The sequence below is a fragment of the Triticum aestivum genome, chromosome 2B (genome assembly GCF_018294505.1).
Source record: "Triticum aestivum cultivar Chinese Spring chromosome 2B, IWGSC CS RefSeq v2.1, whole genome shotgun sequence".
Taxonomy (NCBI): Eukaryota; Viridiplantae; Streptophyta; class Magnoliopsida; order Poales; family Poaceae; genus Triticum; species Triticum aestivum.
The window spans coordinates 390,862,812-390,934,900 of NC_057798.1; the positions used below are offsets into that span (position 1 = coordinate 390,862,812).

Sequence of the window (72,089 nt, forward strand, 5' to 3'; positions counted from 1 at the left end):
TTTTCTAAATTTTCACATGACAGTTGTATTAGTGCACATTAACTATAGAATTTTTTGAAGTTCATAAGAGGAAGCTATCGCCCGTTCATCATCAAACATGAATTGTTTTCTCTCAGAACCACGAGCCTTCTAATGAGTTGCTCTGGTTTGTGAGAGGTGTGTGTCCAAACTTTCGTCAAACATGCCAAAAAATTTACCACATCATTTTGATGGCATGACATTACATCAAGCAAGGTTTCATGTGTTTCCGATATTTTTTATTTTTTTGGAATTTAAATGTCATGGTACTCCATGCATGTGTCTAGTCCGTGACACCAATATGTTTGAAAAATCCTTCCCATTTACTGCACAAGGAATTAAACCGCACATAAGTACACAAATATGATTTTTCAAACTATTATAGTTAGATGTTGCATGTAGATGTAGTTCAAATTTGAATTACGGTCATTAAATGGCTAGAAAATTACTTACATGTCTTTAAAAGGTCAAATGACCCTGGAATTTTCCAAGTTTTTACATGACAGTTGTATTAGTGCACGTTAACTATAGAATTTTTTTAAAGGCCATAAGAGGAAGCTATCGCCCGTTCGTCATCGAACATGCATTGTTCCTTTCGGACCCACGAGCCTTCTAGTGAGTTGCTCCAGTTTGTGAGGGGTGTGTGTCCAAACTTTCGTCAAACATGCCAAATTTTTACCACATCATCTTGATGGCATGACATTACATCAAACAAGGTTTCATGTGTTTCTGATCTTTTTTTATTTTTTTAGAATTTAAATGCCATGGCACTCCATGCATCTGTCCAAGCGGTGACACCAATATGTTTGAAAATTCGTTCTACACATGGAATTAACTCGCACACAAGTACACAAATATGTTTTTTCAAACGGTTATGGTTAGCTGTTGCATGTAGATATAGTTCAAATTTGAATTACGGTCATTAAATGGCTATAAAATCACTTAAATGTCTTAAAAAGGTCAAATGACCCCTGGAATTTTCCAAAATTTCACATGACAGTTGTATTAGTGCATGTTAACTGTAGAAAAAATTTAAAGGCCATAAGAGGAAGCTATCGCTCGTTAGTCATCAAGCGTGCATTGTTCCCTCTTGGAACCACGAGACTTCTGGTGAGTTGCTCCGGTTGGTGTCCAAACTTTTGTCAAACAGAAAATTTCTTTACCACAACATCTTGTTGCTATGCCATTACGTCAAGCAAGGTTTTATGTGTTTCTAGTCATTTTTTAAATTTTTTGGAATTTAAATGCCATGGCACTCCATGCTTTGTGTCATAACCGTGAGAACAATATGTTTGAAAATTACTTGCAATTTATTGCACATAGAATTAACTTGCACACAAGTAGACAAATATGACTTATCAAACTGTTATGGTTAGCTGTTGCATGTACATGTAGTTCAAATTTGAATTACGGTCATTAAATGGCTAGAAAATCACTTAAATGACTTAAAAAGTCAAATGACCCCTGAAATTTTCCAAAGTTTGACATGACAATTGTATTAGTACTAAAAAAATCTCGTACATTTAAAACACCAGCCATTGCCACTTTACTCCAAATTCATCTTCACCAGCTAATAAAAAATATCAACAACACCACACATAGTTTTTTTGTAGGAACCGTTTGCAATGAAAAATGGTGGGTCTTTTAAGTCTTCCTCCTTAAGCTTCGCCGACTTCGTCTGCTCCAGTGCCGGCAACCCCCGAATCCATGAATCCTGATCCCCATTCCCGCAACCCCTTCTTGCAAAGATGACGCCATGGAAACGCTTTGTGAGGGCCCATACGGTGGCCTCGTCCTCCCCGAGCGCCGCCTCCTATGTCGAGAGCGCCTCCGCATCTGCATTGGGCGCCACCGCATCCGTCGAGAGGGCATCTGTGGCAGCCGACATGGCAGTGGCAGCAGCCAAGACGGCTACAGCAGCTGCTGCGACGACAGCTGCAGATGCCGAGAGCGCTCGAGCTGCCATCCGTGCTGCCGTTGTCGCCTTGGCCCAGATCGAGGCCATCCATGCCAAGATCGAGGATGCACACGCCAAGATATTCCGGGCCACCTCGGAATCCAGCATGCAACCCATGTCCAAAAAGGCGGCGATGGCCATGGAGGACCTACTTCCTCATGAGATCGTCGAGCGGGTGCCGGAGATGCAGGAGGTGGTGGAGATCGAGGAGCGCCGTCGGCATTCTAGGAACCAGGGTACCAGACTTGCCTGCTTGCGGCCCATGGCGTGGCTTCATCGACGGCCTGGTTTGGCCCATCTACAACACCTTTGAGACAAGACCCTCGCGAGGGGCCAAGCCCCGCGAGGCGGGCGACATCAAGACCTCCAGATGGAGCGGCCTCCCCGGGCTGGCTCCTGAGGAGCGAAGATTTCTATGCAAGTGCCCACCTCATGTGGCTGAGGTGATGCAAGCCATGATGACCAAGGCCAGCGGGCACAGAGGCGCAGGGGTAACGAACTGGTTGGTTGGAGAGGTTGAGTTCTTCGCACACGCCCCAGAGTTCAAACCTTTCTTGGGTCTGCGAAGCCCTGAATACGACAAGCACCGGGAGGAGGACTTGCGCGTGGCTAAGGTTGAGGTAGAGAAGAGTATGTCTGTTGAGGAATCAGAGGTGGACTACTAACATGACCTCTGGTGCAGCCACTACTACGAGTACTACAACCTTGAGGGCGGCGCCAAGGACGAGGACAGGGGGGACGCGGAGTTGATACATCTCCAACATATCTATAATTTTTTATTGTTCCATGTTGTTAGATTATCATTCTTGGATGTTTTATAATCATTTTATAGTCATTTTTGGTACCAACCTATTGAAATAGTGCCAAGTGCCAGTTGTTGTTTTCTGCATGTTTTTTACATCACGGGAAATCAATACCAAATGGAGTCCAAACGCAGCGAAACTTTTTGTGGATTGTTTTGGACCAGAAGACATCCAGTGGGGTGGATAAGCTCCATGGGGGTGCTCAAAGGAGAGCACAATCCACCAGGGCGCGCCTGGAGGCCCAGGCAGGCCATGGTGGGTTGTGCCCACCTCGGGTGCCTCCTGAACCGACTCTTTGCTCTATAAATACCCCAATATTCCAAAAACCCTAGGGGAGTCAACGAAAATCAATTCCAGCCACCGTAGAGTCCAGAACCACCAGATCCAATCTAGACAGCATCACGGAGGGGTTCATCATGTCCATTGGTGCCTCTCCGATGATGCGTGAGTAGTCTCTTATAGACCTATGGGTTCATAGTTAGTAGCTAGATGGCTTCCTCTCTCTCTCTCTCTCTTGATTCTTAATACAATGGTCTCTTGGAGATCCATATGATTTAACTCTTTTGCGGTGTGTTTTTTTGGATCGGATGAACTTTGAGTTTATGATTAAATCTATCTTTTTATCCATGAAAGTTATTTGAGTCTTCTTTGATCTCTCATATGCATGATTGCTTATAGCCTCGTATTTCTTCTTCGAAATTTGGGTTTTGTTTGGCCAACTTGATCTATTTATCTTGCAATGGGAAGAGGTGCTTTGTGATGGGTTCGATCTTATGGTGCTTGATCCTAGTGACAGAAGGGGAACCGACACGTATGTATCGTTGCTATTAAGGATAACAAGATGGGGTCTATTTCTACATAAATAGATCTTGTCTACATCATGTCATCGTTCTTATTGCATTACTCCATTTCTCATGAACTTAATACACTAGATGCATGCTGGATAGCGGTCGATGTGTGGAGTAATAGTAGTAGATGCAGGTAGGAGTCAGTCTACTAATCTTGGACGTGATGCCTATATAATGATCATTGCCTGGATATCGTCATGATAATTTGAAGTTCTATAAATTGCCCAACAGTAATTCGTTTACCCACCGTTTGCTATTTTTCTCGAGAGAAGCCACTAGTGAAATCCATGGCCCCCGGGTCTCTTTCTCATATTATTTGCCTTTGCGATCTACTTTTATTTGCTTTTATTTTCAGATCTATTAAACTAAAAATAAAAAAATACCTTGCTGCATTTTATTTTATTTGCCGTTTGATCTATCAAATTATTACAACTTTCTCACGCCTGTTTGCCAATTTCTGGCGCCGTTACCCGAAAGGGATTGACAACCCCTTTAACACGTCGGGTTGTGAGTATTTGTTATTTGTGTGCAGGTGTTGTTTACGTAGTGTTGCTTGGTTCTCCTACTGGTTCGATAAACTTGGTCTCATCACTTAGGGAAATACCTATCGTTGTTGTGCTGCATCATCCCTTCCTCTTTGGGGAAATACCGACGCAGTTCTAGTAGACATCAGGAGTCCACCAATGGCGGCATGTCGCCAAGACAAGTCATCAATGTCTCATCTCACACCGGCGATGCATAGGCCGGCGCGGCGGCGACTTTCTTAAAATTATGCATACTTAGGCTTTTTTTATAATGTTGCTCTTTTGTTAGAGCAATTTTACGTCAACTGGCTCTATTTAATTACTAAAATTGCTTGATTCAGTAAGTGTGGTCTGTGTACTGTACGCTCTTTTGTGTGCCCAAATTAGCAAGCGATGTTAAATTATGCAATGACGTGGATGAGGACAGTACCCAGGGAAATTTCCACCAAAATTTGAATTATCAAACTCATCCCATGCGCGTAAAGCAGAAGAATCATTTGCGACGCACACAATCGTTCAAAGTGAATGGTGTCCAGCGGCACCGCACGCAAAGTTTCCATCCACATTTAAAAAAATTGTCCTACCGCCGAAATATCTACCCCCTTCCCCACCCCCTTTTATCCCCGACCACAAGTCACATTTCCCATGTTTCCTCCTTCCTTCCTTCCTAAGTTATAGTTGCTTCCTAGCTTGCTTCCTCCCTCTTGTCGTCTCGTAGCCTACCACCGGGTCGCCATGACCTTCTTCAATGACCTCTCCAGCGATTCCTCCGATGACGACGACTCTTTCACCACCCGGGTATGCCTCTCTTATCTCTCTCGGGTTATGACTTGGAATGAAGGAATTTAACCCGGTGGTCGATTTGAGCCATTTCTTCCTCTTGTAGCTCACTAGGACCATAAGTTGCGAGGAATGGAGTGGGGTGGCTGAAGATCTACCTGCTCGTTGTCAACATCAATCCCCATGCGTAAGTTAGTTGCGTTTGAATCTGTGGACAGTGGGAGGAAGTTTCTGGCATGTGCAGAGAAGGTTAGCCCCACTTTCGTTGTTACAAATCATTTGTTAGATGTGATTCAGACACTGTCACTGTGCTATGTTATTCTGGATGTTAAGATAGTGTCACAGTTTATACCTAATATCTAAAAATGTTGCCATCTCATCAGTGCTGCCATTAGAAAATTATTTGGCACCGCTTCAGCAGTTTGTGCAGCCAACTTTGGTCCACACATAAGAGCAGCCATGCAGTAAAATACTAAATCTTTATGGCACAAAGGAACTGGGCATCGGAGCAATTGGGTTCTCCGGAGTCCGGTTCCCTGATTTTTTCGGCTGCATCGGCTCGCCAGTGCAGGGCGCCGGTGCCAAATGTAGCAACAGTTGTATTGACCGATTTTGCATACATAGTGGATAGTCTTAGTGTTATTAGTTCTATGTTACTAAATTTGTGCATGTACACACCGTTAGTATCAATTTGATGTCATCCAAACACTATCGCTATGCAGTTGTAGTTATATTTAGGTTCCTCATAAAATGTTCAATTTGTTATTTATAGTACATGACTAAAAACTTGTAGCATTGTTGTAGTTAATTATAGCTTCTGATGTTTCAGAATTTGGTTATTGTCTTAGTAGCAATTAATTCATTTGCACATTGATCTTTTTGAGAAGTATGTCATAGTTAACATATTTCTTCAGTTTTTCAAAATATGTATTTGGTGATTTTCTATGTTGCTAGAAACCCATTTCCCCTACAATTGTTACTAATCTAGTTTTAAATATTATAGGATGATCGGAAGTGTTCTTACCTGGAGTGGGTTGATCAGGGGTGGCCACAGTCTTTGAAGATGTGCCTAGCAATGCTCTGGAGCATCTATGAGAAAGAGAACAGAGGTAGGTTTTGCGAAAGTGTTGTCAACGGTTAAGAATATTTCAAGATGCAGGAAAAAAGAGGAAGATGGAGAATGAGCTTAGATTTTTTTAAATTAGACTTTGCTAAGATGGTGTTGGCAAAAGAGGAGGCACTTTCCCAGTTGGTCAGTGCAAAACAGGTTCGTACTGAACTGAAAGCAGAGGTGGATAAGACAAGCCTGGATGATCTCGATTAGGAAAATGAATATATTGTTCTAATATTGTTCTTATGAAGGTGAAGTAGCTATATGTTGTATTGTGTTGTTTTCAGGTAGCTATCATATTGTGATGTTAAAATATATTTATGTGTCTGATATGAAATTGGTAAACAGGTGTTTGATATGAAATGTGAATTTGCGTAATGCTGGAATTATTAATTATAAACTAATAAACCTACTAAATGGGTCATGAAACTTTGCAAACGGTTCTAGCAGTAAAAGCGGTTGTGATGGATAGCCCAATGCTATACAATTATGAAATCGTGTGTGATGTAGTTGAATAAAAGCAAATGGTTAACCGAGGCAGAGTGTGTGTGATCGTTACACCTATCACACACGAGGCTATACATAAAACTATGTGGGATGTATATATGGATGGAAATGTTTTCCCTCGATTGACGGTGTGGAATGTATAAACGAAGGGAAACATACTTCTTGGATTGACTGTGTGGGATGTACATAAGAACGAAAACGCATTCCTTGGATTGACTGTGTTGAATGTACATAACAAACGGAAACGTTTGTTTGGGACTGACTATGTGGGATGCACTTACGACCGGAACTGATTGGGCCTGTATAATTGTATTTGATCGCTCACCCGTCGCACACAATCTCATTTTTTCCAACGTGTGTGACCAGAGGGCCTATCCCTGACGGTTTCTGGGTCGTGTGGGAAGGACCCCCCTATCGCCCACACTCACTAGGCGACGGTTCAGAATGCCATTGCGGAAAGGGGTTAAAAACCATTTATATAGCAGCTCGATGTACTAGTGCTCATACACGCCAAGCTCTAGTACCACGCCGTCATTCTTCAATCGACCAGCTACACCTGCTCCGATAGCTGAAGATCGCCGTGGCACGGAAGCTGCTCAAGCTACACCTGACAACAGCAAGATCAACACCTTGCGCACATTTAGACGAGCCGGAGGTCTCTATTTCAAATGCAGAGAGCGTTGGGGCAAGGAGCACACTTGCCCAATGACTATCCAAATGCACATTGTACAGGAACTCTTGGACATGTTACCTCCAGAAGATAAATGTGACATTGAGTGAGCCGATCAAGTTCAGTTTGACAAGGACAATCTATGTACTCTCTCACGCCAGGCAGTGGATGGCTCCGATGACCCAGGAGTACGGCAACTTTAGGCTTGGTTACAAAATCAGGAGATCTTACTATTGGTGGATTTGGGCAGTTCAGCTTCCTTTATGGACACCCATCTCGCCGCAAAAATGCAAGGGCAAACGAATCTTCTCAAGCCCTGCAAAGTCAAGGTAGCAGATGGCGGTACTCTTATCTGTCAGAAGTTCATTCCCAACTTTTCTTGGGTCACACAAGGACATGAATTCTGCATTGATTTTAAGATCGTTCGATTGGGAGATTATGGCGCCATACTAGGCATGGATTGGTTAATGCAACACAGCCCAATGTGTATCGATTGGGAGGCACAACACATATCAGTCACCGCTGCTGCTGGTCAAGTGGACCTTCAAGCAATTTCTGCATCTCAGCAATAGTGTTCTGTAATCTCCACGGAGGAATTACTGAAATCGTGTAAACAAGGATTAGTGGCTTATGTGGTTCAGTTGTCTGCACTCACTGAAGAACGGCTACCGGATACTCCAATACCACAAGATATCCTCAGAGTTTTGGAACAATTCACTAAAGTTTTTGAGGCCTCTATTTCTCTATCACCGTGATGAGAGTGTGACCATTGCATAACACTCATCGAGGGAGCTCAACCAGTCAACTTGCGATCCTACAGAGACAAACCAGAGCTCAATGATAAAATTGAAGGCCAGGTCAAAGAGCTGCTCGATGTTGGCTTGATTCGGAGAAGCACTAGCCCATTTCCTCTCCAGCTTTACTCGTCAAGAAAAAAGACGGGGCATGGCGGTTGTGCATTGATTATCATCGTGTGAACTCCATGACAGTGGTCATCAAGTATCTGGTGTCGGTGATTGATGAGCTGCTGGACGAACTCGTAGGCGCTCAATGGCTCTCCAAGCTTGATTTGTGTGCGGGCTATCACCAGATTTGCCTAGCAGAGGGGGATGAATACAAGACCGTGTTTCAAACGCATACATGTCATTGGGAGTTTGGAGTTTTGTCGTTTGGCCTTGCGGGTGGCCCACCCACATTTCTGGGCGCCATGAGCACCACTCTGAAACCAGTGCTCAGGGTCTGCATGGTGGTTTTCTTCAGCGACATTCTTGTTTTTACTAAGACACTGTCAAACCATGTTGGCCATCTCCGTCAGGTTCTGCAACTTCTGAAAAAGGATCACTAGCATGTTAAACAGTCCAAATGTTCTTCTGACCAGTGACAGATAGCTTACTTGGGTAACATCATCTTGGTAGGGAGTGTTGCAGCAAATCCCAACAATGTCAGGACCATTGAGCAGTGTCTTGTTCCTCAATATGCTAAAGAAGCACATAGTTTCCTGGGTTTGGCTAGCTATTACCAAAAATTCGTCAAGCACTTTGGTATCATTACCCGACCATTGTTTAATTTGCTCAAGAAGAATCATCCGTTTGTGTGGACTAAAGAGACAAACACATCTTTTAACCTACTCTAGAAAAGTCTGGTTACCACTCCTGTCCTACAGTTGCCAGATTTTAGTAAAACCTTCACCATTGACACGGACGCATGTGACTATGGAGTAGGAGTAGTACTTCATCAAGGAGGGCATCCGGTCGTGTATATGAGCAAACCACTAGGCCTTAAAAACCGTGGCCTCTCCACTTATGAGAAGGGGTGCTTAGCAATTTTGATGGTTGTTGAGCAATGGAGACCGTATGTGCACATAGGCGAGTTCATCATTCGCATCGATCAATGGAGTTTTTCACATCTGGATGATCGGCGTCTCACCACTCCCTGGCAACAAAAAGTGTTCACTAAGCTCCTTGGGCTAAGGTACAAATTAGCTACCGTGAGGGGACCACAGATGCTTTGTCACGTCGGCTACACAATACTGCAAGCCTATCAGCAATCTCCGTTTGCAAGCCCGCTTGGGTGGATGACCTGCCAGTTACGCTACCAATGGGCACGTACAAAAGATCTTCACTCAGCTGGCCATTGGCCCGGACCTTAAGCAACGATTTTTAGTATCCAAAAGTCTCCTTTACTTCAGAAACATGCTTTGGTTGTGAGGAACCCTTGAGTTACAACAACGCATGTTGACAACATTTCATGATAGCTCAGCTGGGGGGCACTCTGGGTTTTCGGTCACCTCCAGACGCATACGTCATCTCTTTGTGTGGACAAAGATGAAGGATCTGATCCATTGATACGTATAAGCTTGCACTATATGTCAACAGGCTAAGCCAGAGAGGGTGAAATATCCAGGGCTGCTTGAGCTGATCCCATTACCAGAAGGAGCGTGGCAAGTGGTCATGATGGATTTCATTGACGGTCTGCCAAGTCCAACAAGTTCAATTGCATCTTGGTAGTGGTTGAAAAATTCACCGGATATGCCCAATTCCTGCCTCTTACTCACCCCTTTATAGCAGCGAAATTTGTTCATTCCTACCTGGAGAATGTCTATAAATTGCACGGCTTACCAGCAGCTATCATCTCTGATCGGGACCTAGGGTTCACCAACATGTTTTGGCGCGAGTTGTTCAGTGTTATAGGTACTGAACTCAATACGAGCATGCCATATCACCTGTAGACGGATGGTCAGACTGAACATGTCAACTAGTGCTTGGAGGTTTATCTACGTTGTTTCATACATGCTTGTCCAAGCAAGTGGAGTCAGTACCTCGCCCTTGCAGAATTCTGGTACAATTCAAGCTATCACTCAGCTCTGAAGACTTCGCTATTTGTGGCACTGTACAGACACGAGCCGAGGCATTGGGGCATCGAGGCAGCATCCACCTGCAAAATACCAACTCTCAAAGATTGGCTCGAGGAGTGCAAGCTCATGCAACAACTGCGCAAACAATATCTCTGCAGAGCTCGCAACACTATGAAGATTCAAACAGACAAGAAGCAGATAGAGCAGACTATTCAAGTGGGAGACTTTGTCTTTGTCAAGTTGCAACCGTACGTCCAAACTTCGGTTGAAAGGTGCGCCAATCACAAGTTAGCTTTCAAATTCTTTGACCCCTTCACAATCATTCACGCGATCAATCCAGTGGCCTACAAGCTCCAACTACCTGAAGGATCCAAGGTACATGATGTATTCCATGTTTCTCAACTCCGTCTAGCTCTCAGTCATGGCATCGTGGCATCGATGCATTTTCCTCAACCTTCGTAGCATGTTCGACAACCAGTCGAGATTCTCAACTCTCGCTGGAAGCAAACGCCCATAAGCCATCGAGAGCAGCTTTTGGTCCGCTGATCTGATCCCGCGATTCTCGATGCCACTTGGGAAGATGCAGTCCAACTGAAGGAGCGTTTTGTTAACCTGCCGGCTTGGGGACAAGTCGTCTCTCAAGGGGAAGGGGATGTCAGCGACCCAGGTTCCACTGACGGACGACGCAGTAGGAACGCTGCCATGGTAGCCAAATCAGCTGCCATGGCTGCCACCTCGGATCAAGTGACTTGGCAAGGAGAAGACCGCGTCCCGAGCCGCCCACGTAGGACCGCTCAGCCGAACCGACGCTACATGGGCCCCGAGTGACCACCTCTACTTAAGCAAGAGCAATCAGCTTCTTCACCGTCCGGGCATGGATCTATTTCTCCCTTCTTTCCTTCTTTCTAGTTTGTAACTGAATCTGAACAAATTGAGTTGTATCTGAGAGAGAGTGATAGTAATACAGTGGATGAGAATTAGCTACTAACAGTGTTGCAGCCACCATGGTCGTGGTAATGCAGAAAGCGCCCTCGCGCGTTCACAAGCATCAGGGATGGCTCCTTCACGGTGACGGGGCGGTGATGGCGACACCCACTCCTTGTCACGTCAGAGACGTCTTGGCAGTGACGTTCGTCGGCCTAAACAGCCAAACGTGTTAAGCGGCGGCTCCTCCTTCACCTCCTCTTGATGCGTGGTTCGATTTGGAAGCCGCGGAAGCACGGGGGAGGGCGGCTCCTCCTTCACCTCCTGTTTATGCGGTGGCGACGATAGCGTCGGTCCGCAGTCCTGGAGCGACTGCTCAAGCAGGACCTCCAGCTACCGCTGGAACTCCAATTATGGCACAATCAAGAATGCTCCTACTTTGTCCCATCGATGTTTCCTGGAGTACTTGGTTCCAAATTTGGCAAACATGGTTCTCTTCTAAATTCTACAGTTTGATATAAGATCAACATTGTGCAGCAAAGTTGAAAAAGTATTTCCATGACTCAAAAAGGCTGAAGTTATTACTCGAATAACCTTGTTCCAAGAATGAAAATTAAACAAAAGCATATGTATTAATTATTATTTTCAAAATAAGTCAAACAAGCTGTAATGTACACCAAAACGATCAGTATCATAATCACTTTCTTTTGCGGTGGCAGTACTATAGTCACTGATAACTGGAGAGTAGATCAAGAAATGTGCATTATAACTCACTCTGCAGTATCAATTCCACATGAGCTTGCTGCATGAAATAAGCAGACACTAAGAAAACCAGAATGTAAATCTGCTACATAGATCATACTGGTTGCCACAATCCAGACACTCAAAGATACAATACTAAATACTAATTGACCATCATTGTCTTGCTTAAGCTTCACAACTGCAGAGAGAACATACTAAACTGACCGGGATTACATAACTTTTTTTCCTTGTTTCAACTGCCACCGTAAACCAAACATACTAACATTGACCATGGTAAATACTTACAGTCCAGCTTGGAAGAAAAACACTTGGAGTGTTATCTACTAGATAAGTGGCGCCCCTTGCCGCGCGTTGCCCGCCTCACAGCGAGCAACTCACTTGAAAAACCATTTGCACCAAAACATAACCAAAACAAAACAATCACAAGGAAACATGTTTGTACACTTGGTTCTACAGCCAACATATCCACAAGGTAGCTTTGTAGTCCTATGCTATACTACACTACCTCTGATTCTCAGAAGCTTCGTCATTCTGCTCCACTAAAAAAGCCTACATGGTGAATCACATTGGTTTTGGTTCATCTTTTTGCTGCCAAGCAGGTCCAAGGTGTAAGTCTGCATCCAGAACAACACAGATTAAGCATGACAACCAATATTGAAGAAACAAATTTGAACAGATGAGATACCATTTGAATATATGAATATGAATAGGCATCTCGTCTTTTCGAGACTATCTTCAGAAAACAGATGGCAATAAAAAGACCAAAGGAGAAACATGCTTTCAAAGTCCAAATATCACAATTACCTTCCATGGCAATAAAAAAAGCACCATAGGCATCCACATTGGGTCACATTTTTTAGTGCATACCAACAAAAAACCAGAAAATAGATCATACTGAATTTTTTATTTCTGTCTTTGGATGACCTAAGAACATATATACTAAACACAAATAGTTCAATAGACCATACTTGTTTGGGGAACCTTTACCATGAAACATCCTAATCGGAAAAAATTTAGGCCAACGATAGGCGCCGGTGCGCCGGCCCAAATTTGGGCCGGTCGCTGCCCAGCCGCCAGATTTACACGTTCAGCTCTAGGATTATGTCTTTTTTCCTGTGTCTTCTTCTTCCCCAATCCTCCTCCACACTCGCACCTCCATGGATGAGCAGACCACCGGCCTCAAAGCACCAGTCCGCGCGCTCGTCGCCCCCGCAGCCGGTAGCCGACCTCTCGTCGTGGTCGGCTCATGTCTTTTTCGCTGGATCCACGCATGCAACAACCTTCGCCCGCGGTTGAAGCTCCCTCGCCGGCAGTGGCAGCTAGGACGCCCATAGCTCCGGCCGGTCGCCGGTCGCAGCACCCCGATGACGAACTCGTGAAAAAAGTACTCTCCTTCGGGTTTGCTGGTGGTAACAAAAATGTAAGCTGGTAGTAGCAAAACATTATGCTGGTTCCAGCAAAAAAAGCTCGTCGGTGTTGCCACCCCGTCGCCATTGAAGAAAAACCGATCACCGGTTGTAGCTTTTGTGATTGCCGGTTGTAGTTTTCGTGATTGTCGGTTGCAGCAAAACAATTCCTGATTCGAGCTCACGTTGGTACTTCCAGCAAACTCTTGTCCGTTGCCCTCTACGGTTCCAGCATCTTTTCAACACGGTTGTAGCAGTGACTCTGCTGGTTCCAGCAAATCTCTCTTCGCAAAATCTGCCGCCTTTTGTTTCCAGCTTTTTATTTCATCAATTGCAGCGTTTTTCTTAGCCGGATGCAACACTTTGTAGCAGAGTAGAACTTGGTGTGGCTGGAGGTAGAAGAGAGGTAACAGATAAGGCAAGATATAACCGAGGGAGACAAAAAGGACAGTCCCGCGGGGCCCATAACGTACACATGAGCGTGGGGAGCGGTTTGCCTGGGACTACCAGGCTAGCGTGGCACGAAAGCCAGCATAGTGCGCGCGAGTGAGCGCGTCCGGCCGAAAGTTACGCCGATGCGCCGTATATAAACGTTTCCCAAATTTTTATTAGCTCCACACTGATAAACTTTGTAGGAATAGAACTGAAGCATGAAAATGAATCTAGGTCAACACTGAAATATAGGGAAAATTTGTAGCTTGTTCCCCCAAGAAAGATCAATACTACAACTCAAGATATACAACATGGTTACCTCTCTGGTATTTGCATCTCAATCAGCCTATTCACTTCAACTAACTTGGAGGATTCTTCGGGACCTTTAACGGTTGTGCATAACGAAGTGTTCTTGTTTTTACAAAATCATAAGCTCTTAGTGAACTACACCATTTCACCATCATAACACCTATTCCCAGACAATCTCTAAGGGAAAAATAAAATGTTTAGAAGAAAAATCACATAGCGACCATGACATTTATCAGAGTTTACACATACGATGAAAATATTTGCACAAAAACTAGAAGTTTGTGTCATGCTAGCTGAAACATTTACTGCTATAGTCTGCATCTACTTAAACTTCCATAGTCACATTCAGTGTTGTTTTTTTAGATAAACTTAAACAATAGTACTTCGACCACAAGCTCGGAGATATGTATAGCCCAAATGTTACAGCCCAAATGTTTACCCAACTCATGTATGATGGATCTCCCAATACAGAAAGCAATGGAAAAAATATCCTAAAAGAAGATGTATACAGGAAGTAGCTCCATAACTATCCATAAGCAATAAGGGAAAGAAAAACTTCTCAATATAATGTTTGGAGAATCACATGTTGGGAAACTAAAACATGAGTGAGAGAAATATAGAGGAGCACCTAATTCAGATTGCCTTGGGGTAGCCATCTCTTCACGAAAAATTGTGTATCCAGAACTACAAAAGAAACCCCCTCGGTGGTATAGGACCGGCGCCGTCCCCAGGCAGCCCATGCTCTACGTTAGAGCACACAAAACCATTGTTAGAGAACTCATATATTAGCAAGTTTAAACGTAGCTGGCAGCAACGATTTTACAAGTGCGCATACACATCATCACAAATTATAGCATCAAAACGCAAGAAAAGGTTGAAATGAGGGAGAAAAATCACTTTGATCTTCACCTCTGTTAGACCTTTCAACCTGAGCATTGATAGTTGTGGATGACACTAGGAGAGTTGGGACAATTTTCGTTGGTTTATTTCTCACACAATGCCATGCCAACCTGAGGGGTTGGGGATACATATTTATAGGCTGCTAGCCAGCCAAGGCATATGCTAAGATGCTGCTAAGATGCCAGTCTAAGATGCTAGTCTAAGATGCTAACTGACAGTCCTTGATGGTCAAGAACAGAACTCTATCCTAACAGCCAGTCCTTGATGGTCCAGGACTTTATCCTCCTAACTGCCACAAGGACCATGTGCTGCAGCCCCACAAGGACCCTAGTACACAGACTTATCCATCATTCTCCCCCTAAGTCTTGTACGTCGTCTTGTGGGAGAGTTGAATCATCCCAATCCTGGAGCAAAGTTCGAGGAACTTGACCCTCCCAAGGGGCTTGGTGAGCAGGTCTGCGAGCTGATCCTTGGTGTTGATGTAGCTCGCCTCGATGCTCCCTTCTTCCACACAGCTGCAGATGAAGTGATACCTCAGTCGGATGTGCTTGCTCCGTTCGTGGAACACGGGGTTCTTTGCCAGGGCCAGGGCGGACTTGCTGTCCACCAGGAGCTGCACCGTTCTGGTGTCTTGAACGAGAAGATCACCAAGCAGTCGAGCAAGCCAGAGCGCCTGAGTACAGGCGGTGGAGGCCGCTATGTACTCAGCCTCACAGCTGGACAGGGCCACCACCTGCTGCTTGACTGATTGCCAGCTCACGAGACACTTGCCGAGGAAGAGGAGGATCCCGCTCGTGCTCTTGCTGGTGTCGATGTCGCCGGCGTGGTCGCTGTCGCTGTACCCGACGAAGTGTGCCGCCCCAGGGCACCTAGGGTAATGGAGGCCGTGGTCGAGGGTCCCTGCTATGTAGCGGACGATCCTCTTCACTGCCTGCTGGTGTTCCGACGTTGGTCGCTCCATGAACCGACTGACATAGGCGACGGAGAATGCCAAGTCCGGCCGTGTGTGAGTGAGGTAGCGAAGGCTCCCCACAAGGCGTCGGTACTGCGTAGCATCCACTTCCTCCGTCGTGCTGTCGCGACTTAGTTTCAGCCTCTCCTCCATCGGAGTGAGAGCTGGATGGCAGTCGGTGAGCCCAACTAGCTCAACGATGCGCTTGGCGTAGGCGGACTGTCGAAGCGCGATCCCGGAGTGGTCCTGGTGCACCTCAATCCCTAGATAGAAGGAGAGGAGCCCCAGGTCACTCATCTGGAACGTGGCCTTCATGTCTTCCTTGAACGCCGCCACCTCTGCATCTTTGGTGCCGGTGATCACCAGGTCGTCAACATAGACGCCCACCAGCAGGGCATTTCCTCCACTCCCCCGTCGGTAGACGGCAGCCTCATGCGGGCTCTGCTCGAAACCCATCTTCTTCAGCGTGGAGTCCAGCTTGGCGTTCCACGCCCTGGGTGCCTGCCGCAGGCCATAGAGAGCCTTGCGCAGGCGGAGCACCTTGCCCTCCTGGCCGGGAATCGTAAACCCCGGTGGCTGATGCACGTAGACTTCCTCCTTCAAGTCGCCGTTGAGGAATGCCGACTTAACGTCCATGTGGTGGACACGCCAGCCCTCCTGGGCAGCCAGCGCAAGGAGAAGTCGCACGGACTCCATCCGTGCCACGGGAGCGAAAGCGTCGTCGAAGTCGACTCCTTCCTGCTGCAAGAAGCCTCGGGCCACCAAACGAGCCTTGTGCTTGATGATGGCGCCGGCTCCATCCCTCTTCAGCTTGAACACCCACTTAAGGGTGATTGCGCGGTGACCTCGAGGGAGATCAGCAAGCTCCCAGGTGCGGTTTTGCTCGACCGCATCCATCTCCAACTTCATCGCGGCGCGCCATGCCGCGTCTCTCTCGGCCTCTGCAAAGGACCGTGGTTCGCCGTCTTCACACACGAGCTTTAGCTGCGCCTCCAGGTCACGTGGCACCAGTCCTGGCACCGGCTGGTCGCCGAGCACATTATCCATCGTACGGTACCGCAGCGGTTCGCCTCCATACCATGCGTCGACCCGCTCCTCGTCGTGAGTGAGCGGGGAAGCGAACTTCATCGGGTTGTGCTCTGCGTGAGCTGGTGCTGATGAAGACGAGCCCGGAGTGGCGACCGCCGGGGCTGGAGTATGCGGCGTCGCCGGTTGTGGTGTCGTCGGTGTAGCAGGCGCCGGAGTCGATGTAGTTTTGGGGGCCGGGGTAGACGTGCCCGGTGAAGAGGAGCTGCTTGCTCCCCCAGCTTCCTTGAAGTGAGCGTACTCGACAATGAAGTCGTCATACGTCGGCGTCGAGCCGTCGTCCACCGCCTTGTCCCATTGCCACCCTCGCCCTTCGTTGAACACGACGTCTCGCGCTGTGCGCACACGTTGTGTCTTTGGGTCGAGGATGCGGTAGGCCTTTGAGCCCTCCGCGTAGCCGATGAAGACTCCCGGAGTGCTCCTGTCGTCGAGCTTGCCAATGTGGCCGAGCTCCTTGGCGAACGCAAGGCAGCCAAAGACCCGCAAATGAGAGACCGCCGGCTTCCGCCCATGCCAGGCCTCATACGGAGTTCTGCCGTCGAGTGCCTTAGTAGGAGAGCGGTTGAGGATGTAGACGGCCGTTAGCACCGCCTCTCCCCAGAAGACAGCCGGCATCCCTCTCTGCTTGAGGAGAGCCCGAGCCATCCCCACAACCGTCTGGTTGCGCCGCTCAACGACGCCGTTTTGCTGCGGGCTGTACGGCGCGGAGTAGTGGCGCTGGATGCCCTCATCGGCGCAGTACGACGCGAATTCAACCGCCGTGAACTCGCCGCCGTTGTCAGTGCGCAACACGCGCAATTTGCGGCCGCTCTCCGCCTCCACACCAACCTGCGCGCGCCTGATGGCGTCCGCCGCTTCTCCCTTACTGCCGAGGATCATCACCCACATGTAGCGGGAGAGATCGTCGACGAGCAGCAGGAAGTAGCGTCGACCTCCTGGTGTGGCTGGCGTCACCGGGCCGCACAGGTCTCCGTGCACGAGCTCCAGCTTCTCCTTAGCCCGAAAACTCGCCTGTTGGGGAAAGGGGAGTCGTCTCTGCTTTGTCAGTACGCAGATGTCGCAGAACTGCTCCACATGGTCGAGGCATGGCAGGCCTCGCACCATCTCCTTGGCACTTAGACGCTTCAGGGCCTCAAAGTGAAGGTGCCCAAAGCGCTCATGCCACTGCCACGCCTCGTCGTCTCGACGGACAGCGAGACAGACCGGTTGTGCCACCTGCACATCAAGGACGTAGAGTCGATTTTCACCTCTGGGCACCTTGGCGAGAAGGCGACGCTGGCGATCCCAGATGCGTAGGACCCCATGCTCAATCAGCACGCGTGAGCCGTTCTCATCCAGCTGTCCCAAGCTGATGATGGAATTCCTTAGCGCGGGGATGTAGTAGACACCGGTGAGCAGCCGGTGCTCTCCCATCTTGGTGGTGAAGATGACGGAGCCGACGCCCTTTATCTCCACAGCGGAGGCATCCCCGAACTTGACGGAGCCTCGCGCATCGGAGTCGAGCTCGGCGAAGAATTCCCTTCGACCGGTCATGTGGTGGGTGGCGCCAGTGTCGAGGCACCACCCCGTAGCCTTGTCCTTCCCGGAGCCATCGCCGAGAAGAGCGTGTGCTTTTGGCTCATCGAGGTGGATGAAAGCCTTTGCGACTGGAGTCGCCGAGGGTAGCTCAATGCTTGCATGCGCCATGAACAGAGCCGTCTCCTCCTCCTTCGCCTGTGCGATGTGAGCCTGGCCTTGTCGTGGTTGCCGACACTCATTGGCCCAATGGCCAAACCGGCCACAGTTATGGCAACTGTTGTCTTGTGCCGGCCTGGGCTTGCCAGCGGCGCCGTCCTTGGCGCCTCCGCGGGCGTCACCTTCGGCACGTCCTTGTGCCCTGCCCGGGGGGCCTCTTCGCGCCTTACGCTGCTTGCCACGCTTGCGGCCGCCCGTCGAGGAGGAAGGCTCCCCCTTCTTCTTGTCACCAAGGCTGGGATCCCACTGCTCCCGAGTTAGGAGCAGCTTCCCGCCGGTGGTGACGGGCCCCGAGGGGGGCTGTGGCTCGTCGGTGTCGACGACCTTGAGTCGACCTATCGCCTCCTCGATCGTCATCGTGGAGAGGTCCAGCAACGACTCGATCGAGCGAGCCATCTGCTTGTACTTCTCGGGAATGCACCGAAAAAGCTTCTCGACAGCTCTCTCCTCGGTGTAGGTGGCATCGCCAAACTTCACCATCTTCTGCAGCAGAGTGTTGAGACGGAGAGCAAAGTCATCAACGTCCTCACCTGGCTTGAAGCCCAGGTTCTCCCACTCCTTACGAAGTGCCTGCAGGGTGGACTTGCGAGCACGGTCGCTGCCGATGCATGCTGCGGCGATGGCGTCCCAAGCCTCCTTGGCAGTCCGCTTGTTGGAAAGCGAGAACTGCATCTCGGGCGGGACTGCGGCGATGAGGGCGTCCAGCGCCCGTCGGTCCTCTAGGTGGTCGATGTTGCTGTCCTGGACTGCCTCCCACATGCGCCGCACCTGGAGCCTGACCTTCATGATCCCGGCCCACTCGACGTAGTTGGTTTTAGTGAGGGTAGGCCACCCAACACTGGAACCAACATCCCTGACCACAGTCCGGACCTCGTAGAGGCCGCGGTCCTGGTCGTTGCAGCCGCCGTCGCGGTGCGCGCCTCCACCTGGAGCGCGGGCGTGCTCGGCTGCCCACTGCGCCGTCCGCTCCTGTGCCACTTTGGCGCGATCTGCGTCGGCGCCGTCGTCCGCAGGCGCGGAGCTGCTGGAGCTGCCGGGGCTGCCGCGGAGTGCCTTGGCATCCGCCGTAGCCTCACGGGCTGCTTCTGCTGCTGCTGCTGCTTCTACCTCCGCCCTGGCTGCTTCTACCTCCGCTCTGGCTGCTGCCAGCTCCGCTGCAGCCAGCCTCGACACTCTTGCCGCCGCAGCGGCCGCTGCTACAGCTGCTCGCTCACGCTCCTCTGCCACGGCGCGCTCGGCCTCTTGCCGGCGCCGCATGCTCGAGGTAGCCGTGTGCTGAGAGCGACCTGCAGACATGGCTCGCTGCAGGGGGGCTGTTGCGTGAAGAGGAGGCTGATGAGGACGAGCTGCTGCTCGACAGTCCGGAGGGAGGAAGGTAACCAGAGGCAGACGGAGCAGCTGCTGCTACCGACTTGGGCTGCTCACAGGAAATGCTCAGGGTGCAGGTTAACGAGGCTCTGATACCACTTGTTAGACCTTTCAACCTGAGCATTGATAGTTGTGGATGACACTAGGAGAGTTGGGACAATTTTCGTTGGTTTATTTCTCACACAATGCCATGCCAACCTGAGGGGTTGGGGATGCATATTTATAGGCTGCTAGCCAGCCAAGGCATATGCTAAGATGCTGCTAAGATGCCAGTCTAAGATGCTAGTCTAAGATGCTAACTGACAGTCCTTGATGGTCAAGAACAGAACTCTATCCTAACAGCCAGTCCTTGATGGTCCAGGACTTTATCCTCCTAACTGCCACAAGGACCATGTGCTGCAGCCCCACAAGGACCCTAGTACACAGACTTATCCATCAACCTCTTTAGCTAAATTCTTCTTCTCTTCAACTCAGATCTGTCTATATGTCGCTTGCCTAAGGAACATACATCCAAACCACCCTAGATGGGGAACTCTCGCAACCTAGAAACCATGGAAACTATACATATCTGTAATGTTCTTTTGAAGACCATGACTGCACAAATCTACACGACAACATGTTTTCAAAAGATAAAGGACAATTTATATAGCTCCTCCTTTTAGTTTAAAACTATGAGAAACAACACGAATGAAAAAAAAATGAGGCAACATTTCAGAACTACTCTAATAAAATGGCACTCAAAATCTTCCGATATATAGATATCCCTTGTTACTTCTATTTCTTGTTGTTTGGCACATCGATTTCAGTTGTATATACCAGAGGTCAATACATTTAAAAAATGAGGAGAAATGAAGAATATCGTGAGTACTGACGAATATGGCCAAGGTCTAAAGATACTAATCACAATCACAATTCCCTCTCGAGGATAACTGATTACCACAGACATGTGGGGAAGAAGGTCGCAGCTCACCTACTAAATAGAGCTGGCATAAAAAGAAGTAGGAGCTCATCATTTTCCATACTTGAACATGCCACTACCAGCCAATTAACATTTGATTACTCCTGAAAAATTGTAAAGCAAACAAAAATTAATGTCCTGTGATTGACCATCAAGAATTAGAAAACAAATTCTTATAACCGAAGGTGCTGCATAAAAATTAATGCTTTATTACTCCTGTATGTGAATTTTTTTCCAGCCAATACACATTCCACTTCTTTTTATTCTTATACACACAACATGTATAAGAATTTGTTTTTATGCAGCACCTTCTGTGCATAAAAGAAATGCTTGAACATGCCACTACCAGCCAATTAACATTCCACTTCTATCTTAAATAACCATGACGCTAATTGCAGAATGACACAAAGCATCAATAATCCATCCGATGATATATTCCCTTTTATTCTTATACACACAACATGTATAGCATTACATATCCTTTTTACCTTCAGATTGCACTTCCATCTGTGCATATGCTTGCAGTTTATCAGAATGCAACAATTTGCAAAATGGACACGTATAAATTGAACTGATGTACGTCACAGATGCCATGAGACGGGGTCAAACAGTGTAAACTGATATCCTTCCTGGTTTTCTGACGGACCTTCAAGCAGTATGGGAACTGGATTCTCGAGATAACAGGGATGGGCTAGTACATAAGAATCCAACATTGAGGGAGAAACTTACATAATATCAGTTATAGCCTTATAGGTCAATGGCCTCAGCTTAATGCCTGGTGATGCTTTCGGCACCTTGCGACCCGTATGCTCTGGACATCTTCTCGCTGCAATAATTAGAAGCACGTCGTGCCTAGTCCACTTTATGTACAACCACCCTCCTCAATCTTCAGCTCCAACGCTCCACTTTCATCTCTTCATTAACCTGAACTGCTCCCCCATAACTAGACATGAAGCAACCGGCCAAATACAGAGATTGCCTCCCCCAATTTTACTCAAAAAAGTTGAGGATGCAACCGTGGTCCAAACATCCAGTACTCCGGTCCACTTCTAGTCTACTTCGAGAACATTGGCATGCCTCTGGCCAGGATGTACTGCTACAATGTACTACTACCAATGAAGAGTGGATGTTCGTGGTGGTACCAGGAGGATGTGCAATGGGCTTCTTTGATGACGTGGGAGGGTGAAAGGATAGCTGCGAGGACCAGGAGTCGACCGTAGTTTCTCCAGGACGGGAGTTGCCCTATCTGCATCAAACTGCTCTTGTAGTGTTGGTAAATGGCCCATGCCGTCGTATACCTAGCACTCTAACAGAAGAGGACCAAAAATGGAGCAGAGGGGCGGCGTCCCGAGCAGGCCATGGTGTGGGCGCGGAGCAGGCAGGCCATACCGTCATGCCCGCCGAGCAGAAGCACTCGAAGGCCAAGGTCAGACGACGGCGCCGACGAATCTGCAAGCATCATGGCCGCTGTCTGACGTGCTCGCCATCCCTCCTTCTCTTTCCTTCCCTTATGTTTACAGTAGGGAGAGGAAGTTGCGGGCGCCATGGTGCGAGGAAGACGAGGAGAGAGGTCAGCACTCTGAGGCCGAGGTTGGACGACGGCGCCGCCATGGCCGCCGTCTGACGCGCTCGCCCTCCCTCTTCTCTTTCCTTCCCTTCTATTGATGGAAGGGAGGAGGTTGCGGGCGCCGTGGTGCGAGGAAGACAAGGAGAGAGGTCCGCGATGGAGAGGTCTAAGGGGCGTCGGTGGCGGCGATGTGGGTGGGACGACGAGGTCGAGGAGAGGGCTGGGCAAGCGGAGGTATGTGTGGGGCGGCGAGGTCGGGGAGAGGGCTGGACGAGGGGAGGCAGCACGACCGTGCAAGGGGAGGAACCGGCTAGGGTTTTAGTAGCTGCTGCTTCGGTTTTATAGGGGTACGCAAAATGTCCAAAATACCCTCGACGGCCATCCAGTTTTACAGGCGGTGGCATGAATACTTCTACACTAAATAACACACAGACCACGCTCGCAGACACAGTCGCTAACCGGCACTGCCCACCAGGGATCGACCCCACACGTCAGCAAGGTAAGACAATAATTCCGGAGTAAACAAAACCAGTAAGGAAAAACGGATGGAAACTACTATTCATTGTAGCAGTGATCCGACTTGATCCAACGGACGAGATCTCTCCCAAGCGAGATCATACAGTTCAGAACGAATCAGAAGACAAATCCGACGGTCAGGAATCCCGAGCGGTGAGGAGGCTGGGTGGCTCCTGTCATTTTTATTTCTAGACTAGATGCAACAAGCCAAGGGCAGCAGGTCCTTGTTACAGGATGACAGTGGGTCCTCATGGCGATGGCAGTCTGCCCATAGCACGATCTGAAAAGATACAATTGATTAAGCTTATTACCATGCTGTAGCTCTTTATTCCGACTAATTAGGTACGAAATCTAAAACAATAACATTATTCAGATTTACTCCCTCCATCCGGTAATATAAGAGCTTTTGTTACACTAGTGTATTATATTATGGGACGGAGGAAGTAATATATCTAAGCCAATTTCAAGAATTGTCGATAAAATTTGAATGAAACAGGTTCTCCAAGGAGAGGCTGAAACAAACAAACGACCTGAAGATTACATATAGGCAGTAGGGGCAAGGAGATGCCTATAAGATTACAGCCTTGCGCAACCTGCCTATGAGCAGGACTGCAAGAGCACCTCAGAGCATATGACATTGCAAATATTCACACATCATAATTCTCAAACGTGCATCAATATGTACCTGGAGTGCAGAAGTGTCATGGGCCCTACTATGTCAGCAGTCCCTCCAGAGCCCACCAGCGCCACCGGACGGCCCAAGAGGAGCAAGCGGCCCAACAGGCTCTACGACCCGTCGACTTGGGAGATGTAGCGAAGGGTTAAATGGACCCGGGTCCGAGTAGAGAGGCACGGAATTGTAGCTGGTCGAACCTTCTCCCTGTTTCCCTTCCCCTGTATCTTCCTCCTTCCTCCCGATCCCCTTCTCTTCCCCATAAACCCTAGCCAAATTCGCTGTAATCCTCCATGGAAGCTTGAATCGAGTAAGAGGGGCATGACATATGGTATCAGATCCACCGGATTACCTACAGAAACCCACCTACACCACTCGGCAGCAGAGGCAGGCGGTAGAGATGGAGCAGAGGGTGGAGGAGTTGGCGGCGGCGCTCAAGGCGATTCAGGAGCAGAATGCGTCAATCATGAAGGCCGTGGTGGCGTCCAACACCATCTTTGCCAAGATCCAGCCCGCGGTGGCGGATCTGGCGGCGTGGCGGCCCGAGCTGGAGCGGTCCTTCACCGATCTGCGTCAGGAGATGGGGGAGGTACGCAAGGAGATCGACACCATCGCCCGCAACCCCGTCCTCACCCTCAAGCCCTCGGAGCTGCCTCCGATCCTTCCAAGGCCACCCGGCGCGCCGTTTCCCAACTACGGCAGTAGCAACCAAGGGCCCGATGGCCACCGTGTCGACCTACTTCACCGGGGGGTTGGCTCTGGGGTGGTGACCACCCTAGTCCCGCCTCCGGTCACGGGTACGTTTTCAGGCCCCAGCTCTCGTCTTGTGGAGAATTCACACCTGGCAGATCACCGATCGAGGCCATTGGGGCGATCTCCACTGCGGGGTTCATCCCGTTCAGGCAGTCCGTTCCAGCGGCGTGCACCTAACCTGCCTAGGCCCAAGGTGGATTTCCCGCTGTTCGGGGGAGAGAGGCCACGCAGTTGGAGGCGCAATTGTGAATCATACTTTAGAGTGTTTCATTTGGACCCGGAGTTCTGGGTCGACACCACGGCCATGCATTTCACCGGGGCTGCCATGGTGTGGTTAGAGAACAACATTTTTGACTTACACAGCATGGAGTGGGAGAAGTTTTGCGCGGTTGTTTGTGAGCAATTTGAGAGAAACGAGTTCAGCGTCCTGTTGCGGCAGTTGTTTCATTTGCGACAGATGGATTCAGGATCTTATTACACCGCAAAAATCACTGAAATCATGCACTCCCTGCTAGCACACAACACTACCTGGGATCATGCGTTATTCTCTTTGTGTTATGTGGATGGCCTTAGGGATGAAATTCGTGTTGTTGTTTTAGTTCATAATCCCAAAGATCTAGATACCGCTGTTTCTCTCGCTTTCTTACAGGAAGAGGCGCTGGAGATTTCCAGGCGACGCGAGCCGCGGCGCTCTAAAGGTGGGACTGGGGGCGGGCAAGGCAGCCGCGCCCATCTCAGGGGAGCCATGCCCCTTCCGGCTCCTCCAGGGCGTCCCCCACCCACCTCGACCACGATCTCTGACAATCATCGTGGGGTGGCGATAGAAGGGCCCCGCAGCGGCCACACAGTCGAGGATCGGCTCTCCACACTCAAGGCGTATCGCCGAGCCAAGGGTCTATGTTTTCTCTACGGAGAAAAATGGAGCAGGGAGCACAAGTGTGCCACCGCGGTGCAACTCCATGTGGTCCAGGAGATGTTCGATGTGCTGGGTTTGCCTGGGCTGTCAAACAGCGAGGAGCATTCAGAATCGGACAGTGAGGGTCACACTATCTCAAGGGCTGCGATGCAAGGAACTGTCGCCCCGCAAACTATCAGGCTACATGGGAAAATTCAGCAACAACAAGTGTTAATGCTGATCGACTCCGGCAGCTCTCACAGCTTCATCAGCACTGATCTAGCGGCCAACTTACAGGGAGTTTGCAAAACCACGAGTGCCCTGAAGGTCAAAATTGCAGATGGAGGGCATCTGTTGTGCGATAAGGTGATTCAGCAGTGCAAGTGGACAGTTCAAGGGCACAAATTCTGCACTGATCTGAAGGTTTTACCTCTAGGCTGTTATGATATGATCGTTCGAATGGATTGGCTCGAGCAACACAGCCCAATGGATGTCCATTGGGGTCACAAGCTGATGTCATTCGAGCACCATGGGAAGAAGATAACCCTGAAAGGAATTCAACCTCACACCAAGGAGTGTCACCCCGTTTCTCTTGATCAGCTCCACTTCCTGGTGGCTTGTAATGGCATACACCAAATGGTTCAGCTGCAAACAGTGGACGAAACACAGAAGAAAGGATCTCAAGAGGTTCCCCCACCAATTGTTGAATTAGTCGAAAAGTTCCAGGACCTATTTGAGGCACCAAAGGGTCTGCCACCATCCAGGCCATTTGACCACCAAATCCCATTGATACCAGGAGCGCAGCCGGTTAACATCAAATCCTACCGCTACAACCCTCCCAAGAAGGATGAAATAGAAAGGCAGATAAAAGAGATGCTGCAACAAGGCATTATCCAACCCAGCTACAGCACGTTCGCTTCGCCGATATTGCTGGTGCAGAAGAAGGATCTGACGTGGAGGTTCTGTGTTGACTATCGCCAGCTCAACGCTATTACAGTCAGAAACAGGTTCCCGATGCCGGTTGTGGAGGAGCTTTTGGACGAATTAGCTGGTTCAAAGTGGTTCACCAGTTTGGATCTGAGGGCCGGATACCATCAAATCAGAATGGCCACCGGGGATGAGTTCAAAACGGCTTTCAAAACACACTTGGGCCACTATGAATTCAAGGTTATGCCATATGGACTGTCAGAGGCACCGGGAACTTTTCAAGGAGTGATAAATTTTGTCTTGGCAGGATTGATCCGCCATGGGGTGCTCGTGTTCATCGACGACATCCTGGTGCACACCGCCACCTTATTGGAGCACGTCTGTCTTCTCCGACAAGTGTTCGAGCGACTGGAGGAGCATCAGCTGAAGGTGAAGCTGTCCAAGTGCCATTTTGCCCAGCCAAGTCTGACCTACCTGGGTCATGTGATCAGCGCCCAAGGAGTTGCAACAGACGAGAAAAACATCACAACCATGAGGGAATGGCCTACCCCCACTGGAGTCTGACAGGTCAGAGGGTTTCTTGGTTTGGCAGGCTATTACAGGCGATTCGTCCGACACTTTGGACTCATCAGTCGTCCTCTGACTAACTTGCTGAAAAAGGGAGCAGTGTTCGTTTGGTCTATGGAGGCCGAGGAGGCCTTTCAGCACCTAAAAAAGGCACTGATCACAGCACCTGTCCTAGCATTGCCCCGTTTCGACAAGCCGTTCGAGATCGAAACAGATGCCTCAGATTTTGGAGTGGGAGCAGTACTCATGCAGGAGGGGCACCCACTGGCGTTCCTCAGCAAGGCGTTGGGTCCCAGAAACCGAGGTCTTTCCACTTATGAGAAGGAATTCATGGCTATCCTCATGGCAGTGGAAAAGTGGCGCTCTTACCTGCAAAGCTCAGAGTTCATCATCCGCACCGATCAAAGCGCTTTGGCTCATATCAATGATCAGCGGCTGGTTACTCCGTGGCAAAGACGGGCTTATACTAAGCTAATGGGGCTGCAATACAAAGTGGTGTACCGCAAAGGCGTGGAGAACAAGGCGGCTGACACCCTATCCCGTCGGGAGGCTGAGATCATAGCTATCACGGTTGCTACCCCGGTGTGGTTAGAGGAGGTGGTGCAAGGATACCAAAACAACGACAAGGCCAAAGCAATTCTGCAGCAACAAAGTGTGGACGGCGATCCCTCGTTTGACTACAGGGTCAAAGATGGAGTCATCATGTACAAAGGACGAGTATGGGTAGGAGGGAACTCTGCCATGCACCAAAAGATTCTGCAAGCCACCCATTCGAGCGCAACAGGGGGTTACTCTGGGATTCACGCAACGCACAAACGCCTGAGGAGATTGTTCGCGTGGCCAGGGATGCGGCAAGACGTGGTCACGTTCGTATCCAACTGCAGTACGTGCAAGAAAGCCAAGACAGAGCGGGTGCGAACCCCAGGGTTATTGGAGCCACTGCCAATTCCTCCACATGCTTGGCACACCGTCACACTTGATTTCGTGGAAGGCTGCCTTTATCCCGAGGATACTCCTGCATCATGGTAGTGGTGGAAAAACTGACATGGTACGCTCACTTCATCCCTCTGGCGCATCCCTTCTCGGCCATTCAAGTGGCCACGACATTCATGAACCAGGTCTACAAGCTACACGGGTTGCCGTACACAATGGTGTCAGACAGAGATCGAGTTTTCACCAGCAATCTATGGAAGGAGTTGTTTAGGCAAGTAGGAACAGAGCTGCGCATGTCCTCAGCTTATCACCCCCAGACGGACGGCACCACTGAAAGGGTAAACCAGTGCATGGAGACATTTCTCCGATGTTTCGTTCACTCTTGCCCGCACCGTTGGTTTCAGTGGTTGCATTTGGCGGAGTTCTAGTACAATACGGCACCGCACTCTGCATTGCAAGCTTCCCCTTTTGAGGTACTCTACGGTCACCCTCCGCGCCATTTTGGCATTGTAAATGCTTCTATGCTGGCCCCCACAGATCTGGCAAGTTGGCAACAAGAGAGGGAAGTCATGACAGCCTTACTTCGCCAGCATCTGGAAAGATACCGACAACGGATGAAGGACCAGGCTGACAAGAAAAGATCAGAGAGATCCTTTTCAGTGGGCGATTGGGTGTACGTAAAGTTGCAGCCATATGTTCAGGTCTCTGTCGCGCCACGGGCTAACCACAAATTATCCTTCAAGTTTTTTGGCCCGTTTCAGGTGACAGCTCGGATTGGGAACGTGCCGCATCGCCTGCAGTTGCCAGAAGGGAGCCGCGTCCACCCGGTGTTCCACGTGTCTCTGCTCAGGGGGGCGCTGCCTCCAGGCACCGAGACGGTGTCTGCCTTACCAGAGTCAGCGTTGCCTCATTCTCCGCCAGACTTTCCGGAGAAGGTGCTGGACAGGCGTCTGATTACCAAGGGCAACTCGAAGATCCCCCAAGTGTTGATCAAATGGTCGTCTCAGCCGGAAGCGCTGGCATCATGGGAGGATTTCTTCGAGCTCAGAAGCCGTTTCCGAGGTGCTGCGGCTCGGGGACAAGCCGCGTCTAAAGAAAGGGGGGATGTCACGGGCCCTACTACGTCAGCAGTCCCTCTAGAGCCCACCAGCGCCACCGGACGGCCCAAGAGGAGCAAGCGGCCCAACAGGCTCTACGACCCGTCGACTTGGGAGATGTAGCGAAGGGTTAAATGGACCCGGGTTCGAGTAGAGAGGCACGGAATTGTAGTTGGTCGAACCTTCTCCCTGTTTCCCTTCCCCTGTATCTTCCTCCTTCCTCCCGATCCCCTTCTCTTCCCCATAAACCCTAGCCAAATTCGCTGTAATCCGCCATGGAAGCTTGAATTGAGTAAGAGGGGCGTGACAAGAAGCTCATGTAGGGAACAACGATGACGTCGTAGTTTCTTGACCTGCAGGTGTATACCTTACGGACATGGCCTGACTTGAGCTCCATGGAGAACACCATGTTGCCTGTCCTCACGAAAATGAGTCCGTGGCCGTCCGCGAAGCCAACGACCTCAGGTGGCGTCGACAGGCCACGAGTGCGGACCATCGTCTTGTGCTGGATAACTCTGCGCTGCACCCATTCCACATTCCTGTCGGCGCCGTCCTTCATCGACCAGAGGTAGAGCGTGCCATTCCGCGCGCTGGCGAACCCCAGCTTGCCATGCTCCGCTTTCACAAGGACAGTGCAAGAGTAGTACTCGTGCTGGGACGGTGGCCAGATCACCGACAGCTCCTGCCTGACGATGTCGTACCCCAACATTTTGAAATCGAGGTATGGATCGCAGGTGAAGTAGAGTGTGTTCCCCACAAGGACGCTCGGTCGCCCGTTAACAAACGTCGGCTGCTCGATCTCAATTCGTTGGCTCTAGGCACCGGCCTCCAACGAGTAGGTGCAAGCGAACGTGATGTTGCGTTTGCCGCATCCCATGAAGGTGACACGAAAGGGTCCACCATGACTGTCGAGGTGGTCGCAGCCGACCGCAACGCAGAGCACGGCCGCGTTGAAGCCGAGCGCGTCGGCCGGCATGCGAGAGATCTTGCACTCTTCACCTATGACGGGGTCCCAGACGACGAGGCGCTGGCCCTGAGCGGTGTGGAGGAGCACGCGGCCGTGGCGGGCGTCCAGCACATTCAGGCCGGGGCGGTTGGAGGCGACGGTGCAGAAAGAGGAGGTGGGGACGAGCTGGGCCATGCCTTGGTAGTGCTGCTTCAGGTTGAGGATGAAGCCGAGCATGGGAGGTGTTCGATGGAATGCGCGGTAGCGGCGGAGGTACGCCGGGTCGGTGAGGAGGCGGCGCCAGCGCCAGCAGACGAGGGAGGCGCGCACAAGGCGCGCAGGGTCATGTGAAGGGAGGCGGAGGAGGATCTCCGGGGCCATGTTGGCGATTGTCCGAGGCGCCGGTGCCAGCACGAGGCGAGGCCGTTTCGGCATGGGCGTGTCCATGGGTGGTTGCTTGCTTCGTTTGGTGCGCTAGGGTTAGGTTTTAAGCGGGCTAGTGGCTAAGAGAACGGCGACCGGAATGGGAGGGTCACGCACGCAGCTTGCAGAGGGCGGCGGTGGCGGCGTGGGAGGGGAAGTTGGCTCGAGAAGTGCGCGGGCCAGGCGCGAGGAATAAGTTGGCGCGTGATTTTAACACCGTCTGGCGGGAAGCAAATTCAAGCATTGCCGCCAACCAGAATATTTCGCAATCTGCCGCTTGGCGCCTACAGCGGATCAGGGCACACCAGTACATTGGTCCTGTGATATCAATCCTGATCCGTCTTCCAAGCCATCACATATGGGTCCTCTTCCAAGCTATCACATTTTTTTCAAGAAACTTACAATCTATTAGTCTTTGGCAGCGTAAAGAACAACAACGGGCAATAAAAAGTACAATTATGTTCTTGGACCATCTAGCGACGATTACAATCACTAGAGTGAGCCGAAGGGGCGCTGCTGTCATCGCCCCTCCCTCACCAGAGCCGGGAAAACCTTGTTGTACTAGACAGTCGGGAAATCCTCGTACTAAGGTCCAATAGGACCAGCGCACCAGGGCAGCAACCATCACTGATGAAGAAAGTCGTAGATCAGAAGGATCAAGTTATCACATTAAACATTAAGGGACAATTATTTTTGACTCAATTATGAAGAATCATGGTCTCGAAAATCAAAATTGTCAAAAAAACTTATTTATTTTTCAGGAATTGTGTAGAATCATCCAAAATTGCAGTGCATTTCAGAGTCGTCAAAACTTGGCAATTATGGTGATTCCTGCGAGCCCCTTAAAAAAGATTCATTTTTAATGACTACCTCTATTGGACATCATAATTACGACCGAAATGGCACTCGGGGCAGAGCGAACGAGGCCCAAAACGAGCCTATCCAGCGAGAAGGCTCACGTCCGCCCCTACTCCCGTTTGTCCTTAGCCACAAGCACTCGAACCGAGCTAGGGTTCGCGCCGCCAGCTGGCAAGCCTGACCTGACACTGTCAGATCTGTTGACGGCAGGTCCCCTATGACGTTGCCTTGTCCCGTCCGGCGCCATCCCCGTCACCTGCGCCCGGACTTCCCATCTTCTCGACAACCATCCTAGTCACATCCGCCGCCATCCCTGTCACCTCCGCGCTCGGCCTTCCCGTATCGTCCACAACCATACTCGTCGCCTCCGTGCCCGCCGCCCCTCTGTGTCCTCCCTGTAGGAGGCGTCGTTTGCGCGTGCCCTCCGCATCATTGTCGTATGCTTGTACCTTGAGATCATCCTTATATTTGTAGTTGGAAACTCACTTTTTAAAATGTAATATCAAACACTATATTGCAACTTGCTTTTAAATTACAATATTAAACACTTTATGGGATTTGCAACTCACTTTTTAAAATGTAATATCAAGCACTATATTTGCAACTTGCTTTTAAATTACAATATTAAACACTTTATGAGATTTGCAACTCGCTTTCATGTTCACATTAGATGTGAAACTATTTGAAATACCCAGTGTTCGCAATTCAGCATGCAGTTTCAATCTAGGGGGGCGTTACAAATATTTTAGCACACAACTCATACAACAATCACAGGCTGGAATCCTAGAAAAGAACTGGATGACTAATTTGTTGGGGAACATTGCATGGAAAACAAAAAAAAATCTACGCACACGCAAGATCTATCCGTGGAGATGCATAGCTACGAAAGGAGGAGAGCATCTACATACCCTTTTAGATCGCTAAGCGGAAGCGTTTATCAACGCGGTTAATGTAATCGTACACCTTCACGATCCGTCCCGATCAAGCACCGAACGTACGGTACCTCTGTGTTCAGCACACGTTCAGCTCGATGACATCCTCGTCTTCTCGATCCAGCAACGGAGGCGAAGTAGTAGATGAGTTCCGGCAGCACGATGGTGTGGTGATGGTAGTGATGAAACTTTTTCATAGGGCTTCACCAAGCAGAACGGTTTAGAGTGGAGGACGAATTAGAGGGGGAGGGGGCGCTGACACACAGCTTGGGGATTCATGGTGTGTGGCGCCCCCTCCCCTCCTCTCATATATATAGGTGGAGGGGGAGGGGAGCCGACCCTAGGCGCACCCCAAGGGGGCTGGCGGCCGCCCTAGGGTGCCTGCCATAGGCGCCCCCCTTTCCTTCTTGGCGTGTGGGGGGAGGAAAGGGGGTCGGGTGCCTTATGGTGCCTCCCCTTCCTTCTCCCTTGCGTGGAGAAAGGCGGGAGGGGGCCAGCCCCTCCTCTTTCCTTTCCTAAGGGTCGGCGGCCAAGAGGTGGGCGCACCAGCCCCCTTGTTGGCTGGTGTGCTCCCTCCTTTTGGCCTGTTAGGCCCAACAACACCTCGTGGTCTTCGGAACCCCTTCCGGTGATCAGATAATTATCCAATGCATTCCGAACCTCTTCCGGAGACCAAATACTACCATCCTATATATTAATTTTTACCTCTAGACCATTCCGGAGATCCTCGTCATGTCCGTGATCTCATTCGGGACTCCAAACAACATTCAGTCACCAACATACATAACTCATATAGTATTATATCGTCAACGAACGTTAAGTGTGCGACCCTACGGGTTCGAGAATGATGTAGACATGACCGAGACGCTTCTCCGGCCAGTAACGAATAGTGGGGCCTGGATGCCCATATTGGTTCCTACATATTCTATGAAGATCTTTATCGGTCGAACCTTTATGACAACATATAAAGTTCCCTTTGTCTGTTGATAGTGCGTTATATCGACTGGAGGGGGGGTGAATAGGCGATTTTTATGAATTCTTCACTGATGAATTTGCTTGTGAGGAAATTCCTAAATGAAGAACTACTTGCAGCGGAATAAGTACTCAGAAAGGAACATAACAGAACACAAGCACAGTCATCATGATGAAATGAAGACAAGCACAGAGTACAGAAAGCATAAACATAGGATAACACAAGGAAGAAGACGGACAGAGTGAAGAAATAGAACTGAGGAAATTGAGAAAGTCTTCAGTCAATGTCTTCAGACAGATATGAACAAGCACACAACAACATACATGAGGAAATGAAAGAGTTGAGGAGATAGAACCAGTTAGCTCGGTGAAGACAATGATTTGGTAGACCAGTTCCAACTGCTGTCTCAGTTGTACATCTGGTTGGAGCGGCTGAGTATTTAAACTCGAGGACACCCAGTCCCGGACACACAGTCCTCTCCTTGAGCAAAGGTCACACAGACCTCGCCCAATCACTCGTGGTAAGTCTTCAGGTGACTTCCGAACCTTCACAAACTCGGTCACTCGGCGATCCACAATACCTCTTGGATGCTCTAGACCTTGATGCCTAACCGGCTGGAAGAAGCACAGTCTTCAAAGGAAACAAGCATCGGATCCACGCAGGATCAATCTCTTCAATGATGCTCAATCACTTTGGGGTTTGTAGGTTGGGGTTTGGGGTTTTCCTCACTTGATGATTTCGCTCAAAGTCCTCGGAGGATGGGATGCTCTTAAATGACAAGTGTCAGTTTCTCTCGGAGCAGGCAACCAGCTAGTGGTTGAAGGGGGCGGCTATTTATAGCCTAGGGAGCAGCCCGTCATGATAAGACATAAATGCCCTTGTCTGATATGACCGTTAGGTGGGTAGATATTTTGGAACCGCTGGCACGTAGCACAGCAACGGTCGGAATTTTAACTATCAAAATCCTCAGGGCTATCATGTTCCTCACTGTGTAGGCAATTCACACTGGTGAGTTCCTAACTCCTCAATCAGAACAAATTCCTCAGAGACCAGAAGAACTTCGTCTCTGTCACTGAAGAATATGACTGAACTGTATGAGATTTCCAATGGCTTCACTCGAAGGGATTGGTAGGTGTAGGATTTTGAGTTGAGCATCACATGGAAATTTTTCCTTAGTATTTCCTCAACCCCCTTTAACAGTACGGTGTTTCCTATGACTCAAGAAAGAGAAAATGAAACTACGAAAACAAAAGTCTTCACACTTCATGTTCCTCGAATGATTGCCTAGTCTTCAAGGTCACACCAATTTCTTCACTTCCAAAGTCTTCAAAAAGTCTTCAGAAATCCAAAGTCTTCAGTTGAAGAACTTCATTTTTAGGGGTCGACTTTCTCTGTAAATATCAAACTCCTCATAGACTTATATACCTATGTACACCCATGAACGCATCAGTCCCTTAACCTATAAGTCTTCAATACACCAAAATCACTAAGGGGCACTAGATGCACTTACAATCTCCCCCTTTTTGGTGATTGATGACAATATAGGTTAAGTTTTCAATGGGGATAAACATATGAAGTGTAAATACTGATATTGAGGAATTTGATTGCAAGATATAGAAGAACTCCCCCTGAAGATGTGCATAGTGAGGAATTTGCTTTTGAAGCAATGCACACTTGAAGAATATTGTCGGTGTCAAAACCGGCGGATCTCGGCTAGGGGGTCCCGAACTGTGCGTCTAGGCGGATGGTAACAGGAGACGAGGGACACGATGTTTTACCCAGGTTCGGGCCCTCTTGATGGAGGTAAAACCCTACGTCCTGCTTGATTAATATTGATGATGTGTGTTACAAGAGTGGATCTACCACGAGATCAAGGAGGCTAAACCCTAGAAGCTAGCCTATGGTATGATTGTTGTTCGTCCTATGGACTACAGCCATCTGGTTTATATAGACACCGGAGAGGGCTAGGGTTACACAAAGTCAGTTACAATGGTAGGAGATCTACATATCCGTATCGCCAAGCTTGCCTTCCACGCCAAGGAAAGTCCCATCCGGACGCAGGACGAAGTCTTCAATCTTGTATCTTCATAGTCTTGGAGTCCGGCCGACCATGATAGTTCAGCTATCCGGACACCCCCTAGTCCGGGACTCCCTCAGTAGCCCCCGAACCGGGCTTCAGCGACGACGAGTCCAGCGCGTATATTGTCTTTGGCGCTGCAAGGCGGGTTCTCCTTCAAACTTCATGTTCTTGTCGAATAGTGTCCAGCTTCCTTATAAATGTTGCGCTCCTTGGCTTCTACGCCCAATAATGGCCTTCTTCCATGTGTCATATGAATGCGAAAGGCTGGGGTATTTTTACATTTTACCCCCTAGCCGTGCAAACGAGCCGCCTATAACAGAGGCGAGGATCTAGATCCAGCTCACACCATCCTCCATCCGCAAGTTCTCATCGAAGCGCCTCTGACAAAAATCCATTCTATCATGAATAGTCGACGCGGCTCCTCCTCTCGCGCTCCCAGCCCTAAGCCAGGAGATTTGGGGAGATGCTCAGTTCCACACAGCGAGCTAGTGGCGCTCCAAACCGAGGGATATCTTCCCCCAGCTTTCATGGTCCTGGTTCGAGCCGGACTGGCCACCTTTAGGGGTGGAAAGCAGGCGGAGAGCGTCCCCAACCCTTCCAAAGGAGAGCGGGTATGCTTTGTCCCTTATCTAATAAGGGGACTCGGATTTCCCATACATCCGTTTCTCCGGGGGCTCCTGGAGTTCTACGGACTCTAGCTTCACCACCTCACACCTGCCTCCATTTTGCACATCGCGGGCTTCGTAGCTCTTTGCGAGTTGTTTTTGGGCATCGAGCCCCATTTTGCACTGTGGAAGAGATTGTTTTGCCTCGTACCCCGTTCTCACGAGGGGTCGATATATCAAGTGGGCGGAGCCGAAATATGGCGCATCGCCGGGACCGGATATCTATCTGGCACCCCGAAGAAGGTGTCTGAAGATTGGCCTTCGGAATGGTTCTACATGGAGGACGCCCCTCTGCCGGATCCAGTTCGGATCGGCCTCCCAGAGTTCAGCAATGCTCCCTTGAAGAAACGCCTGAGTTGGCGCCCGCGGAGCCCTCAACGGGAAGATGATAGGAGCGTCCATTATCTGATGGGCCGGATTAGGTTACTGGCCCACTCTGGATTGACCATGATTGGAGTCATTGCTACGTGCATTATGCGAGGGGTGCAGCCAGTCCAATATAGGGGCCACCCTATGTGGGATTTCAACGGGGAAGATGACGCCACCCGTCATGGCTGCAAAGGGCCAGGCTCGGCAGCCGATCTGGCAAAGATCCTGTCCGGCTTGTACAAGGGAGAGGAGGAGGACTTCCTCCGCATGAATCCATTGAATGGATTCTCTATGAATAACCCTCGGAGCTGGTTAAGCGGATGTTCTTCTACCCGATCCATACTTTCAAAGTCAAGTATCTTACTCTGTGATTTCGACGCAGGAGCTGCGCCGGGACGTGGAGGGCATACGAAGCCTAACTCCACAGCCCGAGGACCCGGAACGATCCCTTGATCCAACCTCCGAAGAGGATCCGGACATAAAGGTGGAGCTGATTGACGGGGTGTTCCACCAACTTAGCATGGAAAATGCCCTAGTCGCCATTACGGCCGACTACCCCGGTTTGTTTCCGGCCTCCCAGGTGACTACGACCGAGGTCTTGACACCATCATTTGATCCGTGCTCAATTCTGACCATCCCATGCTGATGGTGCATCGCAGGAGGTGCCTTTAAGGCGGGAAGCCGAACCCGGGGCGGCTGACCAACAAGGGTCAGTCCGGCCCAGCAGGCGGAAGAGGAGTGCGACGCGAACCGAAACGTCGCCGCAATGGTACGGAGCACTGCTATTTTTAAGGGAAGGATCCCTAGGAGGTATATTAATGCTCATAACTTTTCCAGAAAGAGCGCTCGCCGGACAGTGTCCGGAGAGGTTGCCAATCAAGCCTCCACCAGCCATGCTCCATCACGTGGTCCGGAAGGGGAGGCTAACACAAGGCATGAGCCGGACGCTCCTCGAACGGAGGATGCCGATAGGCTGTCCGCCACCCGATCTGAGGTGGAGAGCGCCATGAATCACAGGCGTCGCCGGACAGTTCTTCGTGACGCGTGTTTCTCCCCGGAGGTGTTAAATGCCTTTGATGCGGGAAACGCGCACCTCCGTGCCGCTCAAGATGGTTTAACCAGAGCCACGGAGCAGTATGTGAAAGACATACGGGTAAGTAATTTTAATAGTTATATATGCCAGTAGCCCCCGAGACTTAAAATAGTTAAATAACTGATTTAAGGATCAATTATTATGCAGGATCTTACGGAGAAGAATACCCATCTGTCCCAGGAGCTCCAAGAGTGCAAGGCCCAACTTGAGGCCGCACTGGCCGCCACAGGGGGAGCCACAGAGACCCCCCCTGGTAAGACGTACTTTGAAAAGATAATTAATTAACAAAGTGCGGCGTGAATCTGACAATAATATTGCAGAGGGCGCCGGACTAGATCCGGACAAGCAATAGTTACTGTGTCAGCTAAAGGACGGCGAGAGGGTGCTGATGAAGGTGCAGTAGGAGAGGAACAAGCTCAAGGATGCCCACATCCAGCTAGGAGAAGAGCTGAAAGATGTTCGGGCCCAGCTGTCTGGCTCCGTGAAGGAGAATCAGCGGCTTCATCACGGCATTTATAGTAAGTGCTTGAGCAAATTCCTTTGAAAAGAAGAATTCGGCGAGGAAGTCGATTGACAGAAATGTGTCTTTAGGTGTGCTCACAGGTCGCCCTGCGGAGGAAATGCCTGGTTCAACGGGTGACCAACTTCTCGAGCTGGTGCAACTGCTCGAACGTGTTCGGCAGGCGATGAGTGGCGTCGTTCAGGCCTTATGGCTTTCCGTCTCCCTACCCGAGGGCCTTGGAGGGCTTGCCGAGAAGCTTCAGGGAGCACGGCGACGCCTCCGTTTGTGGAAGATATCGGCCTGCCGTCAAGGCGCCAAGGAGGCCTGGGCCATGGTGAAGACGCGGTACCCGAAGGCTGACCCAAACCACATGGCCGAGGTCGGACCTGCGGGGCCTGATGGGAAGGAGATCCCTGTGAGCTTGATGTACGGCCAAGTAGAGCTGGCCGCGAAATATTCCCAACAGGACTGTAAATTAGACAGCCTGTTAGATGGGATTGAAGAGGAGTACAATCAGTCAGTTTGACGATGTAATTTTTTTTAAAATGACATGTAGAATGCCTTCTAGCCGGATTGTAGATCGTTTGTCGTTGCGGACCGTTTCGCTTCAACCTCGGGACCCAACAGTCCGGAGTGTGTCCGAATACCCTTACGGTTATAAAAGAACCGGGGCATGCATGGAGACAAGGCGTCGGGGTCATAATTGCTTTATCAGACAAGTGCCCAACTAGCTATGTTATATTACATGGTTAGTAAGAAACATCTTCCAGGGAGAATAGTTCCGTTAAGGGTTCCTTTCCCTGGGAGGCATGCCCTAAAGTGCAATGCCGGACTGCGAAAATAGCAGAAAAAGCATCTGGGGGCAGATAAATAAGTAATAAATCATCTTTCAAGTCACCGACCGAATGTTCTCTTAAGAACGCTAGCTTTCGGCTTCACCCAGTCTGAGGTACACATCCGGCTGACCCGGCAGTAACAATCACAGAGGTGCTCCCTTTACCTCCTAGCCGAACAATCGGGAACATAGGGGTAAGCACAAGAGCCAGGCAACCCAGCTTGGCCAAAACTTAAGTCATATCGATGCATATAATGGTGAATAAAAGGTACATGCGGAAGTATGACACATGTATTGGGCATGAAGCCCGTATGAATAAGCTTCTGTTAAAGAAGCCCCCAGGTATAATGAGTGCTAGGAGCACATCAAGTGTGTGCGAATAAAGTGCAAATCAGCCTATAAAAGGTATTGAAAAAAAAGTGAGAAGAAGGAGGGGGACAAGAGACAGTAAAAAATATAAAAAGGTGGACGGGGGAGTGAGACGAACTCTGAGTCCGGCGTTAGGCGTAGAATCTTCGGAGACGGGCTGCGTTCCATGGGTTCGGCTCGAGTCGGTTGTCAGATGCGTTACGTAGACGGTATGCTCCGCCGGTCAGGACTTGGTCAATGATGAAGGGACCTTCCCACGTGGGCTTAAGTTTGTCCTTTTTCTTGTCCGGCGGGCGTAGAACAAGTTCGCCAACATTGTAAGTTTTGGCCCGTACTTCTCTGCTTTGATATCTTCGAGCCTGCTGCTGATAAAATGCGGAACGAGCCTTTGCCACGTCCCACTCCTCCTCTAAGGCGTCCAAACTGTCCTGCCGATCCAACTCGGCTTCTCTTTCTTCGTACATGCGCACACGAGGTGAGTCATGAATTATATCGCAGGGCAGAACTGCCTCTGCGCCGTATACCATGAAAAATGGTGTGAATCCAGTAGTTCGGTTTGGCGTGGTCCGCAGCCCCCAGAGTACGGAGTCGAGCTCCTCTACCCAGTGTGTGTTAGATTCCTTGAGGGACCGCACTAGTCTGGGTTTGATGCCGCTCATGATTAGACCATTTGCTCGCTCAACTTGACCGTTAGTTTGGGGGTGATAGACTGAAGCGTAATCGAGCTTGATGCCCATGTTTTTGCACCAGAGTTTAACCTTGTCGGCCGTGAAATTCGTGCCGTTATCAGTGATGATGCTGTGGGGGATGCCGAAACGGTGTACTACCCCGGATATGAAGTCTATCACAGGTCCGGATTCGGCCGTTTTAACCGGCTTGGCCTCAATCCATTTGTTGAATTTGTCCACCATGACCAATAAGTATTTGTGCTTGTGGGTTACCCCTTTAAGGGGTCCAACCATGTCAAGCCCCCAGACCGCGAACAGCCAGGTGATGGGTATAGTTTTGAGGGCGGTGGGTGGCATGTGCCTCTGATTGGCAAAGAGCTGGCAACTGACGCATCGTTGGACTAAGTCCTGAGCATCTGCCTGGGCTGTTGGCCAATAAAATCCTGTGCGGAAGGCCTTGCCTACAAGGGCCTCGGCTGCAGCGTGGTGCCCGCCGAGTCCGGCGTGAATTTCAGCCAGGAGATTTCGCCCTTCCTCTTCGGAGATACACCTTTGGAGGACTCCGATTGTGCTTTTTTTATAAAGTTCTCCCTCATGAACCTTGTAGGCTTTAGATCGCCGAACTATGCAGCGGGCCTCATTTTGGTCTTCGGGAAGTTCCTGCCGGATTAAGTAGGCTAGGAACGATTCTGTCCACGGGGCAATTACTGCCATTATTTCGTGGGCTGAAGGTGTTATTTCATTGGCTGAGCCGCCGATTGTGTCAGAATGGTCTGAGTTAGGTGATGCAGCTGGCTTCAGATTGTTATTTACAGACTCCTCTTCCCATAATACAGATGGCTTAAAGAGCCGTTCCAGGAAGATGTTTGGAGGGACGGCGTCTCGTTTCGCGCCGATGCGTGCTAACACGTCTGCTGCCTGGTTATTATCCCGGGCTACATGGTGGAATTCGAGTCCTTCGAACCGAGCTAACATTTTTAGGACGGCGTTGCGGTAAGCTGCCATTTTTGGATCTTTGGCGTCAAAGTCTCCATTTAATTGGGATATTGCAAGGTTCGAATCCCCGCGCACCTCTAGGCGTTGAATGCCCATGGAGATTGCCATCCGGAGGCCATGTAGAAGGGCCTCGTATTCGGCTGCGTTGTTGGAGTCCATGTACATTATTTGAAGTACATATTGGATTGTGTCTCCAGCTGGGGACGTCAAGACGACGCTAGCCCCCAAGCCAGCCAACATTTTGGATCCGTCGAAATGCATGATCCAGTTGGAGTATGTGCCGTACTCTTTAGGGAGTTCAGCTTCGGTCCATTCGGCGACGAAGTCAGCCAGAACCTGCGACTTTATAGCTCGTTGTTGTTTGTAGGTTATGTCAAATGGTAAGAGCTCGATAGCCCATTTTGCAATCCTGCCCGTTGCGTCGCGATTGTTTATAATATCATTGAGAGGTACTTCGGAGGCCACCGTTATGGAGCACTCTTGAAAGTAGTGTCGCAGCTTCCGGGATGCCATGAACACCGCATACGCTATCTTTTGATAATGTGGGTACCGGGACTTGCATGGAGTTAGAACAGTGATACGTAGTACACTGGTTTTTGAAGAGGGAATCTGTGCCCTTCTGTTTCTCGTTCGACAACGAGTACCGCGCTGACAACTTGATGTGTTGCTGCAATATATAATAGCATAGGTTCGCCCAGGTTGGGCGCGGCCAGGACCGGATTTGTTGCCAGTATGGCCTTTATTTCTTCGAGTCCGGCTGTGGCAGCATTCGTCCATTCGAAATGTTCGGTGCGCCAGAGGAGGCGGTAGAGGGGCAGAGCCTTTTCTCCCAAATGGGAGATGAAGCGACTTAAGGCCGCTACGCATCCGGTTAGTTTTTGTATTTGCTTGAGGTCTTTTGGGATATCCAATTGTGACAGAGCTCGGATCTTGGCCGGGTTTGCTTCAATTCCTCTACCGGATACAATGAAGCCCAAGAGCTTTCCGGCTGGTACTCCGAAGACGCATTTTTCCGGATTGAGCTTAATGTCATATGCTCGGAGGTTGTCGAATGTCATCCTCAAGTCTTGTACTAGAGTTTCGACGTGTTTGGTCTTGACGACCACATCGTCTATGTATGCCTCTACTGTTTTGCCTATCTGGGTAGCCAGACATGTTTGAATCATGCGCTGATATGTTGTGCCGGCGTTTTTGAGTCCGAAGGGCATTGTGTTGAAGCAGAATGGCCCATATGGAGTAATGAATGCCGTTGCGGCCTGGTCTTTCTCCGCCATCTTGATTTGATGGTATCCGGAGTATGTGTCGAGGAAGCACAATGAATCGTGCCCTGCGGTAGCATCGATGATTTGGTCGATGCGAGGGAGAGGGAAAGGGTCCTTTGGACAGGCCTTGTTAAGGTCTTTAAAATCGACGCAGAGGCGCCAGGATTTGTCCTTTTTGGTACCATTACTAGATTGGCTAGCCAGTCCGGATGTTTTATATCTCTGATGAATCCGGCTTCTAAGAGTTTGGCTAGCTCTTCTCCCATTGCCTGTCTTTCGGGTTCGGAAAATCGCCGAAGAGCTTGTTTGACTGGCTTGAATCCTTTTAGGATATTTAGGCTGTGCTCTGCCAGCCTACGTGGGATTCCTGGCATGTCTGAAGGGCGCCAGGCAAAAATGTCCCAATTTTCCCGAAGGAATTCTCGTAGTGCGGCTTCGACATCAGGACTTAATTGTGCCCCAATGGAGGCCGTCTTTGTGGGGTCCGTTGGATGGACCTGAAATTTGACTATTTCGTCTGCTGGTTTAAAAGAGGTGGACTTGGACCTCTTATCGAGTATCACATCGTCCATGTCCACCGTGGAGCACAACGCAGTTAGTTCCTCAGCCGCTAGGGCTTCGGACAATGCCTCTAGGGCCAATGCGGCTGTCTTATTTTCAGCGCGGAGTGCTGTATCTGGATCACTGGCGAGAGTGATTATTCCATTGGGTCCGGGCATTTTGAGCTTCATGTACCCGTAATGGGGTATAGCTTGGAAGATTGTGAATGCCTCTCGCCCTAACAAAGCGTGATATCCGCTGCCGAATGGGGCCACTTGGAACGTGACCTCTTCGGACCTGTAATTGTCCGGTGAGCCGAACACTACATCTAGTGTGATTTTTCCTGTGCAGCGTACTTCTCGACTAGGGATTATTCCTCTGAAGGTTGTGCTGCTTCGCTCAATGCGGCTCCAGTCAATTTCCATTTTTTGAAGGGTTTCCTCATAGATGAGGTTTAATCCGCTGCCACCATCCATGAGTACCTTAGTAAGACGGAAACCGTCCACTATCGGACTGAGGACCAATGCGGCTGGTGCTCTAGCTGTTCGGAATTTAGGTTCGTCGCTGGCATTGAAGGTGATAGCCGTGTCGCTCCATGGATTTGTTGTTGCTACTTGGTAGACTTCGGCGAGGCTGCGGATTGTTCGTTTCCGCATGTTATTTGATGCGAAAGTCTCGAAGACTGTTAATACCGTATTGGTACTGCTGGGTTGGTTGCCCGGGGCTAAAAAGCCTACGCCACTTTTGGCCACCTGCCGTAGTATCCAACATGATCGAAGGCTATGTGTTGGAGTGGCGCCCTCCGTACTGTGGATTTTGCAGGGTCCGTTGAGCCATCCCTCCAGTACGGTTCCATACCCTTTAGGGGTTTTTTTGCTTTTTCGTTTTTAACCCAGGTGCTTGAGTATGAAGCACCCTTTTATTTCGGACTGGGGTTGTATTCAGGGCCGGATTGTCCCAAAACCTAGTTTCGGTTTTCCAGGCACTCTCCATCGTGCAGTATTTTTGTACAATGGTCGCTAGGTCGGCGAAGCGTGTCATTCGCGACGACTGATGGCGTTTATGATTCCCTTGTCCGTGCAATTGTTGCAGAAGATTGAAATCGCGCTTTCTTCACGGCAGTCCTTTATCCTGTTCATAACCAGGAGGAATCTAGCCCAGTAATGATGTACTGTTTCATCGGGCTCTTGCTGTATTTGAGATAGATCGCTTGTGTTTGGGTGGGCGGGTGGAATCAAGTTCGGAACCCCGCCCGATCTGAGGCTCAAAGGCCAAGAAGCTTCCGGATTCGGAAGCTTGGTTTGCTGGACGCTTTCCAACAAATATGGTCCGATGCCTGACTTTAAGTTTAGTATTTGATTAGCGTCCGTCCCTCCACGAAAATCCGGCATGGAGGGATCGGGAATTCGGACATAGTTAGTTTTTAACATAGAAGAAGAGTCGCCGCATTGTTCCTCTACCACAACAACATGGTGGGTAACCTGGGGAGAGTTAATTTCTCTCAGATCGGTTTTAAGCCCAATCTGATCGTAGTCGGTAGCGACTCCCAGGGCGGCGATGCGATCCAAGATCTCATTTACGGAGGAGAGCTCAATCGGATCTAGCTGCTCGGCGAATTCCGAGCTGACGTGAAGATCGCTTTTAATGACCTGAGAGGTCATTGTCGGAGCGGCGGCCGAACAGGCGGTCATAAGAAAACCACCTAGCCGGATAGTTTGGCCAGCGGCCAAAGCTCCCTTGACGACGGTGCCGTCTTTAAAGACGGGAAAGGGCATCCTTCCTGATGGTGACGGCACAGAGGAACTCTCAATGAAAGCACCAATGTCGGTGTCAAAACCGGCGGATCTCGGGTAGGGGGTCCCGAACTGTGCGTCTAGGCGGATGGTAACAGGAGACGAGGGACACGATGTTTTACCCAGGTTCGGGCCCTCTTGATGGAGGTAAAACCCTACGTCCTGCTTAATTAATATTGATGATGTGTGTTACAAGAGTGGATCTACCACGAGATCAAGGAGGCTAAACCCTAGAAGCTAGCCTATGGTATGATTGTTGTTCGTCCTATGGACTACAGCCATCCGGTTTATATAGACACCGGAGAGGGCTAGGGTTACACAAAGTCGGTTACAATGGTAGGATATCTACATATCCGTATCGCCAAGCTTGCCTTCTACGCCAAGGAAAGTCCCATCCGGACGCGGGACGAAGTCTTCAATCTTGTATCTTCATAGTCTTGGAGTCCGGCCAACCATGATAGTTCGGCTATCCGGACACCCCCTAGTCCGGGACTCCCTCAAATATAATCATGGAGATCTCCCCCTATATCTTGTAATTCATACACGCATTTGATATATAATATGAAGAATTTGAAATGCATGATGAAATATGGTGACTGATGTAATTTAGCATGCGTGCATTTACAATAATGAGGAATAGGAATGCAGAAGAACAAGCAAAAGTATCAGGCCACCATAGAGTTTAAGATTACAACTCGATCCAGCAAAAGTCATCAGAAGAACGAGAGTTGTAACTTAGCAAAAAAACGCCCATATAAGATAGACCCGCTTGAAGACTAACTCAAAATTTCTACCCCTTTGTCATCGAATGACCAAAAGGGTTGTAACTGAGGACTAACGCCCCTGAGGAATATCATGATGATGGAGGAGCGCCAGTGTTGTCAGGGTCTTGAGTCGTTGTAGGGCCTGCTGCAGTGTCGTCCAAGTCTTCATGCTCGTCCGTGGCACATGATGAAGAATATGAGCTGGCCACCAAAGAAGGAACCTTGACCTTCTTGTATCTCTTTGGAGGAGGCGCAGACCAGTCAAAGCCTTCCTTGAAGCCCATTTGCTTTAGATCTTCTTCACCATATAGATGTGACATAATAGCCAAGGTGCGATCAAACACTTCATGGAGGTAGTAGTGGTTTTTCTTCACTGCATTATGTGTAGAAGTCATGTTGTGAAGAATAGAGCCAAACTGACGCTTAACCCACTTGTGGTTTCGATCCACCTTCTGGTGAAGACTTATCAGCAGTTCACAATCAGTGAGCACACGAGGAGCAGTAGCTTGAGGACTTGTCTTGGTAGCATTGGCAGCAGTATCATGAGTGGCAGAGTCATCATTGGTGGAGTAAGATGCAGCTTTGCGGAACTGACCATCCAATGGACGAATGCCTTCATCGATAACGGCTGGTGACTTGCCCTTCTCATCAGATGAGGAAATTGTCCGCTTGAGGACTTCAATGGGGGGCAAGTAGCTGAGGTGATTCTGAAAATCAGCCTTGTAGTTGAGTGAAGACCTTGTTCTGAGGAATCTCATGATCCACGATGCGTAAGGCTTCAGCTCAAATGGTGAAAGTGCAACATTTGCCAGAGTCCTCATGAAGAAATCGTGATAATTTATGGGGATGCCATGCATGATGTTGAAAAGCATATTCTTCATCATTCCGATAATTTCTTCATCGGATGAGTCATGGCCTTTGATGGGACTCATGGTCTTCGTCAGAATGCGGTAGATGGTTCTGGGCACATAGAGTAATTCCTTCACGAGGAATTTGGTCCTTGGAGCTTGTCCTGGCTTCAGCGGCTTCATGAGCACTTGCATATAGTGATCAGTGAGTTCAGGCTCATCATACAGACAATGAGCACCGTCAGGTGGAGGACTAATTGGTAAGGCACGAAGCAATTCAGAGGCTGGTGCCTTGTAATGAGTGTTTTCAGTCATCCAGTCCAACACCCACGAGTTGACGTCAGCAGCATCGCCTGTGATATGCAAAGTTGTGTAGAACTTAAGAATAAGCTCTTCATTCCAATCAACTATGTCAGAGCAGAAATTGAGCAAGCCAGCGTCATGAATCATGCTGAGGACTTGAGAGAAGCAAGGCATGGATTCCATGTCCACATGAGGAATATGCTCATGATCGAAGACTTTGTCCTTGTTGAGGAGCATTGCGGAATAGAAGTTGGCCTGGCTGGCAGTCCAGAAACGCTTCCTTCTGAGACGAGCATTGTCATATGGGTTGAATTCAGTGAAGAATACGTGCTCATTGAAGAAATTGTCAGCCTTGAATATTTGCTTCTTGGAGAAGGGATCCTTTGGCTTGGGCTGAGGAGTGGCAGTCAATTGCAGCACCACTTCAGGAATCGCAATCTCAGGTTCCTCAGGCTGAGGAATTTCAGGCTCTTCAGCAGCTTCAGCCTGGGTCGTCAATTCTTCATTGACAATTTCTTCAGCACTAGTGGCTGGAATTTCTTCATGAACACTTGGGGTTGCATGAGGTTCTTCAGATCCCATTTGCACTTCAGTGGCGGCAGGGGACTGAGGAATAGCTTGGAGTGGAGTGAACATTGGAGAGTTTGGATGTTGACTGTCCCAAAATTCATCATTGAGCACATGAGTGGTTCACCCAATGTCCACATCCTCATCTTTAATTTCTTCAACACCTGCCTCTTCAGCAGTAAATTGAGGCATAGGTGAGGAAATGACTGGGGTTGAAGGGATCTTATACACTTCAATTTCTTCGTCCAACTGCTCTGACGAAGCAGCAGAAGGAGTTTCTTCATCAGATTCATCAGGAATCACATAATCTTCACCAAATGGAACAAGGTCCTTTGATGGCATTGATGAGACTGGAACGACATCAATTGGATTGTCAATTGAAGTGATCAGAGTCTTCATCTTCTTCAAAGCTGAAGAATCTGAAGAAGTTGATGCCTTCCTTTTCTTCACAGTTGCATGTTCTGCAACCTTGGTCTTCTTCGCATCTAATGCATATGGAAGGATCGGAGTTGGTGTAGGCGCAGGAGGTGCAAAGGACTTTGGTTCATTTTCCTCAGGCACAACTGATGCAGTTGTCCTGATTTGTTCAGTTTCTTCAGGCGCACCACTAGTGGATGCCCTGGCAATAACTTCAGCAGCTAGAATGGAGTCCTCAGCCCTGGCACTCTCATTTTCTTCAGCAGCCTGATTGTCATCAGCGGTGCTGGCATTTTCTTCAGTAGGCTGAGCAGATACCTCAGCCTGAGTAACTTCAACATGCACAGGTGGAGCAGCACTTGAAGTGAATTTCTTCGTCAGATTGAAGAAACGCACCTTGGCGCCCTTCCAATCAGCATAGTAGCGATCAAATTCATCGCTCAGTTGTTTGATTTCCACTTGCAAGGCAAGGAGCTGACCAGGAGTGAGAGTGAGGACATTGTGTAGGACCTTGAAGTATGTCTAGAGGGGGGTGATTAGACTACTTGACCAATTAAAAACTTAGCCTTTTCCAAATTTTAGAGTTTGGCAGATTTTAGCTATCTTAGGACAAGTCAAGCAATCATCACACAATTCAAGCAAGCATGCAAAGAGTATATAGGCAGCGGAAATTAAAGCATGCAACTTGCAAGAAAGTAAAGGGAACGGTTTGGAGGATTCAAACGCAATTGGAGACACAGATGTTTTTGGCATGGTTCCGATAGGTGGTGCTATCGTACATCCACTTGATGGAGACTTCAACCCACGAAGGGTAACAGTTGCACGAGTCCACGGAGGGCTCCACCCATGAAGGGTCCACGAAGAAGCAACCTTGTCTATCCCACCATGGCCGTCGCCCACGAAGGACTTGCCTCACTAGCGGTAGATCTTCACGAAGTAGGCGATCTCCTTGCCCTTACAAACTCCTTGGTTCAACTCCACAATCTTGTCGGAGGCTCCCAAGTGACACCTAGCCAATCTAGGAGACACCACTCTCCAAGAAGTAAGAAATGGTGCATTGATGATGAACTCCTTGCTCTTGTGCTCCAAATGATAGTCTCCCCAACACTCAACTCTCTCTCATAGGTTTTGGATCTGGTGGAAAGAAGATTTGAGTGGAAAGCAACTTGGGGAAGGCTAGAGATCAAGATTCATATGGTAGGAATGGAATATCTTGGCCTCAACACATGAGTAGGTGGTTCTCTCTCAGAAATGGTAAGTTGGAAGTGTAGGTTTGTTCTGATGGCTCTCTCCATGAATGAAGAGGAGGTGGATGGGTATATATAGCCTCCACACAAAATCTAACCGTTACACACAATTTACCAAACTCGGTGGGACCGAATCATCAAACTCGGTCGGACCAATTTAATAAACCTAGTGACCGTTAGGATTTTTGGTGGGACCGAAATGCAACTCGGTAAGACCGATATGGTTAGGGTTAGGGCATAATGTAATCTCGGTAAGACCGATTACACAAACTCGGTGAGACCGATTTTGGTAATAAGCTTTCCTGAGAGTTGGTCAGGTAAACTCGGTGGGACCGATTTGCTCTTTTTGGTGAGACCGAAATGTTACAAAAGGGAAATAGAGAGTTTACATTGCATTCTCGGTGGGACCGATCGCTCACTTCGGTTACACCGAAACGTTACGAAGGGAAACAGAGAGATTACAATCCCATCTCGGTGAGACCGAGATCCCTATTGGTAGGACCGATTTGCCTAGGGTTTGTGGCAGTGGCTATGACATTAGAACTCGGTGGCGCCGGATAGGAAGAATCGGTGTGACCAATTTTGGCTTTAGGTTTAGGTCATTTGTGGATGTGAGAAAGTAGTTGAGGGTTTTTGGAGCATATCACCAAGCACATGAAGCAAGAGGCTCATTAAGCAACACCTCATCCCTCCTTGATAGTATTGGCTTTTCCTATAGACTCAATGTGATCTTGGATCACTAAAATGTAAAATGAAGAGTCTTGAGCTTTTGAGCTTGAGCCAATCCTTTGTCATTAGTATTTTGAGGGATCCACTTTCATCATCCATGCCATGCCATTCATTAAGCTTTCCTGAAATAATAGTCTTGGAATAGCATTAGCTCAATGAGCTATATGTTGTTATGAATTACCAAAACCACCTAGGGATAGTTGCACTTTCAATCTCCCCCCTTTTTGGTAATTGATGACAACATATAGATCAAAGCTTCGACAAATGATAATAAGATTGAAGAACATCGTCGCTTTGAGAAGTATGTGATAAGCAAGAGCTCCCCCTAAATTTGTGCATAGTTTAAGATTTGCTTTGGACTGCAAATGCACAAGGAATTAGGCTCATGGGTTACTCTTCCATGTCACATACATCTTGGTGGAGCGCTCAAAATGATAAAGATTGAATACATGCACTCATCACCAAGCAAAGTGAATGATCACATATGGATAGATAAGATAATATCATCAAACATGCATAAGTGTATCTTATGATCAAACACATGATCATCAATATCTCACAAAAAAAGCATAGTATCTCAAGCAATCAAAAGCAAACAAAGTTTCAAGAGAGAACAAAAGCAACACTCTCTCTCTCGAAGCCTATGATCTATACATTTTTCCCCCCCTTTGGCAACAAGTTACCAAAAAGTTCATAAAAAATGCATAGTGCTAGATCGACTCTCAGGCTTGATCTTCAGGTGGTGGTGTCCGGAGAACTCCAAGAATGAAGGCTTCAGTTGAAGTAGAGGGAGCTGGAGGAGTTGGTGCTAGAGCTAGTTGCACTGGAGCTGTAGGAGCTGTAGCTGGTGCAGATGATGTGGCTCTGGTGTCTGGCACAGGCACTACAGCTGACCTCTGAGCTCTAGGCACTCTGGCAAATACATTAGTGGTAGTCTTGCCCTTCCTCTCCTACATGTCATCTTGTAGCTGCTCCACAACTAACTGAATCTCAGTTACTTTGACATCTAGATCATAGAATTTTTGTTCCATGATTCTTTCCAAGATCTGCTGATTTTGAGTGAGGGTGGCCAATCCCTTCTCAATCCTCAGTGTTGATGCTATCAAGTAACCAAGCTGCTCCTGCTTGTTCTTCAGAAAGTACTCAGATGACTCCTCTTGAGTTGGCATCTTGGCAGCCTTCTCTTTCCTTGCCTTCTCATTCTTCTCTTGAGCTTGTACTGATGATGGTTCATTCTCATTCATTACAACTTGATTGTCCTCAAAGTCTGGATAAAGGGGAAAATGTTCCTTATCCAATAGATATTTTCCTGTGCCCATCTTTGAGTTAATCAACTCTGGAATCTGAGGGGCATATCCACAACTTCTCTTTTGATCTGCTGCTGTCCTCTTAATGGTCTCAACCATAAGGCTCATGACCTTGAATTTCTGTGGCACATCAAACAAATGCAACATGTTGATTGCATGCCCTCTAATCATGTTGTGGTCACCAAACTTAGGCAACAGAGTGTGCCTTAGGATGCAGTTGATTGTTGGCAGCCCTGATAGAAGAAAGTGGACTGACTCAAACTTATGTGTCTCAATGGCTTTGTCTGGGATCTCCTTGTACATGTGTGCCATGGAATTGTGGTCCATCTTCTTCTTGGCATAGACATCCAAGTCATCTTCACTCTCCTGTGGGGCATTGATCAGTTTTGCCCGCCCCTCAATGGTTGACTGGTACCTTGTACCTTCAGACATCCAAATTATCCTCCCATCTGGATAGAAGTGTGCTGTGGAGTAGAATTGCATAATGAGTTCATCATTCCAGTTGGTGAGCTTTTGCCCAACAAAATATGCAACTCCACATGCAACAAAACTGTCTTGCACTCCAGGATAGTGTTCTTCATTTTCTTTCATGTAGGTCCAGTCGACCCACCTCATATCACACACTATGTGCTTCTTGTCCAGCAAAATTGTCTCATAGAAATCATGCTGTTCCTTTGTATGGAACCTGTAATCAACAACAGTCCTTCTCCTTGTGGAATATGGATCTGTCATCCTCCATAGCCTCAACCCTGAGTCTCTTCTGATGTTCATGTCCTCAGCCACAGGATGGGCATCATTATGGTCTGGTATCTTGGGCTTGAGCTTCCTCAGGACTTGTCCTTCTTCATCTTCCTCATCAGCAACTTCAGGCACTGGGGCCTTGTTCTTCTTAGCAGCTGGAATACTCCTGGTATTCCTCTTTGGTGCAAGCTTGGGCTTGGGGGCAGCTTTGGGTGCTTCCTTGGGCTTTGATGTTGCAGCCCCTGACTTAATTGCATCACCCATAAGCTTTTGTGCCTTGGGTGCTGGTGCAACAACCTCTTCTTCCTCTTCCATCATGGAAGGTTGCCCAACAACTCTGGCTATGGTCTTTTTGACCCTTTCTTTCCTTTTCTTTCCTTCTGTAGCAGGCTCTTTGGGATCAGGCTTCTCAGGCACTTGAGTAGATCCTCTGACCTTCAGCATAGGTGTCCTCTTGGCAGGAACCTTCCTATTGAGTCCAGGTTTAGTGGTCTTGGCTGAGCCATACTCCTTCTTGAGCACTACCTTCTTGGATGTAGCCTCATCCTCTTCTGCTCTATAATCCTCATCCTCAGAATTTGAGGTTCTCTTCTTCCTTGTCCTGGTGGCAGCTTTAGGCAGGTTGCTTGGGGTGCTCCTGCTGCCTTCATCTGAAGTGCTAGAGGGACTAGTGCCCTCACTCATGTGCATCTGCTCTTCTGACCTGTTCTGACTATCACTTTGGTCTAACATGCTGCAAATCACTGACTGCTGACCCTGTGAAGAGTTATAGATGAGATAGAGTGGATGAGAATCACAAAATGCAGAGATTTTTGCAAAAGAATGATTCAAAAATTTAGTTTTAGTTTTCCACAGAAAGCATTTCGGATCAACCGATTTTCAAACTCGGTGATACCGAAGCAGTTTTGGAACCTAAACTGATGAACTCGGTTGGACCGAGTCATAGTTTGGTGGCACCGAGACTGCTAGGGTTTCACAAATTCCTAAAATCGGTCTCACCGATTAGCACTCGGTCAGACCGAGAGTTACTGGTGCAATGGCATTAGACAAATCGGTGGGACCGAGTTTTTCAACTCGGTGGGTCCGAGATGGTTTCGGTGGAAACCTAACCCTAAATTTTCAAATCTCATCTAATCTAAGGATTGCATTGACTAGATAGGAGTGTTTCAATCGTGGCAAGAATCATTAAGAACACAATGTGCTAGGAATCGGACGAGGATAGCACTATGATCGAGTTCATACCCTAACTTGGCGATGAACTCACTACGGCGGCAACGGCGGGGGTGAAATCCGTTGACGGCGGCGGAGACCAGCGACAGGAGGCGGCTGGCAACGAGGAGACGATCCGGAGACCCTGATGGCAGAGCGAGCTATTGCGCGGGCGAAGAGGTTCGGAGAAATTTCCAAATTTTTGCCCGTGACTATATATAGCCCGACCCTGTCGGTGTGACCGAGTGGAACAACTCGGTGGCACCGAGATGCATAACTGTGTACAGTTATAGCAACTCGGTGTGACCGAAAAGTTCAAATCGGTTGCACCGAGATTGAAAACCTAGATCGACTTAGTGATCTCGGTGGGACCAAAATGGAGGAATCGGTCAGACCGAGAATCACAAAGAAGTTTTGGAAGTTTAAGTCTATGACGAATCCGGGACTCCGAGTGCTCCTCACACAGAGTGGTTCGAATCTGACTTGATCAAATTTTGTGATGTAGCATGAATAGAGTTTGAGACGAGAAAAGCATAGATAGCTAGAGAAGGTTCTTAGGCATTCTTATCCATCCACTTGGCAAAAAGAAAAAGAACCAAACAATCAAAACAACAAGTGGATGTCCTCGAATGAGTAAAATATGCACCAACATGCTCACACAATAAGATGGCAAATGAAATATGTGGCAAAACATGCACAACCAATTCTAGCATCTATCAAAACAATTGGTGATGACTAGGTCATCTATATATGAGTATATTGACTTAGGAGTCAAATGAAAACATTTGATCATAGGTCATACTCGTCGTTTAAGGTTAAGTGGGGTTACCACTTTTACATAATGCATTGATGTGTTCACACCATTAGAGTTGCTTTGACTCAATTCTTAGAGTTAAGCTCCCCCTAGATGTGAGATCCCCTTTTAGAGGGATGAACTAACCTTGGGTTTTGTCGATGATGACTTCATGTAGGTGTTGAAGATGTGGATGCTCAAGGTTGATGTAGATCATTTGGAGCAATCCTTTGGAGTGAGTTGCACTTTCAACATACCTACATGGGTTAGTCCCACAAGGAACAAACAAGAATATCCATAGACATAGAGTGATGCACACACAGGATAATGTCCATGAAATCATTAGGTTACCTTGTCCCTTGCCTTACCAACATGAGGGTTTGTGACTCCTTGAACTAGTGCAAGATTTGGAAGTTGATTGCACTTGTTGTTGCCAAAAAGATATGAGTGAAGAATGTTGGCGGAGTCACCCTCAAGAACTCTCTAGTTCTTCTTCTCCGGGATCCACATCATCTTGATGGGAATCCTTGGAGTTGTAGTTGTACTTGATGAAGTAGAACTTGACGTAGTCTTGGGAACCCACTTGACCGATACCTTAGGTGCTTCCTCAAATGCATCAATCTCTTCTTGAAGCTTGCCCTTGCCTTTGTTCTTGTGGTCTTGTGGTGGAAGATCATCTTGTGCTTGTGTTCCTTTGAAGGAAGTAGGATCATACTTCTCTTGTTGAGGAACAAACTTCGTCTTGGGGTATTGATCTTCTTCCCACTCAACTCCATTGGCATTGAACTTTCGTTCAAAACCAACACCTTGATTCTTCCGGTGCCTTCCTTGCTTGCGTACAATTTCCTCGAATTGCTTACTCCCGGCAAGGCTCTTGTAAACACCTTTCTCTATAATTCCCTTCAATAAGCTATTTTCTTGCTCAAGTGTAACTTGGCTAAGAGAATCATTAGTGGAATCAAGAGAACTACTAGAAGCAACAATATTGGATTTGACATTATTATTGTTACTACTAGAGGAAGTATCTTTCTTGTACTTGTTACTAGACTTGACTTGAGGCATGTAAGTAGATAAGAGTAAACGCTTGGCAATGTAAGAAGAACTTTTCTTGCGGAGATCATCATTGATTTCTTTTAAGAACTCATGCTCTTGCTCAAGATTGAGCTTTTCAAAGCGTAACTTCTCATGAGCCCTTAAAAGTTCTCGATGATCTTCGAAGATAGTTTCATGAGCCAACTTAAGAGTGTTTAGGTCTTTAGTTAGAAGCTCAATCTTCTCCTTATCATTGTCATTCATTTTATCTTGATTAGCATGATTAATTGACGTTTCATCGTAGTATTCATCACTAGAGTTGTCAACAAGTAAATCATCATCCACAAGCAAGTCATCTTCATCACTATTGAAATCAACATACTCGGGATGTGTTACCTTTGGACCTTTGGCCATGAAGCATCTTCCAATTCCTTCATTTGGTGAATCAAATATGTCGTAGGAGTTGGTTGACACAAGTGCTAGACCGGCAACACCTTCATCTTGAGTATATTCGGAGTCAGAGTGATAGCTTCTCTCGGAGTGATTGTCGAAGTCGGAACCGGATACCCATTCACCAACATGAGCTTGATGTCTTCGTTTTGTGTAGCTCCTTGATGACTTGTCCTTCCTTTCTAAATCCTTGCTTCTCGGTGAGGGTCTTCGTTCATAATGATCATCTCTACTCCTCCTCTCTCTTGGTGGTGATTCTTCTCTTTTGCTTCTTATTTTTGGAGAATCTTCTCTTCTTTTGTAGGGTGTCGTACACTCATTGGAATAGTGTCCGGGTCTCCCACAATTGTAGCAGTTTCGCTCTCGACTAGAAGATCTTTTGTCATTGTAAGACCTTGACTTGGAGCTTCTTTCTTTGCTTCTACTCTTGTAGAATTTGTTGAAGTTCTTCACCATTAAGCTCAATTCTTAATTGAAGGTTTGTTTCTCACTTGATGATGTGGGGGCTTCACATGAGGCTTTGTAAGCACCACTTGACTTGTTGTGAAGTTCCTCCTTATCCTTAAGTGACATCTCATGAGCAACAATTCTTCCAATGACTTCCGTTGGCTTGAGATCTTTGTAGTTTGGCATCACTTGGATCAATGTGCACATGGTATCATACTTTCCATCCAATGCTCTTAGGATCTTCTCGATGATGAATCTGTCGGTCATCTCTTCACTCCCTAAGCCGGCAATCTCATTTGTGATAAGTGCAAGCCTAGAGTACATTTCAGCGACACCTTCACCATCCTTCATTTTCAACTTGTTAAGCTGACTTTGGAGCACATCCAACTTGGATTCCTTGACGGAGTCGGTACCTTCATGCATATCAATCAAAGTATCCCAAATTTCCTTTGCATTCTCAAGACGGCTGATTTTGTTGAATTCTTCGGGGCACAATCCGTTGAAGATGATATCACAAGCTTGAGCGTTGTACTGCAGCATCTTCAATTCTTCTGCATTAGCTTCACGGTTCGGCTCTCTCCCATCAAAGAATTCACCTTGCAAGCCAATACAAATAATTGCCCAAACGGCGGGGTTATGTCCGAGAATATGCATTTTCATCTTATGCTTCTAGCTAGCAAAATTAGTACCATCAAAGTAAGGACCTCTACGGTGATAATTTCCCTCACTAGACGCCATACTCTCCTAGGTTATGAAACCATGGCTATGACCACCAAAAGATATGGAAATCAAAGAAAATGGAGACCAAAGCTCTGATACCACTTGTAGGACCTTGAAGTATGTCTAGAGGGGGGTTGATTAGACTACTTGACCAATTAAAAGCGTAGCCTTTTCCAAATTTTAGAGTTTGGCAGATTTTAGCTATCTTAGGACAAGTCAAGCAATCATCACACAATTCAAGCAAGCATGCAAATAGTATATAGGCAGCGGAAATTAAAGCATGCAACTTGCAAGAAAGTAAATGGAAGGGTTTGGAGGATTCAAACACAATTGGAGACATGAATGTTTTTGGCGTGGTTCCGATAGGTGGTGCTATCGTACATCCACGTTGATGGAGACTTCAACCCACGAAGGGTAACAGTTGCACGAGTCCACAGAGGGCTCCACCCACGAAGGGTCCACGAAGAAGCAACCTTTTCTATCCCACCATGGCCGTCGCCCACGAAGGACTTGCCTCACTAGCGGTAGATCTTCACGAAGTAGGCGATCTCCTTGCCCTTACAAACTCCTTGGTTCAACTCCACAATCTTGTCGGAGGCTCCCAAGTGACACCTAGCCAATCTAGGAGACACCACTCTCCAAGAAGTAACAAATGGTGCATTGATGATGAACTCCTTGCTCTTGTGCTTCAAATGATAGTCTCCCCAACACTCAACTCTCTCTCATAGGTTTTGGATCTGGTGGAAAGAAGATTTGAGTGGAAAGCAACTTGGGGAAGGCTAGAGATCAAGATTCATATGGTAGGAATGGAATATCTTGGCCTCAACACATGAGTAGGTGGTTCTCTCTCAGAAATGGTAAGTTGGAAGTGTAGGTTTGATGGCTCTCTCCACGAATGAAGAGGAGGTGGAGGGGTATATATAGCCTCCACACAAAATCTAACCGTTACACACAATTTACCAAACTCGGTGGGACCGAATCATCAAACTCGGTCGGACCGATTTAGTAAACCTAGTGACCGTTAGGATTTTCGGTGGGACCGAAATGCAACTCGGTAAGACCGATATGGTTAGGGTTAGGGCATAACATAATCTTGGTAAGACCAATTCCACAAACTCGGTGAGACCGATTTTGGTAATAAGCTTTGCAGAGAGTTGGTCAGGTAAACTCGGTGGGACCGATTTGCTCTTTTCGGTGAGACCGAAATGTTACAAAAGGGAAACAGAGAGTTTACATTGCATTCTCGGTGGGACCGATCGCTCACTTCGATTACACCGAAATGTTACGAAGGGAAACAGAGATATTACAATCCCATCTCGGTGAGACCGAGATCCCTATCGGTAGGACCGATTTGCCTAGGGTTTGTGGCAGTGGCTATGACATTAGAACTCGATGGCGCAGGATAGGAAGAATCGGTGTGACCGATTTTGGCTTTAGGTTTAGGTCATTTGTGGATGTGAGAAAGTAGTTAGGGTTTTTGGAGCATATCACCAAGCACATGAAGCAAGAGGCTCATTAAGCAACAACTCATCCCTCATTGATAGTATTGGCTTTTCCTATAGACTCAATGTGATCTTGGATCACTAAAATGTAAAATGAAGAGTCTTGAGCTTTTGAGCTTGAGCCAATCCTTTGTCATTAGTATTTTGAGGGATCCACTTTCATCATCCATGCCATGCCATTCATTAAGCTTTCCTGAAATAATAGTCTTGGAATAGCATTAGCTCAATGAGCTATATATTGTTATGAATTACCAAAACCACCTAGGGATAGTTGCACTTTCACATTGTCCTTGAGGTAGCATTGTTTCTTGTACTGTGCTTTATTCAAACTTCTACCGTGTTCAAATTACCATTTTTCTTCCTCAATAAAGGCAGTAAGAACATGACTTTGACCAGGAGTGAGGTTCATCTCCAACAAAGGCGTGTTAGGATCCTTGTGCCACAGATCAATGTAGTCGAGGATCAACTTTGGATCCAGCATCAGCGGCACATTGCTGCCTTTGGCTCTAGCGGCCTTGGCTTGCCTGTTTCTGATGATTTCGGGAAGTTCTTCATCATCCACCTCATCATCATTAGAGGGCACTTGGAAAGCGACTTGCTTCTTGTGAGGACTTGGTCGAGTACCTCGTCTAGCAGTGGCCTTTTTCTTTAGCAGTGACGTACCAGCTGAGGAAGTTCGAGCAGCTGAGGAGCTTGTAGATGCTCCTGAGGAAATTGAGAAGCCTTGAGTCCTTTGGCACGTGGCGAGATGCACAGGTGCTGAGTATTTTGTCAGAGCGGCTGAAGACTTTGACGGAGGAGCTGAGGACTTTGAAGGAGCAGTCTGAGGAATTTGCCGTGAGGGCCTTGAAGAATCTGGCCTTGAGGGCATAGCAAAGAAGCTTGGCCATGAGGGCATTGAAGGTGAAGCACTGGACTTGTGCGCATGCTTCTTGTGCATTGCCTTCTTTGGCTGACTAGCAGAGGCAGCAGCAGCAGCAGAGTCTGCGTTGAATTTCTTCACTACTTCCTTTGCTTGCTTAGCCAGTTTGGCTTGGCGCTTTGCTCATTCATCAGGATAATCCTCACCGCGCTTGAGGCTGGTGGGATCTGCCAACTGGCCTGGTGCCAATGGAGGTCTTGGGCATGGAGGGTTGAGTGCGAATTTCCTCATATACTTTGGAGTGACATATCTGTACTCCCTCCATTCTCGTGCCCATCTCCTCTCTATCCTTTGTATGCGCACCTTGCGCTGATTCTTGTCCTCTTTGCCGAATTTGGCTTCATCAGGTGTGCAGTAGTCCTTGTATATGTCCTCAGGAATTTCAAACGCAGTATTGACCTTAGGCCTCTTTCATCCCTTCTGTGGCCTTTTGTCACCCATTTTCTTCAGCTGGGGAATATGAACAACTGAAGTTTCTGAAGAGGTATGCAACTTTTCTTCGAGGAACACTACAAATGAGTTAAGTTGATGAGAACCTAGTGATTCAGCAGCGGACATTTGTACCTGTGAACAGAGTATAGTTGCAAGGAATTTGGAGAGGTCATATGCATTCTCAGAAGGTTTTTCAAAAAGAATAGGTTTTGAGGAATTTGACCAGATGAGTCTTGAGGAATTTCACTAAGCGTTCTTTATCTTATGTTCCAGAGTTGTATAGATTGAGAATCCACGCAATTGAGGAATCTAGAAGAAAATCATTGCTTAGAGAAACGAATCAAGAGCAGATGACATGTGAAGTGTTAATGTGTGTGAAGATTTGAAGAATAAACACCTTTGAAGATTTTTAAGAAAACTTGAGAATCAAAGCGAGCAGTAAAAGTAACTTTTAATTATGCGAAGTGAAGAACACGACGAATTGGGAAGTGTAGATGTGAAGTTCATCAGTTTAGATCTTCCACGCCCTAACTTGGCAGAGGAAGACGGCTACGGCGGCGGCGGAGTGAAGAGATCCGCAACCGGCGCGAGTACAATGACGACGAGGTCGAGGCAGTGAAGCTCTTCCTCACCGGCGACGATGAAGTAGCGGCGGCGCTAGGGTTTTTGGGAAGCTCGAGCGGGAGAGAGCGCGAGCGAGGTGAAAGTGAAGTGAGGAAGAGACAGGGGTATTTATAGAGGGAGTGAAAAACTGTTCAACCGAGGAAATCGGACGAACATGCCCCTGGCCCCTTCTCATTCACTTGACATGTGTCACCCACGTACTAAGAGGTGGCGATCGTGTAGGATCGTGGGTGAATAGATAAGTATTTGTCGTGAGAAGCGGAATAGTTTGAGCGGCAAAGCCGGAAATTCATATAAGATAAGTTTTAAAAGTTTCGTTCACCATTTCTTCAGCTGTCAAGGACACAGTGAAGATTTTGAACGAGATTCAAATAGAACGCATATGAGGAATTTGTGAATAGACTGGGTTGAGTTTAGCATAGAGGGGAAAGTGTCCGATCACATTTACTTAGCAGAAGAAATCAACTTGAAGAAATATCAATAAGTGAATGTTGTAGAGGACATAAAACTCATATATATATATTCAAATGAAGAACAACACCAGAAAGAGCAAAGACAATGCAAAGATGAAGAATTTGAAAAACTAAGGAATTTGAAAAACGAAGAAAAACTCAAATTGAAGATTTTCAACTTTGGGTGGTGGCGTGACCCACCGTATAAGAAAGTTGATTTCAGACACCGCGTACAATTGTCGTAGGGCTCTAAGGATCAATTTATTCATTAATTTCTTCACACTTAGAGGGTTAGTCTTCATTGATTGAAGAAAAACGTTACTTCGTGTGTTGCGCATCTAAGTCATCAAGTCAGCATAAGTGTTAGGATGTGTGTCCATTTCAGAGAACATTCGAAGATTCTAGGATATTTAGCTCACATCGCAACTTTCTAAATCTCTTCTCATCCAAGGGCTTAGTGAAGATATCGGCTAGTTCATCTTCAATGCTGACGTGATCGATGGAGATGTCGCCCTTCAACACATGATCACGAAGAAAATGATGATGAATCTGGATGTGCTTGGTCTTCGAGTGCTGAACTGGGTTATGAGCAATCTTGATGGCACTCTCATTGTCACAGTAGAGAGGCACATTCTTCATGTTGACGCCATAGTCCTTGAGAGTTTTCTTCATCCATAGTAATTGAGCACAACACAATCCAGCAGCAATGTACTCAGCTTCTGCAGTGGAGAGTGATACGCAGTTCTGTTTCTTCGAGGACCAACAGACCAAAGATCGTCCGAGGAAATGACATGTGCCAGATGTTGACTTGCGGTCCATGCGATCGCCAGCATAGTCTGAGTCTGAATATCCAATGAGATCAAAAGAAGAGCCCTTGGGATACCATAATCCAAGTGTTGGTGTGTGAGCTAAGTATCAAAGAATATGCTTCATAGCCTTATGGTGTGATTCCTTCGGTGTAGCTTGAAATCGGGCACACATGCAAACACTAAGCATAATATCCGGCCTAGATGCACATAGGTACAATAAAGAACCAATCATGGAGCGGTATACCTTTTGATTGAGGCCTTTACCATTTTCATCAGTGCATAGATGGCCATTTGTGGGCATTGGAATTTTGACCCCTTTGCAATCTTGCATGCCGAATTTCCTCAATACGTCCTTGAGGTATTTCTCCTGAGATATGAATATCCCATTGCGCTGTTGACGAATTTGAAGACCTAAGAAGAATTTCAACTCTCCCATCATAGACATTTGATATTCTTCACTCATCATATAGGCAAATTCATCACTATATCGTTGGTCAGTACAGCCGAAAATGATATCATCAACATATATTTGGCACACAAACAATTCACCATCATAAGACTTAGTGAAAAGAGTTGGGTCGAGTGAACCGGGTTTGAAGCCTTTCTTCATGAAGAATTCCTTCAAAGTATCATACGACGCCCGAGGGGCTTGCTTGAGGCCATACAGGGCCTTGTTGAGTTTGAAGACTTTGTCGGGGTTCTTTGGATCTTCAAAACCTGGTGGTTGAGCAACATATACTTCTTCCTCAAGCTTACCATTGAGGAATGCACTTTTCACATCCATTTGTTGTAAGATAATATCATGATGGTTAGCGTAAGCAAGTAATATGCGAATAGCCTCAAGTCTAGCAACAGGTGCAAAAGTTTCATCGAAATCAATACCCTCAACCTGTGTGTAGCCTTGAGCTACAAGCCGTGCCTTATTCCTCACCACAAGGCCATTTTCATCTTGCTTGTTACGGTAGATCCATTTTGTGCCAATGATGTTGTGCTTGCGAGGATTTGGATGTTTGACCAGTTCCCGGACATTGTTGAGCTCGAACTGATGTAATTCTTCTTGCATAGCTTGAATCCACTCAGGCTCCAGAAATGCTTCATCTACCTTAGTGGGCTCTGTGATAGAGACAAAAGCAAAGTGCCCACAAAATTTAGACAAGTGTGAAGGTTTTGAGCAAGTGAGAGGACCTGGTGCTCTAATGTCATCGATGATCTTCTCGACTTGCACTTCGTTTGCAATGCGAGGATGAGCGGGTTGTCTTCGAGTAATTTGATCAGCATTACCTTCAGGAGCATTTCCCTCAGCACCATTTTCTTCAAGTGCGCCAACTTGATGTTCATCATGTTCTGGAATGAATTCTTCAGTAGATTCTTCAGTAGGAATGACATCCTCAATAGCCTTGAACTTGATAGAATCCTCAGGTGCTGGTTCATCTATCACAGAAAGTAGGTGCTCTCTTTGTGAGCCATTAGTTTCATCGAACCGCACATCCACAGTTTCAACAACCTTGTGAAGAACATTGTTGAAGACTTTGTAGGTGTGCGAGTCCTTTCCATAACCAAGCATGAAACCCTCATGTGCTTTCAGTGCAAATTTAGAGTCGTGATGTGGATCTCTAATCCAACATTTAGCACCGAAGACTTTGAAGTAACTTACATTGGGTTTCTTGTCAGTGAGGAGTTCATAGGCAGTCTTCTTGAAGAATTTGTGAAGATATACTCTGTTGAGATGTGGCAAGCGGTATCAATTGCATCAATCCAGAACCGACGAGGTGTTTTGTATTCATCAAGCATAGTGCGAGCCATTTCAGCAAGGGTTCTGTTCTTGCGCTCCACGACGCCATTTTGCTGAGGAGTATAAGGAGTAGATAACTCATGAGTAATACCAAGTTCATCAAGATAGCCATCAAGACCGGAATTCTTGAACCCAGTCCCATTATCACTCCTGATGTGCTTGATCTTCACACCAAAGTTGGTTGAAGCCCTCGAGGAAAATTGTTTGAAGACTTCCTGCACCTCATGTTTGTAAGTGACAATGTGTACCCATGTGTAACGAGAATAATCATCAACAATAACAAAGCCATATAGAGATGCATCATTTGTAACGTCGGAATAGTGATTAGGACCGCAGAGATCCATGTGAAGCAATTCAAATGGTCGAGTGGTACTCATGATAGTCTTCGCTGGATGCTTGACCTTTGTCATCTTCCCAGCTTCACAGGCTCCGCATAAGTGATCCTTGAGGAATTTGACATTCTCAATGCCAATGACATGCTTCTTCTTCGCAAGCGTGTGCAGATTCCTCATGCCAGCATGACCTAGTCATCGATGCCATAGCCAGCCTTCTAAAGCTTTTGCAAGTAAGCATACGGCCGGTTGTGGTCCTGTAGAGAAATCAACAATGTACAAGTCTCCTCTCCTAAAGCCTTCGAAGACTTTGGAATTGTCAGCTTCCAAGATCACAACACAACGATACTTGCCAAAGACAACAACCATATCAAGATCACAAAGCATTGAGACAGACATGAGGTTGTAACCTAAGGACTCGACAAGCATGACTTTGTCCATGTGTATGTCCTTAGAGATTGCAACCTTACCTAGACCCAATACCTGACTTTTGCCTTTGTCAGCAAAGATGATATGCTTCAGATGTGACGGTGATAAGGGAGCATCCATCAATAGATTCTTGTCACCAGTCATGTGATTTCTACATCCACTATCGAGGACCCACTCATTTTCTTTGGGTTGATCATCGTGCAGATGAATTAGTGCATCTTACAAACTCATATACTTCATCAGTGAAGAATATGACATCAATATCATCAGATCAATTTCTTCGAGCAATTAGAACAGATAAACAGTTGTGAGGACGTGTGAAATGAAAGTTCATTTCATCATGATTAGCCTGCGTCCTATCAGGCACTGTTCAGGTGTCAGGACCCTGACTCGATGCCACATCGATCTAGCATGTAACACCTCATATCACTTTGCGGCCTCACGCACGGTATTCCCACGGGTGTCGTCTTACCTTTGCCCGGGACCGTTTGTGCCTTTTGGCACACGTATATGATAGTGTCGCTAGCATCCATATGGTAAAGAGCCCGGGCTGACATGGCTAGTCGTAAACCCAAAGTGGCACATACTTACAGGGACAGGCATCCATGACCCAGCATCGAACGTGTCGGTCATCAGCAAGTGAATCCGGGCTGTAGCACTGGGCTAGCAGGACTCCGGTAAACCGGGCTGTAGCGGGCTAACAGGACTCCGGTATCCATCGCGTGACATTTCCCCGAAGGGACAGACACAGGAACGAAGAAGGACACATGCCGGCCAGCCTAAGTGTTCCGGAGCAGTAGCACGCTACCAAGGCTCAGTGGAAACACTAGGAGACATTTCCCGGTAAGAGAGGCTACTAAGAATAAACAACTAGGTAGTCAGACCCCACACATACCAAGCATTTCAATCATACACACAATATGCTCGATATGTGCAAATACAACAAGGCATCACAACATGACTCTACAACACAAGTACTTTATTTAAGGCTCAGAGAGCCATACATATCATACACACAAGTACGGGTCACACGACCCAGCATTCAAGTCATACAGACATACAAGCCAACAGCGGAAGTAACTTGTCTGAGTACAGACAACTAGTAAAATAAAAGAGGCTTGGGAAAGCCTGGCTATACTACGTGGTCCTTCACAAGCTCAGGGTCACCACCTGGGCCTCGGTCTACTCATCGATGTCAACGTCTACGAAGAACCCATCAGAAGGGGTTGCAGCGTCTTCTGAAAAATGTAAATTAAAGCAACATGAGTACAAAGGTACTCAGCAAGACTTACATCAGATCCTACATACATGCACATTATCAAGGAGGGTTGGTGGGGTTATTGCAGCAAGCCAGCTTTGACTCTTGGCTAAGCTATCCTACGATACACCAACTTGAAATGGTTTTGCGCACACGAGTCCACTACTCACCACCTCAATACACCACCGAGGATCCACCTCCGTCATCCTACGGAAGAGCCATCCTCAGCACTCACGCTTATCTTGAGATTTTTAGTAGTATCCACTTGTCTATGAACTGTATAGGCAACCAAGTAGTCCTTTACCGCGGACGCGGCTATTCAAATAGATCATGTTAACCCTGCAGGGGTGTACTTCTTCATACATGTTTCCACCACTTAGCGTCTGCACACGACATGTGCTCGGCCGACTTCAAGCGAAAGCCGACGTGGGTGTAGACCACGACCTACCTAAACACCTAAGTCTCTAGTCCATGTTTATCGCCTATTCAGGTTCCATCCGCAGGGAGTCCGGCCGGGGTTCCACATACAGCCCCGAACGATGTGTACAGGGTTCCATGACACCTAACGGGTGCCCGGTATTCCCGGCCACATACCTACCGCATCACAGCCCACCCCGCGGGTCAGTGCTGTCCACGGCCTCCAGTAAGCTACAAACACCAGAAACTACTTGCAACTCCTGGACAGAGGACTAGGGTGAATAAGAAGTCGAGCAAGGTCATATTTCAGGGCCCAATGCATGGTAGTAGCTGAATCTTAAATCACGCATACAGATCTCAGTGCTTAAGGTCGGCTTCAATGAAACAACCCACCATGTACTCCTACATGGCCTCTCATCGATACCTTTACCAAATCGTGTTCACCACATCACTCTCATTACCGGCATGATCATTTCACTCTAGCCCATCACCCAGATGAACCAGACCTGACACGACTCTAAGCATAGCAGGCATAGCAAGGTAGGAACAACACACACATATGGCTCAATCAACTCCTACACATGCTAGTGGGTTTCATCTAGTTACTGTGGCAATGACAGGTCATGCAGAGGAAATGGGTTCAACTACCGTAGCACACAGCAGTTTGAAACGTGTTGTCTTAATGCAGTAAAAGAGAGCAAGAGCGAGAACATGGGATTGTATCGATATGATCAAATGGTTGGTTGCTTGCCTGATGGGTCGATGCACTGATATTGTTCTTCGCTAGGGTAATCGTGGTACTCCTCGGAGGCGGAACCTGCCGCAAAGAGCACCGATACACAACATCACCAAACAATATGCAACAACATGATGTATGCATGAGACATGGCAAACATGAGTGTATTGGGCTAATGCCACTAAAACCAGATGGGTTTGAACCATTTTGAATCAAAGATTCAAGTTTCAAACTCATACATGGCCCTTATAAGTGCTTTATCTAGTTCTTCTCTAAACATCAGGTTAGCTTGCTTAAATATGCATGAAACCAGTACAGATGGATAGATTGGATTTTTTGATCATTTTTCATATATAAAACTTTGCATTTGGAGTTAGAGATGATTTACTATGAATTTTTAAAGTTTGGGGTATTTTCTGGAATTTATAAATCATTCTAGATTTATTTTAATTCCAGAAAAGGATTACTGCGTCAGCATGATGTCATGCTGACCTCAGCAGGTCAACAGGCCGGTCCAGGTCAAACTGACCAGTGGGTCCCGCATGTCAGTAGTTAATTAACTAACTAAATTTAGTTAAATCTAAAGTGGGTAATTAGCAGAGGGGGGGGCCCCACTTGTCATAGACTCAGGGGAGTCTACCTGGACCCACCCTAGTCAAAGTCAAGGTCAAACACGCCGGCGTCTAGCCGCTGGCGAGGCCGAACGCGGCGGCGAGAGTGGTTTTGTGCATTCCGGCGACTAAATGCGCAGCAGAGGGCATCTACGTGTAGCTGGGAGCAAGCCGCAGCTCTTGGTGGCGGTGGTTGAGCTCGGGGCGGCCGAAAACATCGTCGGTGACGACTTTGGTGGTTGCTGGAGTCGGGTGAAGACGAATCCGAGGTTACGGGGCACGGCGAGGCACGGGGTGAGGTGCGTTGGGCCCCTGGGGACACGGTGAGTGCGTTAGACATGGTGGGGTGGCCGGTGGTTAGCCGGAGACACGTCGGCGACGAGCTCCGTGGCGGCGCGTGCGGGTGAGCTACGTGTGCTCGCGTTGGTGCACGAGAGCGAGAAAGGGAAGGGGGAGAAGGTAGCCAGGCTCACGGCGATCTCGAGGAACCAGACGGCGCGGTCGGGGATGAGCTGGTGCGGCGGTGACGGCGAAGGGGATCTCCGGCGGTGGCGAGGTCGAACAAGGTCGGGGCAGTGGCTTCAAGGCGAGCGAGCGCTTGGGGCTCGGCTTGCTCGAAGGAGTGGAGGGCGGCGAAGCTCCTGGACACGGTGGCGCAGCGCGGGGTTGACGGAGAGCGTGACTACGGCGAGGGTGCGGCGGCGGTGGCGTCGGCCATGGTGCGGGAGAGCGAGGGAGAGGAGCTAGGGGGAGGAGCGGGTGTCTGTGAGGTCGGGGAGAGGGAGAGGGTTCGTTCCCCGTCATCAGCTGGACGAGGGGAGCGGCGAGGCGGCGGGCAGCTGCGTGGCACGCATGTTGTGCTCGCCGTCGAGCAGCTGCCTGCCTGCCTGGCCAAGCCAAGCAGCTCGCTGGAGCGGTGGCTGGGCTGGGCCGCAGGTAGGCCTGCTAGGTGGCGCCAGGTAAGACTTTCCCTTTTTTTGTTTTTATATATATTCTGTAGGTTTGTTGCATTTCTAAAAATACCTAGGCAACTCCCAAAATCACCAAACTGCACCTGGTCCCTAGTTGGAATAATTCCAGCATGGAACATTTTAGTTTGGGATTATTTGAGCATTTGAAATATTTTATAAATTTTAAATGCCCAAATTCAAATACTTATGATTTAATTCAAAGACCTTAGGATGACCTAGAAAATTGTGCATCACTTTTGGCAGAGGTTCTGAACCAAGACAAAAATGATGGACATTTTGGAAGGGCATTTCAGATTCATTGAAAATATTTTTAGTAAACCCTAGTTGGATTCAGAGGGGGCTGGGGGTTTTGTCATCCCCATTTCAAGTTTCTGTTGAGAAAAATAGACATGATGCAACACTCTAATGCATGATCTAGATAGGGTGTGACAACTCACCCCCACTCAGAAGAATCTCGTCCCGAGATTTGGGTTCCTCCGGAAAGAAGGCAGGGTACTCAAGTCGAAGACGATCCTCCCTTTCCCAAGTTGCTTCCTTCTCAGAATGGTGCGACCATTGAACCTTGAGAAACTTGATAGTACGGCGTCCAGTGGTACGCTCGGCTTGATCGAGGATACGAACGGGGTACTCTTGATACGTGAGGTTATCTTGAAGATCAAGCGTTTCGTGGTCCACTCCACGGATAGGATCCGAGAAGCAACGCCTGAGTTGAGAAACGTGGAAGACGTCGTGGACTCTAGAGAGATGCGGAGGTAGTTCCAATTGGTAGGCAACTTCTCCTCGTTTAGCGAGAATGCGAAAGGGTCCAATGTAGCGAGGAGCCAATTTGCCTTTGATACCGAAACAATGGGTTCCCTTCAGAGGAGTAACCCAAAGGTAAGCCTTCTCGTCAACCTCAAAAGTCATAGCCTTATGTTTTTGGTCGTATTGACTCCTTTGACGATATTGGGCTGTTTTCAACTTTTCACGAACAATGCGAACTTGCTCTTCTGCTTCCTGGATCATGTCCGGCCCAAAGAATTGTCTTTCCCCGGTTTCTGACCAGTTAAGAGGCGTTCGACACCTTCGTCCATAGAGAACTTCAAAAGGGGATTTACCCAAGCTAGATTGATAGCTGTTGTTATAAGCAAACTCAGCAAATGGAAGGCATTTCTCCCAATCCATTCCGAATGAGATAACAGAAGCTCGAAGCATGTCTTCTAGAATCTGGTTAACACGTTCTACTTAACCACTTGATTGAGGGTGAAAAGCAGTACTAAAGGAAAGGCGGGTTCCCATAGCATTTTGGAAACTTTCCCAAAATCGAGAGGTGAAGAGACTTCCTCGATCCGAGTTAATTTCCAGTGGAACACCATGGAGGGATACTATTCGGGAGATGTACAAGTCTGCTAGTTGACTAGCGGTTATACTCTCACGAACAGGCAAGAAATGGGCTACTTTGGAAAGACGATCGACAACGACGAAGATAGCATTATTCCCTCTCCTGGTCCTGGGAAAACCGGTGATGAAATACATACCAATTTTATCCCATTTCCATTTAGGAATAGCTAAAGGTTGTAGGGTGCCAGTAGGCCGTTGATGCTCTGCTTTTACACGACGACAGACGTCGCAACTAGCAACAAACTGAGCAATGTCTCTCTTCATCCTAGTCCACCAGAACCTCTGGCGTAGGTCCTGATACATCTTGGTACTACCGGGATGAATGGTGAGAGGAGATTCATGAGCCTCCTTAAGGATCAACTGCCATAGATGCTGGTTCTTGGGAACCACTAAACGGTTCTCAAAGTACACAACACCATGATCATTTGTGGAGAAACATCTAGCACCTCCGCTAGCAATGTTCTCCTTGATCCTAGATATTCCTTTATCTCGCTTTTGGGCAGCGATAATTTGATCCGTAAGAGTAGGTTTCGCCACCAAGGTGGAAAGAAAGCCTTGAGGAACAATGTGAAGGTTAAGCTTCCGAAATTCCTCATGGAGAAGCGGTTGACTTTGTTGTAACATCAGATTGTTACAATAAGATTTACGACTTAGTGCATCAGCCATGACGTTGGCCTTTCCTGGGGTGTAAGTTATCCCCAAGTCGAAATCTGTGATCAACTCAACCCAACGTCTTTGCCTGAGATTCAAATCCGGTTGGGTGAAGATGTACTTCAGACTTTGGTGATCGGTGAAGATTTCGCAACGATTACCGAGGAGGTAATGTCGCCAGGTTTTAAGTGCATAGACTACAACTGCAAGCTCTAGATCATGAGTAGGATAATTCTCCTCATGTGGGTGCAATTGCCGCGAAGCGTAAGCAATTACGTGATGATCTTGCATAAGAATGCAACCTAGTCCTTGTCGCGAGGCGTCGCAATAGATAACAAAGTCCTTAGAGAAATCTGGAGGTACCAATACGGGAGCAGAAGTCAGGCGTCTTTTCAGTTCCTGAAAGCTGTGCTCACATTGTGGAGTCCACTCGAACTTTTTATCTTTCTTGAGGAGTTGAGTTAGAGGTTTAGCAACCTTGGAGAAATTCTCGACAAAGTGGCGACAATAGCTCGCTAAGCCAAGGAAACTCCGAACTTGCTTGACCGATTCAGGTGGAGTCCAATTAAGGACGGCTTGAACTCACTCGGGATTGACGGCAATACCCTTACCAGAAATTACATGCCCTAGATAGGTCACTTCTGGCAACCAAAATTCGCATCTGGAGAACTTGGCATAAAGGCGATGCTCTCGAAGTTTCATCAACACTAGCCTTAGATGTTCGGCATGTTCTTCCTCGTTCTTGGAGTAGATGAGTATATCATCGAGGTAAACCACGACGAATTTATCCAAATACTCCATGAAGATTGAGTTCATTAAGCGAGAGAAAGTGGCTGGAGCGTTGGTTAAACCGAAGGACATGACGGTGTACTCGTATTGGCCATAACGAGTAACAAAGGCCGTTTTAGGAATGTCCCCGTTCCGGATTTTGATTTGATGGTAGCCCAACCTCAAATCCATTTTAGAGAAGATTGAGGATCCAGCGAGCTGATCATACAGGTCGTTGATCCTGGGGAGCGGATACTTGTTCTTGATTGTGACCAGGTTGAGTGGTCGATAATCTACAACCATCCGGTCCGTACCATCCTTCTTCTTGACGAAGAGGACGGGGCAAGCCCATGGAGACGAACTAGGACAGATGAAACCCTTTTTCAAGGACTCATCGAGTTGTTTCTAAAGTTCGGCTAGTTCAAAAGGTGCCATCTTATAGGGTCTTCTAGAAATTGGGACAGTTCCTAGAATGAGATCTATCACGAACTCAACATCTCTGTCACGTGGAACACCTGGCAATTCTTCTGGAAAGACATCCGGAAAGTCACAGACTACCGAAACGTCTTCGAGGTCTGGCAACGGGCTGGCGTTAAGAGAAAATAGCTGTCGCTTGGCTACTCGGGTCAAGACATTGACTATTTTTCCCGAAGGATGTGTGAGTTGAACAGTCCTAGAGAAACAATCAATCTTGGCATGATGGGCTGACATCCAGTCCATACCCAAGATGATATTAATATCCGAAGATTTGAGGGCTATCAAAGATGCGAGAAAAACAAGTCTGTCGACTTGAATTTCATTTCCATGGCTTACTCTAGAGGTTTGCCATCTAGAACCAGGAGTAGAAATTTCCATAGTGGACGGCATGTCACAGAATGCGGTGTTATGCAAACGAGCATAATTTTCGGATATGAATGAATGAGATGCTCCTGTATCGAAAAGAACAGATGCCGGGTGGCAATTAACAAGGAGCGTACCGAGAACGACGTTGGGATCCTCTTGAGCTTCTTCAGCAGAGATACAGTTGACATGGCCACGTGCAGCGGTGGCCGGCTTGGCGTAGAACGCTTTCCCTGTCGGCTTGCCACAGCCAACAGCTTTTCCAGATTGGTTGGGGTTGGTCTGGGGGCACTCGCGCAGGTAGTGGCCCGATTCCCCACACTTAAAGCAAGTCACGGACCTGGTACGTGGAGGAGCACTGTTCGTTGGACCACCATAGGGCTTGGCTGGTGCAAACTGTTGAGCGGGGCGAGGCGCCTGAAAGGATGGCCTTGGTGTGAACCTGGGTGGCAGGGCAGTGTTAGGCACCCACACGCGGTGATTCTGAGGACCAACACCGGATGAGGAACCCATGTCACGGCCATGCTTGCGTGTTGCTTCATAATCAGTCTGACCAGACTCAGCACTAATGGCTTTGTTAACAAGCTTCTGAAAAGATGTGCACTTATGCAGACGGAGATTGCGGCGAAGCTCAGGGCTAAGTCCCTTGCAGAACCTTGCTTGCTTCTTTGCATCAGTAGAGACTTCCTCAGTTGCATACCGTGCTAGGTTACCGAACTCCCTGCTATATGCATCCACAGAGAGTCGACCTTGAGTAAAACTGCAGAACTCCTCACGTTTACGGTCCATGAGACCCTCCGGAATGTGATGTTCACGGAAAGCCTCGCTGAATTCAGCCCAAGTAGTGACATGGCCCGCTGGGCGCATAGCTCCATAGTTCTCCCACCATAGACTGGCGGGGCCTTCAAGATGATATGAAGCAAAGGTGACCTTATCAGCCTCAGCTACTAGCGCAGAATGCAGTTTGTGAGTAATACTGCGAAGCCAGTCATCGGCGTCGAGAGGCTCGACGGAGTGGTGGAAGGTGGGTGGATGTAACTTGATGAAATCATTGAGTCACACCAAGTTATTCCTCTGATGGTGTGCTGTGTTTTGCTCGATGCGCTCCAACAAACGGTTAGTCTCCCTCTTGTTTCTCTCGGCTTCCAGCATAACTTCGGCCAGAGAGGGAGGGTGAGGCAGGTTTGTTCCCCCAACTCTGCTGCCTTCGGCCTGCTCTGGGGGAGCAGGGTTGGTGCGGGTGTTAACCATCCTAGGAAACAAAACAATGGTTTAGTCCAGGATGATAGGATTCTGACATAGAAATGTAGAATGTAATGGATAACTTGGAATGTAAGATGAGCATCCGTATGACATGGTAGATACAGAAACTGCTTCTTTTATTCCATCGTCATACACACCATACAAGGTTTAGTACAGAACCAAACAAAGTACTACTATGGTGAAAAGAGGAT

At 48.1% G+C, this 72,089-nt stretch overlaps 1 pseudogene; it reads right to left on the minus strand.

The window, feature by feature from the left end:
• Window positions 1–23,273: 23,273 nt before the first annotated feature.
• Window positions 23,274–30,362, minus strand: LOC123045073 (uncharacterized; annotated as a pseudogene).
• Between the last annotated feature and the right edge of the window lie 41,727 nt (window positions 30,363–72,089).